Source organism: Diospyros lotus, chromosome 4 (genome assembly GCF_014633365.1).
Source record: "Diospyros lotus cultivar Yz01 chromosome 4, ASM1463336v1, whole genome shotgun sequence".
Taxonomy (NCBI): domain Eukaryota; kingdom Viridiplantae; phylum Streptophyta; class Magnoliopsida; order Ericales; family Ebenaceae; genus Diospyros; species Diospyros lotus.
Window position 1 is genome coordinate 12,728,989 of NC_068341.1, and position 61,826 is coordinate 12,790,814.

Below are 61,826 nucleotides of genomic sequence, written 5' to 3' on the forward strand. Positions count from 1 at the left end.
AAAGCCAGCAAGGGCGAGCGAGAGCAAGAATGCAAGAGAGAGACAGAGAGCGAGGGCGAGCGCGAGTGCGAGCAAGAGAGGTTGAGCCCTAGCAAGAGCAAGAGAGAGCCAACGAGGGTGAGCGAGAGTAAGACTGCAAAAGAGAAGTAGAAAGCGAGAGCGAGCATGAGCAGACGAGCAAGAGAGAAGAGGCAAAGAGTGAGAGGTAACGAGGGTGAGAGAGAGCGAGAGCGAGGTCAAGAGAGGAAGAAGAAGAGAAGGGTTTGCAAATGGGCTGGGCTGGGGTGGGTTGGGCTGGGCTTTGTTTGCAGGCAAGTGGGCTAGGTTTCCCGGACGCCACCCTTATATATAGTATATATATATTATATATATAATATTTTGGTTCGGTTTGGTTTGGTTCAGTTACCTACACAACGGTTCGATTTCGGTTCAAGTTTTGGTTTGGATTCAGTGAAAATTATAATCAAACCATACCTATTGAAATAGTGTACGATTTTTTCCCAAACCGAATCATTACCTAGTCAAATGATTTTGAACCGCGTTGATCAGTTCGATTTCAGTTCGGTTTTCTACGGTTTCGATTGCAATTGCCATCTCTAATGGTGAGTTGCGTTGGAGTGGCTTTGTTCATCTCCCTCACTAAAACTTTGGCTTAACGAGGGGAATTTAATTGTGTTGGAGATAGCCTAACATGCTAAACTATTTGTATTTTTTTTTTTAGTTAATAGATGTACTTGGTTGCAAGTGCAATGCTTTCAAATGATCCATATATTGCATTATGAAGGAAAAAGTAGAAGAATTTTGTATGAAGTAGGTTTTTTTGTACCAAAAGGAAGGTAATCTTAGAGGTTTTGGAAAATTTCTGTAAAAATAATAAACGAGTTTCAAATGTCATTTCAGAATTAACTAAGAGGTTTCATAATGATTTTTGCTAGATTTTAGAGTAAATTTGTAGTGCCATCTTTGAAATTTCACAAAAAGGCATCAACTAGTCAGAATTTTTAAAATAACACTGATTTCTCTTTTTAACTTTGTTGATCTTATTTTGATTTTTTTTTTTTTTTGACAATTTTCAAATTATCACAATCTATCTCCCTTTCTCTCTCGCGCGCGCACACAAATGAAAGAAAAAAAATTTAATCATTAGGCTGATTGCCACCAGACTCATTGTTTTCAAGATAAAGTGAGAAAGGAGAAAGGAAAGACAAAGGAAAGACATATCAGCAATATTTTGCCATCATCGTGCCAATGGGTTTCTTTGGAACCTAGAAAGAAGAATAATAATAATAAAAAAAGGCAGAACCATTATCTCGATTTAGTTGCTTGCATTGTCGCAATCTCCTTCTTCCCACTCTCTCACCTTGATAATGGAGAACCCAATGATGGAGGTGAGTGTGCGCGCGCGCCCAGTAGGTGTTTGTCCCACATCGGTGGGACACAAGGCTTTCCATAGCCTTTTATATGTGATTTAGCTTGTACTTAGCTGTCGTGTCACCTTCACTGGTTAGAAGGGTACGTTAATGCGGGGCACTTTGGGTCCCACCCGATTTGCATAATTAATTTTATTTACTTATTTTTTTATCTGCCATTCCAGATCTTTCCTTGCCAAGTCGGTGGGGCACCTATATATATAGGTTGTGCGCTGGCTTCTCTCACAGATCTGTGTGGGTTTCCTTCCTTCCGAAGTTGCTCTATTTTTTCTTCCCCACCGAGTTTTGTCGCTTTTCTTCCCCCATGAAGTTTCGTCTTCCTTCAGTTTTCCATCACCGAGAGTAAGTCATCTTCCGAGTTCTGCTGGTTCTAGTTATTCATGATTGTTGTTCATCGAAAATATTGTTTCTAGTTATTCATGATTGTTGTTCATCGAAAATATTGTTTCATCTTACTGAGATAGTCGTCGAAGTTTGCTAGCTGCGAATGCAAGACGCAAGATCGACTCAAGGGCTTAGAGGCCTTAAGCTATCATTAATTTAGGGGCTCCAACCCCTTAATGAAAAATTAAAAATTAATAAATTAAAATAATTATTTATTAAGTTAAAGGGATTGGGCCTAGGCAATTGCCTCACCAGCCTACCCCTTTAGCCGGCGCTGGCAAGACACTAACTGTCTTCAGGACAGCGCTTATTGTGACTCGACTTGCTTTTGCTTCTCCATCTCCTTGACATTCCAACTGCGGTGGTTGTCGTTTACTTTCAGTTCACCCGTCATCCTGGCTTTGCAGTCCTGGTAATATCTGTTATTGTCCATTGTTGCTGTTGGGTAGAAGTTCTTCTAGATTGTTTATAAGTTCAAGAAGTTGTTGTTGGAAGTTTACTTGCTATTATATCAGTGTTTAAATATAGAAATTTACGTTTCATTTTCTGTATTGGTTGAAACTGTATTCTTGTATTGGGTGAATCATTTTTGGTGTAGTTTATATATATATATATTTTTTTTGTATTTCTAACACCCAACTCCATATGCGACATGGGGATCATGTTGGGGTTGCAATGCCTTTCATTCAACTTCCTTTGTTAGTCTCATTGCCTCCATCTCTTATTGACAATGCCACTGGCCATCGCTATTTCCTCTTTCCCAAACTCTTTGCCCTTTGTCCATTGCCATGAAAATTTAGTCCTCTCATATTCTCTTATTTGTTCTTTTATATATTTCCTTCTGTTACAAAAACAAAGATAGCAAATCTCCTTATACAGTTAAAATCAAGCACTGCTGAAAACAACTCTAATGGCGAGAGTATAATCACAACACAACAGATATTAAAAAACATAAACGAAATAAGAGACACACGATTTATAGTGGTTCACCCCAAATAGGGGCTACGTCCACTTGAGTTCTTGTGAGAAGAGCTCACTCCACTATATAAATCAATCCGATTACAACCATGCACAAAATCAAAATAGACTAACCCTGGTTCTCTAAACAAAACGCTCAAAACCACTTTGAAAAAGGTTAGGAGCTTATCTTGAACAAACCAGAAAACACATATGAACAGAAAAGAAGACAAACACTGTACAAAGAATTTATACACAGAGAGAGAGTAAAAACCCTAAATGAAAGACTCTCGACCAACCCCTATCTTTTTTCTTTCGTCTTCCCCTGATGCATTCATCAATCTCGAGGCGTGTGATAAATAAGGCAACTGGACGGCTGCGATGGCAAGGGATAAAAGCAATAACGGTTCAGATGAAATCGTGCAAGAGGTGATATGATGTAGGCTACGCAACAAAAGGCAAAGGGCTTGGGCTTGGGCCAACGGTGGCTGCCAAAATGGCCCTCCAGTGGGCGCCCAAAAGGAAGCCGACGGTTGCCAAGTGGCCCCCAATCTTTGGGCCTCATTTGATACTTCATAAAAAATAACAAACTGTACCTTGAAGCATCAAATGACTAAGAAATTAGATATGACATATAAGTGCAGCATGCTATAATTCTCACCTTCATTGCTCTAGATGACTGAAGAATTAGCCATCATCGATATGCAACAAATTCAAGCAATGCTTGAACTTGGTTGCAGTCAATACCTTGGTGCCCATGTCAGCAGGATTGTTGGCTGTAGAAACTTTCTCGATGCCCACAGTTCCATTGGCTATCATTTCCCTTACATAATGATATTTCACATCCACATGTTTGGTTCAATCATGATACACTGAAATTTTGGACAAGTGGATGGCACTTTGGCTATCTGAGAAAACCACCACTTTGCTTTGAAGCAAGTGAATTTTCTTGAGAATACCTTGAAGCCATATGGCTTCCTTGAAGGCATCAGTTACAGCCACGTACTCTACCTCAGTAAATGATAGTGCAATAAGTGGCTACAGCTGAGACTTCCAGCTGATACAATTTTCACCTAAAGTAAAATAAAAGGTAATGGTAGATTTTTTGGAATCTCTATCCCCTGCAAAATTAGAGTCAACATACCCAACAAGATCAAGTGTATCAAACCTTTTCTTAAAATTTAAACCAATGAATACATAACCATTTATGTACCTAAGCAAATGTTTTAAAGCATCCCAATGAAGTTTCCTAGGGTTTGACATATATCGATTGAGTAATGAAATTGAATATGCAAGGTCGGCCCTGGTACTTATCATTGAATACATAATTGTTTCGATTACATTTGCATAAGGGACATTTTCCATTTATACAATTTCAGAATTGGATGTGGGACACTGAGATTTAGATAAAATAAAATGTCCAGCCAAGTGAACTATAATAGTTTTACAATTTTGCATTCCAAATTTATGAACAACTTTTACCAGGTAGTCATGCTGATGTATTTTGAGGCTATTATTGCTTCTATTTCTCTCAATTTTCATTCATAATATTTTTTTAACAGGGCCTAAGTCTTTCATATCAAAGGTTGCATTTAACATTGATTTTAGCTCCTTAATCTTTGACTTAGACTTGCTAATAAGTAGGATATCATCTACATACAACAGTAGATAAACAAGAATATCAGAGAGCATAAAGTAAAAGCAATTGTCATATTAACTTCTAACAAAACCAGCCCCTAGAACAAAATTATCAAATTTTTTGTACCATTGTCTTGGGGCCTGTTTTAAGCCATACAAAGATTTTTTCAACAAACAGACATGATCAGATTTATCTAAAATAACATAACCAGTAGGCTGAACCATGTACATGTGTTCATCAAGGTCTCCATGCAGAAATGCAGTTTTAACGTCTAACTGTTCAAGTTCTAAATCAAATTGAACTACAACTGCAAGTATCATGCAGATTGTCTTAAATTTAACTACAGGAGAGAAAATTTATGTATAGTCTATTCATTCCCTTTGTGTAAACCCCTTACTACTAGTCTTGATTTATATCTAATAGGGTCATTAGAAGACATACATTCTTTTAGTTTGAACAGCCACTTACACTGGATCAACTTATGATTTGTTGGACGAGGAACAAAAATCCAGGTTCTGTTGGCCATCAAAGAGGCCATTTCTTCGTCTATGACTTGCTGCCATTTTTGACTTTTCTTTGAGCTGACAGCCTCCTTATAAGAGGAAGGCTCACTGCTCCTCATTTCAACACCTGCCACCAAGGCACAATATACTAAATCTGAAAAAGCATACCGAGCAGGTGGTCTTACAGTCCTCCTACTTCTATCTCAGGCAAGTTGGTAATCACCAAGGTCGTGTTGAAGGGAGTCATGATGCTCTACCTCAATCTCAGTTTCGCCATTTTGTTACTCATGATCAGTCTCATGATCAGAGTTCTGGTCTAAATTTGATATGGGTGAGGGATCACTTTCTGGATGAGGTTCTGGTATAACTGGAGCACTAAGTGGGTTATCATTTATAGCTGGGTGCTCCACCTCAATTTGGGTTCCTCTTAAGCTGATAAAATTATCTGTGTTACTATGTTGGTTTGTTTCTTCTATGTTAGATAATTTGCAAGGGAATGCAACTTCATTAAATATAACACCACGGCTAATAATAATTTGAACACCCTTAGACTGTCTTTCCCAGAGCCTATATCCCTTAGTTCTTTCTTGATACCCAACAAAAACACACTTTGTGGATCTAGGTTCCAGCTTACCCTCAGATTGGTGAGCATAGGCTTCACAGCCAAAAGGTCTTAGGTATTTTAAGTTTAATTTTCTTCCAGTCCTCTTTTCTTCAGGGTATTTAAAATTAAGGGTAGTAAAAGAACTTCGATTTACTAGGTGTGAAGCTATAACTAATGCCTCTTCCCAGAAGGATTTAGGCAAACCAGAAATGAACAAAAGACACCTCACTTTTTCAAGGAGGGTTCGGTTCATTCTTTCAGCTACCCCATTTTGTTGGGGTGTGTTCCTAACAGTTTTATGCTTAATTATACCTTGTGAGTTGCAATATTCATCAAACTCTTTGTTACAAAATTCTAACCCATTATCTGTTCTAAGAGTTTTGATTTTCCTATCAACTTGGTTTTCTATTAAGATCTTCCATGTTTTGAATTTCTCTAATGTTTGATCTTTTGTTTTTAATAGAAATACCCACATCTTCCTAGTAAAGTCATCTATAATGGAGAGAAAATACCTATTACCGCCATGGGTGGGAACTTGGGAAGCTCCCCACAGATCTGCATGTAAGTACTCAAGGCATGCCTTCGCCAGGTGAGTTCCCTTATTGAAACTCATCCTGTGTTGCTTGCCTAGCACACATGGTTCACAAAAATTGAGGGACTCAGCAGACACTGAACCAAGATATCTTTAATTTGACAGTGCCTGCAAACCTTTCAGGCTCATGTGACCAAATGTCAAGTGCCATAGTTTTGTCTTATCAGTGTTAACATAGCATGCAAAGTTTGATTTAACAGAGGAGTGAAAATAACCATTTAAAACATATAAACCATTTTTCTTTGAACCAGTTAGGATTAAATCTTCTCCTTTAAAAACATTCATAGAACCATTTCCAACTTTGTAAGAAAATCCTAACTCATCAAAAGTATCGAGAGAAATCAAAATTCTTTTAAGACCAGGTACATATCTTACATCAGTGAGTGTTCTTACTTTGTTGTCATGCAACTTAAGAGTAATATCACATTTACCTTAAACATTACATGAATGGTTATTACCCATATAAACTATTCCACTTTTCCTGTTATTAAAGTTATGAAACTAGTCAATGTTAGGGCATATATGAAAAGAACAGCCAGACTCCATAATCCATTTATTTTTAACAGAAAAACTAGATACATTAAGCACCTCAGCTAAACAATTAGAACTACTAGTTGCCACAGTTACATTGCCCCATTGTTTCTGTTTTTTCAAATAATCATAACAATATTTCTTTATATGTCCCTCTTTTCCACATTGGTAACACTTCCACTTCGTTTGTTTTTGTTTTCCCTTCTTATCTTTTTTTTTCCTTTCTGCCCTAATCCATTAATTTGTTCAGTATTCCCTGTATAATTTCCTTTATCAACATTTCCTTTTACAAACAAATTATTACCCGTTTTCTTAGATGTGATAAGTTCCAATTCCCTAACCTTAATACCAGAAATAACAAGTTTCATACTAGAGACTATACCAGTATAACGTAAAGCATGCTTTACTACATCATAATCATCAGGTAATGAGTTTAACAAAATCATGGCTTCACTAGTATCACCTAAAGCCTGATCAGTACCTCTTAATAACAAAGTAAGTCTAGTAAATTCATCAATGTTTTTATCCATAGACTTAGAGGTATTCATCTTAAAATTAAACAACATACCTTTTAAATAAGCTACTCCTCGACCTAGCAAGATTCTCAGCTCGGCTCAAGGAGTGGGGGGCAAGTGATGTGGCACCACCTAAAATTACCAAAATACCCCTATGCCCCAACGGTCTTACCCGCCATGTGGATCGCTTGAGAGACAGACACGTGGCAAGTCAACAATCCGGAGCGGAGCTCGAGAAATCCGGGCTGGGCTGCAAGACCCGTTCCACCTTGATCGAGATTCTCGGGAGTCGTGCCTCCGCTCAACATGGGTTTATCTCGGGTACCCCATAACGGGTCTACATATAAAGGACAAGAATCCTCACCAGGTACGCCGAGTTCTACAGCTCTTACATTTATTACGATTTGCATTTACTCTACTGATTTGAGCATCGGAGTCCACCTTGGGGGACCCTTGTAACACCCGAGAATAATTTTGAGGATAAAAATGATGTTTGATAAAGGGCATAATTGGAATTTTGGGAAAAATAAGACTATAAGGCACACTAACACAGCTTTGGACGACCGAATTAATCAGAGGGAGTACCTCAGACCCTAGATAGCCAAGGAAAATGGTATAGTATCAACGAACAATTAAAATTATGATTTTTAGTGATGAAAGAAATGAGATCGGAAATAGTTTTCGGTACAGCAAAAATACAACTACCAATTAGGTCGTATTACCGAATTGTTGTAAACGACGTCCAAAAAGTCAACGGAGAGCGTCAAGGACTAGCATTCGATGTATAGAACAACCCTTAAGAGGTTTCAGGTTGAATCGAGTGGATTTGAGGTTAAATAAATCAGTCGGGCCTAAGTGTAATTTTCTAAAAATGCCCGAGGGAGGTCAAAACGGTAAATTTTCAGAAATTTCAAGGGAGAAATGAGAAGTCCTAATCTTGAGGGTCTTAGTGAGGGTGCTAAAGAGATCAGGGGCTTGAGGGTAAGGGCCAAAATGCAAAAGAGAAATTTCAAAGGACCAAAGTGCAATTTTCAGAAAATTGTACAAGCATGGCCGATTTGGCCATAGATTTGGCCGGAAAATCCGGCCATTTGGCAGCCTAGGATCATCAAGGCATGGCCAAGGACTGTCCTGGTGGCGTGTAGGAGGAGTTTTGGCCGAAAATCGGCCACGTGGGGGTCGAATTTGGCTATAAATAGCCAAGGGTTTCGGCTGAAAATGAAGCATCAAATTGCTCGGTTTTGAGAGCAAATCGAGGGAAACCAATAAGGGGCTTTTGTTCCTTGAGGTAAGAGGATCATTTATGGAGATTTTGGAAATTTTTGGGGTAGTATAGAGGGTGTTTTCGCATATATATACATTCGGCCGTATATATATATATATACATTTTGCAATCGGGTTGTAGAGTGATCGATCGAGCGATCTAATAAGGGGCTTTTGTTCGCAAGGTGATGGGTAACTGATCTGGAAAGCTTCGTGCCAATTTGAGTTCGAATCGAGGGTCAATTTGATTCGCCGGAGTTCGGTGGCGGGATAGCTTCGACGACCGACTGTTTTTGGCCAAATCGAAAGGCTTCCGGTGGTCTTTTTCGAGCAAGATTGGTACCATTGGGATCGACTAAGGGAGAGGAACAGCCTGGTGTCGTCGCTTCAATTTTCCGGTGTGCCGTCGCCGGAGAAGATGATCGGAGGTATTTTTTTGTATTTTTTAAATACTGAAAATAAAGAAAATTATAGGCAAAATAGAATTAAAGGAATTAAAATTCTAGAAAAATATCCATAAATTCTAGAAAGATTAATAGTTTATTTTGATGAATTTTTATCTTGGAAATTTCTTGAGAAAATAATTATTTTTGATTTTTGAAAGGAAATGTAAATAGACAATAAATAGGAGGAATTTTTAGAAAATTCTGAAAAATTTCCAGAAGTATAAGGAATTTATTTGATGAGTTTTGGTGATTTTTCTTGAAGTATATTCGAATTAAATCGATGAGAAATAAATTTTCTCAAGGAAAAGTAATTATGGAAATTTGAGAAAATAGGAGAAAAATCTGGAAAATTTCCAGAAAATCCCATAGGCTTATAAATATTGTTTTATGAATTATAATGTAAAAATATTTGAGAAAATAGTTGTGTAGATATTTATTTTGGATTATTAGAGAAGAAAATGGGAGAAAAATAGGAAAATTGTGAGAAAATTAAGAAAAATTATAATTGTTGGATAAATGTGATGATTAGGGTGCCTTGAGGATTGAGACGAAGTGACTAGTGCGAAGTTCGAAGAAGGCACGCAAATCGAGGCAGGCACGTAAATCGAGGCGTACCGAAATATCGCCAAAGGTGAATGTTCTCCCCCAACTTTGTTTTGACTCATGAGTGGTTCTACCCAAAAAGACCTTGAGTGACATGTGAATGGTTTACTGTGAATGCTCATCCCTATGGCTTGGTTTATTATGGTTGTCCAAACAATTATTTACACATGCATTGAATTTCGTACGGTAAAGTGCATACATTGAGATGTTGATTTTATGCATGTTATGATTTTTTCGGCGTTGGCTTGTTTTGTGTCGTCCATGTGGGACGTGGGTTGGTAACTTGTGACGTAGCCCAGAGTGACAGCACTCGGGATGCGTACCTGGGATTAATGCTAGGTGACCCACTTGGGACGGGGCTGAGACGGACTTCACCCTACGGGACCCAAGTGGCAGGGCTGAGAGTGGACACCACCCCAGTTGTTGGCTCAAGTGGCGGGGCTGCGAGTGGACACCACCCCAGGTTCCTTTGAGCAATAGCATTAATGCCGAGGTGACGTCGATTCCGAGGATAGTGCTGGTGTGACACTCTTGGGGCTAGGGTTGCGTTGGGTTTTGGAATGCTTTTGAGTTGGAGCGTAAAGCCTAACAATGACAATGGGGTGATTCCCGGGTTCATATGTCGAGGTTGTCCCTCTTAAGCAGGATTGTTTTGCCAATGGGCCGAAGTGGTTGTGTCGCCTTTAGAGAGATTGCATTTTCCCCGGTTAGGGTTAAGTGCTATGTGGGATTCTCTTAGGCTGGTGCATGTCGGGATTTATTGATTTTGTATATGATTTTTCATATCTGCATGAAAACGTTTTTGAACTCTCACTTAGATGATTCAGCATCTAATTTGGACTATGTCCCTGGAATATTCAAACGTTCCAGGTGAAAGCGGTGGCGCCAAGGGAAAGAATATCATCGAGATGTAGCGGCTATGTTTAGTTTTCGTAGGTTTTGTCCATGATTACGATGTTCAGAGGTTATGTAATATTTTCATGTGAAACATCGATTTGGTTATTGTAAAGGAATTGTCGGTTATATATCATTGAGGTTTCGATCTTGCTTCCGCTGATGTAATTGTTGATACCTGTCTTAGTTTATTTATTATTAAATTTTGATATGCTAAGAAGGTACGATCGGGATTGACGGGAAATGATTATGACGAAGGTATATGTATTGAGAGACTTATGTTGTGTGTTCGATGTTGAAAAAAAAAAAAAAATATTCCCGAAATCTCGAGTTAACGCTCGTTGTGGGAAAATGGGGCGTTACAACCCTAGCCCCGTCACTCCTTTGTCTTGCAGGTCTTATCACCGAGGTCCGACACCGCTAAGTCCAAGGTCCGATTCCCGAGGTCCATTCGCAGAGGTGGCACGTGGTGGTCGGTCCCAAAAACCATCATCAAGAGCAGATATTACAGAATACAAAGATTCTAATCTATTCTAGAGATCAAGGGGTAAAGATATACTGTCAACCTTACGGATTACAGAATCACCGAGATGGAGGAATATCAAATTGAAAGCCTCTTCTCTGATTTCATCCATTCGAGCTAGCTGCTCAGGTAACCATTTGCGGTCATCTGGCTTGAGTACTATAAGCACTTTGTGATGAGAGAGAAAAACCCCCATCTTCTTTTTTCAACTTCCGAAATCCTCATTTCCATTGAATGTACCGATTTCAAATCGGGTTGATGTCATTTTCGTGTTGCCCAAAAAATGTCCAAAAAATAAACCTTAGATTACTGACTGAGTCTTGTACAACAAACACCCGCTGACAAAGTCTCCTCAGAAAAAACCTAGGACTAAAAACAACACCTTCACAGAGAAAGAAAGGAAACCCTAGATTTGGGGAAAAAAGAATCAAACACGATTTTAACTCAGAAAAAACCCTAGGATACGCAATTCGGAAGCTCTGATACCACTGTTACAAAAACAGAGATAGCAAATCTCCTTACACATTCAAAATCAAGCACTGCTGAAAACAACTCTAATGGTCGAGAGTATAATCACAACACAATAGATATTAAAAAACATAAACGAAATAGGAGGCACACGATTTATAATGGTTTAGCCCAAATAGGGGCTACATCCACTTGAGCTCCGGTGAGAAGAGCTCGCTCCACTATATAAATCAATCCAATTACAACCAGGCACAAAATCAAAACAAACCAACCCTGGTTCTCTAAACAAAATGCTCAAAACCACTTTGAAAAAGGTTAGGAGCTTACCTTGAACAAACTAGAGAACACATATGAACAGAAAAGAAGACAAACACTGTACAGAGAATTTATAGAGAGAGAGAGAGAGTAAAAATCCTAAATGAAAGACTCTCGGCCAACCCCCCTATCTTTTCTTTTGCCTTCCCCCGATGCATTCATCAATCTCGAGGTGTGCGATAAATAAGGCAACTGGACGGTTGCGATGACAAGGGATAAAGGCAACAGCAACGGCTCAGATGAAATCGTGCAAGGGGTGATCTACTGCAGGCTACGCGTCAAAAGGAAAAAAAGCAAAGAACTTGGGCTTGGGCCAACAATGGTTGCCAAAATGACCCTCTAGTGGGCACCCAAAAGGCAGTCCACGGTTGCCAAGTGGCCCCCCAACCTTTGGGCTCATTTGATACTTTATAAAAAATAACACCTTCTTTATCTATCACACTTTTGAGTGGCAATGCAATGAACCAACAACCCAAACATGATTAGAGTATTTTGCAATCCCATTGGTTTGTGATCATGGATGGTTTGACCATCATTGGTCTCAAGAAATAAAGACAAGACGGGAAAAAATAATTTTTAAAAGGGTAAATTATATTTAGATTTCTCATGATTTTGATCATTTAACTAGATATTCTCTATTGTTTAGAAATGGTTCTAGAGATTCCTATGATTTTGTCTTTGTCGAAATTCCCCGTTTATCACTAGTGTTGTTATTAAAACTTTTAATTCATTTAAATTATGTTAATTAAACACTAATTAGCTTAAATTAAAACTAAATATCAACACTAGCCCTAAGAGCCACCAGATCCATATAGCCTAACATCCTAAAAGTCCACTGGCCACGTGTTGGAGTTCGAATCACAATGCAAGGCCATGTCCATTCTACTTACCATAATAATTTTGCTCAGTTCTCTTCGAACCTGGCTAGACCTAATCAAATTTGACCAGATCTCATCAAATCTGGACAAATTATGTTGGATCTAACTAGACCAAGTTAGTTCATCCCATAAACCCTCATCTTCTAATGAATTTAGTCACCTCGTCAATCTTACTCTTAATAGTTGAAAAACCATCGTTTCTAGTGCCATTGATAAAAATGGCTCAATTGAGTTTTTTTTTTATGAATATTTTGATAATGATTGTTTTATGCCAAAATTTTAATATTTTGATATGTTAATATATTTTATCTATTTGTGATTAATTTTATTTTATGCCTTATCTCTTAATGGACTTGGTTTATTTATAAAGAAGTTGTTTAGGATTTCAAGAGATATTCTAAATATCCATAATGGATGAGTACCATGTAGAGCTCGTGAATTTTTTATTGTTCAAAATATGTGACAACATTTCTTGAGAAGCAATATGTTTCACATATATAAATTCTTAATACTTTAGTTTGATCCATAGATCTTAAATTGTATTTCTATGAAATATGTCGTGTTGTATGTTAAGTAAAATGATTTTCTTTTGATTAAGAAGTGAATATTTTCAGTTGAGTAGTACTTAATTTATTATTCTTTAAAAATCTAATAAAATTTCATAATATGAGAATATCTCATTATTTTGATTTATTAAACCTTTATATGTAACCAAATGAATGTGATTGAAAAGTTAGTTTTAACAAATATTCACAAACAATACTTGTATATTAAATACCATAAATGTTTGGACTTGATGTGTTAAAATATCTCGTTATGCTTTAAATCTTTATTTGAGTGATAAGCATAAGTTATCAAATGAGCTTTTATATATTTATATATATATATATATATCAAGTCTTTGTGCCTCCATAATTTGGTCGAGTGGATTATGCCGAACATAGAGTAATTCTCTATATGGTTTTTTAATGTTAATCGAATACAAATTTCATATTAATCGAGTAAAATAATGATCTAAGAAATTAAGTCTTTGTGCTTATCATATTAATCGAGTAAAAATCAATTACAGTCGAGTATACTTATGTATTCTATCTTGTACTCGAATAAAATATTTCTTTCATCGAGTAATAGTTTTCTAAGTATAAACTCACTAAGTAAGCAAGTAAGCTTAATCGAATTAATTTAAGTATGGTTATCTGTTAATCGAGTAACAATTTTGTTATACTCGAGTAAATTCAAATTGTAATCGAGTATTAATTCTTCAGTGAATTGTCAAGTTTTTAGATTTTTAGTGTAATCAATTATCCAAATTTGTAATCGAGTAGATGTTAAAGCATGATTGATTAAAATCTCAGTTGCAATTGAGTAATCATCTTAAGTCTCTATCTTATAAATGTAATCAATTACAAATGTTTTATAATTGAACAAAATCTAGTATTAATTTTTTTTGTAAAAAAATAAATAATACACCTTTTTACAAGAAAATTCCATCATTTTATTAAACTAAAAAAGAAAAAAAAATAAAGTTCAATTAACTACAAAATACGATAATTTAAGTTCAATCAACTACAAAATACGATAATCTCTTAATGATAGTGAATTTTCAACTAAAATATAATGTCTTAGAAATAAAAAAAAATCAAAAAACTTACTATAATAAATAAAGAAAAAATAAAATTAATTTTGCTTGAAACTCTAAGAAGGTCGGTACAAATCGAGTAAAAAATTATATATTTCTAATTCTTCTATAGAAGAAAACAAAACAAAATATTAAAAAGATAAAGTTCACCAATAATGAAAAAATTTTAATTTCACAAACATGTGTTGAACTATATTCACCTTTATGTAAAATTAATTTTTCTTACCTTTTGAGATGTAAAATTATTCACTACAAAAAATCAACATTTTAGAGATGAAAAATTCCGTCGCTAAAACATCAAAATTCGTCACTAATTTAGCGACAGATTTAGTGACGTGGACCTTTCCGTCGCTAAAAAAGGTGTCGCTAAAATTTAGTGACGGAATTAACGACAGGGGTTGTATCTATCGCTAATCAGCGACGGAATTAGCGACGGGGTTGACTTCGTCACTAAATTTTTTTTTTTTTATTTTTTAGCGACAAGGTTGAGCTGTCGCTAAATTTGAATTTTTTATTTAATTTTTTTTATTTTTTATGGACGGGGTTGATCAATTGCTAAATTTTAATTTTTTTATTTTTTAGCGATGGGTTACCCGTTGCTAAATTTAAATTTTTTATTTTATTTTATTTTATTTTATTTTATTTTTTATTTTTAGCTACGAGTTGTACCCCGCCGCTAAATTTTAATTTTTTATTTTTTAGAAACAGGTAGGGAAGAGCATTCGGTTATAATCGATCAAACCGTCAACTTTTTTACCAACCAAACCGAATCGATCGTAAGCCACTAACCGAGCCGAACCGAACCGATAGGATATGCTAACCGAAACCGAAATAACCGGTATAATTGAACTTCACTAAAACTTACCGAATAAGTGAGCATGATCAGAAGGAGAGTGATGTAGTTGGGGCGGTGTCAGCCTCTACATAGGAAGGAAACGAAATGCCGGAAACAGAGACGAATGGCCAGCCTTTATTCAATTCGACCTTTGGCTTGGCCAGAGGCCCAAATGGCCTTTCATCTTCGACTGTCATGTGGCCATGAGATAAAGAGATAGAGAGACTGTCGTGAGGCGGCGGGAAGGGATCGACAATCATGAGGTGGTGGGAAAGAGATGACATTTGTAAGGTGGTGGGAGGGTGGCAACGAAGATGAGGCAGTGAGATTGAGATTAAGAGAGAGGGGTCTTGAGAACGAGAATCGAGAGGCTGGCGGGCAGGAGGGAAGCGATGAACAACTGGTGAGCTAGAGGGAGAGGGCGATGGACCGACTGGCATACGCACGAGCGAGAGAGACTGGCACACGCGCGAGCGAGAAAGAGAGATGGGGACGTTCGACGTTGTGAGGCTGAGAGATTTGGGGTGAGGGAGATAGAAGTTTGGGGGGGTTAGGGGTGGGGGGAACCAGAGACTCTCTGGCAAAGAGTGTCAGGATCACATAGGTGGGAAACTGTGGGCAGGGAGAAAGAAGCTTGGGTAGGAAACCGTGGACAGGGTCACATGGGTGGGAAACCGTGTCAGGGAGAGAGAAGTTTGTGTGTGGGGGGCCTATGGGAGGAAATCATGGGCAGTAAGTGGAGGATGAATTCGGTTATTTCGGTTAATCGAAATATTCGAAATTTTTTATAAATATAATCGAACCGATTTTTAGCTACTTAATTAACCGAACATAATCAATCGGTTTGGTTGAATCAAAAAAATGCACACCCCTAGCGATGGGGTTTGTTGCTAAATTTAAATTATTTTATTTTTATTTTTTTATTTTTTAGCAACGGGGTTAACCCTGACCCTAAATTTTTATTTTTTATTTATTTATTTTTTAGTGACGGGATGATCTCGTCGCTAAATTTGAATTTTTTATTTTTTATTTTTTTGTGACAAGGTTGACCCGTTGCTAAATTTTAATTTTTATTCAATATTTTTTTAATTTTTAGCGATGGGGTTGATCCTGTCGCTAAATTTTAATTTTTTTTAATTTTTTGCGAAGGGGTTTCTGTCGCTAAATTTAGTGATGGGATTTTCGTCGCTAATTATGTCCCTAAATTAAAAAAATATTTAAAAAAATTAGCCACAAAAATTTCATCGCTAAAAACTATTTTTCTTGTAGTGATTTATTAAATCTTTATAATCAAGTTTATCTAATAAATCATGTTCAATGTATGGCTAATCCAATCAATCATTCCTGTAATACAGTTGACCTCAAATATGATTTTATTAACTTCAATTTTGAAAAATTTATTTTTGCAGAATCTACTGAAATTAGAATTGTAAATAATATTCTATAAGCAATATATGCATTCGCTAAATAATTGACTCTTTTGACGTAATGAAAATTTTTTATTGGACTATTTTTTTCTTCTTGAAAAATTTCTTTTAACACTCTTAATTTTAAAAATAAATCCAAACCATCTATATCAAAAAGTTTATTAAATTTAAAAATATTTTCACGATTCAAACAATACTCTTTTAACATATCTTCATCCATTGATTTTAATTTCTTGAAATCACATAGAAATCCAATTTTTTTTCATATATTTCAAATTGCTCAAATCTATTTCAAAGTGAAGAAATAACTTGATCAATCATGTATATAAAATAATCAATTCTAAAAGATTCTTCAGATGATGTTTTCATCAAATTATTTTTTTCTATTAATCACACATTTTTCATGAAATATGGGTTCTACTTCCATTTCATTTGTAAGTTTTTTGGCAAAACCATAAAAGATTGAAATTCATTTTCTTTATAATTTCAAGAAAAGAAATAAGATATTTTAATTGATCTATAGCAACATTAATATGCATATCTTCACTTTGAAAACTTTTACTAACTGAATTAACTGTGTACAAAATATTACACCAAATAGTCATGCCCAACAAAAATTCAAAATTATCTAATTCATACATTGCAAGACATTTAATTTCACTCTTTATTTTAGGATCATCACTACTTTATGCTAATTCAAACAAAGTATGTCGTACGCTTGGAGCTTGAAATCTAATTGTCTCGACACTTTCAATACGATTTTTCCATCGAGTTTGTGATAATGATTTGATAATTAAATTAGATATGTCATCCTTTAATATTTTCCATCTTTTGGGTGAAGAAGAGAATAATGAATATATGCGTTGTAGAACTCCTAAAAATGATATAGCTCTAACAGAAGAGGCGACGACATTAGAAATTACTAAATTAAAACTATGACAACCACATGGTGTATATAATGCTTTATAATTTATCTCCAATAGTCTTTTCTGCACATTTTGTTGCTTTCCCATCATATTAGACCCGTTATCATATCCTTGCTCTTTTTATATCATTGATATTGAGATTCAAATTTTTAATTTCTCTTATAAGTTCACTAAAGAGACATTTTTCAAAGTATCGTCTATTTTTAAAATCCTACAAAATATTCTTCAATTATTATTGGATTAGTTGAAATATCTACACACCTTAATATGAGAGACATTTGTTCTTGGTGACTTAAATCTGGAATACAATCAAGGATAATAGAAAAATATTTTACCTCTTTAATTTTCTTCAAAATCATACTATTGACTTCATGTGCTAACATCTATATCAATTCATTTTAAATATTGCGTTCCAAGTAATGATTATGCATTTCACCATTTTTAATACGTTGGACATGTTCTTGTAATACTGGATCAAATTCAGCTATTATCTCAATAAGATTTAAAAAATTTCCATTACTCACACAATAGATTTTTTCATTAATTCCATGAAATGTCAAATTATTTTTAGGGATGAATTCATAACTAGCCCGAAACAAATGTACATAATCGTTTTTAGCCATTTTTTTGAAAAAAATTGTTTTCAGCCATTCAAACAAACTAATTACACTCTATAGCCACTCAAACAAACTAATTACACTCTATAATCACTTCTTTTTTTTTTTCAAAACTGTACTTAACTAGAAATGTGACAGGGTCAAAACTAGATGGGTTAAAACTTATAAAAAAATGACAGACTTACAAAAATAATTGACAGAGTCAAAACTGGAAGTGACTGTTTTTAGCAATTAGTTTGTTTGAGTGGCTGAAAACGATTTTTTTCAGAAAAGTGGCTAAAAATAATTTTTTTTTTTAGACATGGTTAGATTTTGCAATTTTTACTTTTTTCTAGAGCTTTTACCACAGCAATCATTCTTTTTAAAACATTTATCTAATGTTCTTGTTCTTTTATTAATTGTTACTTGCACATCTCTCTATTTCTTTACTCTTAGAAAATCTCAATTCTAAATCAAACAAAACATTCATGTTAAGTGTTCATTACATATTTCATAACTTTTCAATTTAATACTAAGATTTTTCCAATTTTTAGTTCTTTCATTGCCGAATTGGCTCCTATTAAGTTTCGTACCAAACAGTTTACAATAAAAACAATAAAATTTGTCGAAATCATTTGAATATACCAACCATCTTCTATCACGAGTTTCCCCATTTGATAGCCTCCACGTATAATAAAAAGTGTAGAAATGCCTAGAAGTTTCATCTTTCAAAAAATTTATATCACTTTCTCTAATTGGACATTTTTCAACTAACAAGTCTCTTAATTTAATATCAATATTTTCTCATCTTTCCGAATCATACATATTAATAGAAACATTATTCAGATTATTGTTAATATCCTTAGTTTCTACGTTGCTTTTATCTTTTTCTGTATTTTCTTGACATTCTCCACCAACTATATTATTATCACACTTTTCATTTTTATAATTCTCTATGGTTTGATCTACTATCATTTCATTATCTTCTATTTCATTTAAAATTGTGTGTTTAGTTGTTTTATTATTTTGGTTATTTAGATCTCTCTTGTTATTCGTGAAAAATTTTTCAAAGCACCTGTTTGAAATTGAATCAAACTATCTATTCTCTTATTTTTTTTAAATTTCTCATACCCTAATGCATATTTTCTATTGGACATATTAACTTTGTGATAAAAATTAAGCAATTGAGTAAAAAGAAAGGTATAATTTAAAAAGTCTTATAAGCTCCAAGTATATAACAATTTTTTATTTTTTCAAAATCCAAATTATACTTTTCAAGTGATTTTCTTCAATGATGATCAAATCAATTGAATCCTAACATGAACCAAAATAAATTTTTGAGTGTTAATTGAATGAAAATCAATTCAATCATAGTATTTAATTTTATAGAAGAATATAAATACAATTTGGAATTAAAAAAAATTGATAATAGACAAAGAGGGTTGATGACACCATTACACTCTTCCAAAGTTCCTAAATTTAAATCAAAATAGTATAATAGTCATTTTTTAACAAATATCAAATCCTAGATTTAAATCATAATAGACAGAGTCTTATTTGAATGGAATTTATTTAAAAATTAAGTCTAATTTCTGCATGCCCATTATTTAAATTTTATAAACATACTCTTCAATAAAAAAAATGTACACACATTATGAATCCAACCACTTATTTAATCCCAAAAAATTGACAATAAACACCGATTTAATACAAACACAAAAGACCCATAAAAGTGGAATTGACAATAAGTATCAATTTAACAATTTTTAGCTTCACCCATGACAAGAATGTAAAAGTATAAAGCAAAAATACTTAAAATTGGATGAAAGTTCTTATTCTTAGCATCTAATCTAAATAGTAAATACCCAAAACTCATCCATCCAAAACTTCTCATTTCTTTCTCAAAGTAATTCTTGCAAATAGAGCATAGACATACACTAACAACTCAGAATAAGTGAATCACATAACCAAAATAAAAGACAACTAATCACAAGTTCAAAACAAATCAAAGACAAAAAAACACCCACACAAGAACACCTATAAAGCTTAAAAAACAACAAACCCAGAAACAAAAGTTAAAGTAAAAAGAAATAAAAGTGCGTACTGAATAAGCAACACAAATATTAATTGTTATTACTAAAGTGATGAAGCCTAAAGGCTGAAGCGAGTGAGAAAAATGAAAATGACTGTCAACTGAACCAGAACCAACCCAACAATCATAGTAAGCAAGTGAGAGACATAGGGGCCAAAAGTGAAAAGAAAAGCACACATTTGTTGCTTAATGCTGAAGCGCACAAGAGAAAAAGGAGGGAAGTGAGAGTGAGAGAGAGAAATGGGAGAAAGTAAAAAGTGGGTTTAATAGAGTTATGGGAATTGGAAGCTGTGAACAACAACAATAAAAATTTGGGCACAGAATGGGAAAGGGAAGATAAAAGGTTTATTATTAAAAAAATACTTTTATATATTATAAATTTTTTAAATTTGGGGTCTTCCAAAATTAGCTGCCTACCTTGCTTTATAGTTGAGTCAGCTTTGGCAGAAACTTAAAAAATAGAGCCATTAAATTACTCTTTACAAGTACATTTAATGCATAGTTTTAACTATTAAGAGTCTAAAATTGCTCTAAATTTTCTCACACAATAAGCATAATTTCTTAATATTCTAATATTTATTTTAAGGAAAGAACAAGTTGTTTTTGCAAACATTATTCTCTTGATAACAAGTATAAAAGGATAGGAGGATGAAAAAACTATAGCTGTTTGAATTCTTCTTACTCTTGCCTCAAGCAAAAAAGATACTCCAATCTTTCATCTTCTATCTGCTAATGAAAAGTCAAAGACAGTGAACTTAAAGTTTATATTCTTAAAATCATTTGTACATTGAGAGAAACATTTTTTTGTTGTGAGATTTATTTGTAAATTTCTCTTGTATTATTTTCAGTTTTGCTTCTTATAAGTGAAAGGAATCACATGTATGATGGCATGGACAAAAATAAATTTTTTACCGTATATCAGATATACGCAGCAAAATATAACATACATGCCATACACTAGATTGGGTATTTATACAACCGGTTGATTCATCAAAAGCATATAAATAAATTCACACTTATTCTTTGATGTAAGGTTGGGATACAGAAACAATTTCTATACTAAGGCCGTTTTCACCTCATGCTATGGTGGTCCTACTTTGTGCACACCTAGTATGTAGTCTGACATCATTATGGTCACCTTTTCTCGTGCTAGACACAGAAATTTCGCGTATCACTAGTACCCGTGTCTTAAAATTATGGACGTGACCTTCACACATAATTTATGGCAGTAATAGAAATTATCGGAGAAAACAGATGAGGAAGAAACAAAAGATTGTATGTTGGAGAAGCACTGAAATTTGCTTCCCTTTATAAATTTCTCTCCTTCCTTAATTCCAATTTTCCTACACATTCACCGACTACCCCAGTATCTCAAATAATTCTCTCTCTCTCTCTCTCTTATTCTAGTTCTCTCTCTTTAATTATTCTCTCTCGCTCTCTCTTTCTTTAATCATTCTTTCTCTCCCCTCCAATTTTAATTGCAATTGAAATCCGTTGCCATCCCTAGCAACTGCTCTAATAATTAAACTTCAATTGTTGGCAGCTGGGGAGCCAATGGTCAACTTTTGATTAACCATTTCTAGAGACATTTTGGGCACACGATGTTGATATTAAAATGCAACACTATATGGTATATGATTTTTTAGGTCGATTACCCGTTAGCAATTAGATAATACTGAAACTCTTTTCTGTATTTGTCAGCCCTTTAACCCATCACAAAAACTTCTCCAAATTTCGATGACGTTTCGAGAGTTTTTGAATAGCACCTAGCAACGATTTAGGACAATATAGATGGTAGTGAAGTCTCACTTCAAGTGAACCTATTACGATTGGTGATTATAGTGTGTTATAATCTTTCCATCACCTATCGTCTCGACTGAGTGAGAGTCATGGAGCAATAAACTCATAAACTCAGTAATTATGTGTCAAACCCCATTAATGTGACTAGATGACACTTCAAGAAACACTTTTCTTTACTTTCAATCTGCCCTTGTCAGGGACTGTCACGTCACATTAATAGTAGATCATATAAGACGTTTACCCCATCAAATATCAACGAGATGACGAATTATAATCCTAACATTTGTCTCCATATACCAGTAATATAAAACCACATAAATGAACGTTCCCACTTCCCAATTGGATAGTTTGATTCATTAGAAAATTTTGCACACCAATACACAAAATAACCATACCGGTTCAAGTCTAAAGATTAACACTCTATCACAACCTAATGACTCCACTATGCCACATGGTCAGTCATTGGCGTCATATTCAGTTGATTGTTCCCCAACGACTACCCACAAGTCTACTAGCGACATTTTATGTCATATGGCGCATGACACACCACCCTACCATCAATATCCCCATACCGAACGAGGTAGTAACCCTTATGGTAGACCATACTCGATTAATCAGAGTGCTTATCCAAAGAATCTAAGGACTAGTAATAGTATAAGAGGTTCTGTTACTAGAGAATCCTATTACACAGTCTCAACACCTTAAGAATAAGATTCTCAAACAGAATATTTAGGGACTCATTTGTATAATTGATTAGAGAAAATATAAATGAAGAAGCCTTACCTTTTATAGATTTATACAAAAATACAATGAATGCATAAAAGAAGCCTGCTATATGTTATTCAAATATAGTATTAAGGCACATAACACTAACAATAAGCTTTATAGGTTATGACTGATCCATGAAAAAGGAGTGGTTATGCCTAATTTTTTAAAAGACAGTGGTTTTGGTTGACCCTTTAAAAATCGTTGTAAAGTAGTTATAGCTGGTCTTAGTTAAAAAACTATCTAGTGAGTTGATTGAAATCCTTGATGAGGAGGTAAGATAATAGAGTAGGCCATGTGAGTCAAAACCATTTTCATTTCTACTTTATGTGATACATTATTCATTTCTACTTTTCGTTTCAATAGGTCAAGTTTTTACTATAGCATTTAAAGTTTGCAGTATTAGTTTTAAAATTGATCTTGTAAAATTCATTTTCACTCAAATCATACTTGTATCATTATTTCCTTAATTAACTAAAGTTAAATCTTTTAATAAATACTTTTATCACTATCTTTCAAAAGCTATAAAAATGATAAATAGTTTTCTGTGCATAAAATTATTTCAAATTGAAAAAGTTTTGAAACACCCAATTCTGCCCCCTCTTGGGTGTATATTATTTTTTATAAACCCATTAATAAGGTTGATTTTTTCAATGAAAGAAAGACCAAGTAAGGAAATAGAGAAAATATAAAGGACATTTGCAATAGTGGCTCAAGGTAGAGTAATATAGTTGATTAGAAGGAGCATAGGGTTTCTAGAGTTAGGAAAATGGGTTGAGAAAAAAAATGAAGGAGAAGTGAGGCAGTGTCAACGATGATGACCAATCAACAAAGAAAACAGATAAAAATGGTGGCAAACTATGGGGGAGTTGGTGGCATTGGGCGCGATGAAGATTGACAATGTTATGCATAATGGAGGTTGACGTTATGATTGTTTTGATTTCTCTTCTCATCATTCTTCTTTGTTTTTTTTCTTCTCTCCATTTTTCTCTCTTGCCTTTTGGATTCAAGGGATGCCGATGGTTCTTGTTGAGCCAACTTGCTCATATTAATTAAGTTTTGATGATTAACAAAAATATTTTTTTGATATAAATGTATTTCTTTCTCATATAAAAAAATAAATTTATTTTGAATTAAAAGTGGATACAAAGAGTAAATTTATTTTGAATTAAATGTGGATTGTTTTTAAACATGTTTTCTTCTTTTGATTATTTATGTCTCAAAAGTTTATGTTTGAATTTTTATTTATTGATAAATGCTTTTATTATTTATGCAAAAATATATTTATTTTGAATTAAAGGAGAATTACTTTTAACCATATTTTCTCTTTCTCATACAAAAAGTAAATTTATTTTGAATTAAAGAGAATTGATTTTAAACATGTTTTCTCTTACTCATGCAAAAAGTAAATTTATTTTGAATTAAAGGAGATTGCTTTTATACATGTTTTCTTGTTTTAATCATTTATGTCTCAAAAGCTTATATTTGAATTTTCAAATCTTGATTTTTCATGCAAAAAATAAATTTATTTTTAATTAAAGGTGAGACATATTTTCTTATTGTTGGAGAAAGTCTAAACATTATTTGAATTTCAAATTTCATATTAATCATTTCTTTAGTGGCTAAAATGTTTATAAATACCATCAAACTCATTTTTTGAGTATTCATTACACATATTGCACATCCAAAACTCTCAAAAGCTCTCAAGCTAATTTTCAAGCATTCAAAGACTCTCAAAGATTCATTATTCATCCACCGAAGAGCCACAAGACAAGAGGAGAAAAGTTTTTTAAGTCTTCTATAATAAATCCGATCTTCTCTATTTGAGGTTACAAATTTATTTATTTAAATATTATTACCTTGGATAATTTGTTCTTAATTGTTTATTTGTGTCTAAGTGTGGATAAATTATTTGTAAACATTTAAATTATTATGGAGAATTGTATAGGTTTCTTAGATTCGTTAAAATCTAGATGAATCTAGTTTCCAAGGTAAGATAGGGAGAAAATCTTGGTGTAGTGGTTGTCTAGAACTCATTGTAATTTAGGTGTGTATCTAGTTTTCAAGGTGAGCTAGTGTGGAAATCTTGGTGATTTTGATTTAGTAGAATCCCAAGGGTGGTTAGACTTTGGAAGAGTGGACTAAGTGTATGTGAAGACAACGAACCACTATAAATTGTCTTGTACCTCATTATATTTATTTTTATTATATCTTGTGGCTTATATTTATTATATTTATCAAATATATATTTTTTAATAAAATTATTAATCAAAAATATTTATTAAAATTAAGAAAAAATTTAATCACTCAATTCACTCCCCTCTTGAGTGGCTATACCCTAAAGGGACCAACAGTTTCTTATGATTTTTTTTTTTGTATGTTGACATTTATTTTTCTAATTTTAGATGTTATATATTTTTATTTTAGTTAATTTAATTTAATCTTATTGGAGTTTCATTAACTAAATTTAGTTTAATTAATCAGTGATAGAAGGGGTGTCTCAACCAAAAGATCAAACCAAAGGAACCTATATAACCATTTTCAAACTAGAGAAATCTCCACGCAATAGACCCAAACTATGAGGGATTTGGGTGCAATTTACTATTTATAAAAGTAGAAGCAAAATTGTCAAAGGGACCAGAGCGTTAATTTAAAAAACAAAAGTAATTAGTGTTTTTTTTTTTTGTTGCTAAATTTCAAGAGTACCAAATTTCACTTCAAGGGTGCCCCGTAGCAAAGACTCAAACTAGTTAATTACCCTAATTTTGACCAATTGAAAGGGTAATTCAACTTCATCCTTTTCAAATGAATTGTTTCTCTCCCCACTCGTTGATATCTTTCGCGTATGCATGGATTCATTGCTTCTCTTTGTAGCAAAGCTATTTTTGGGATGAATACGAGACTACTTATTGGCTATATATATAACAATGATCTAAATTCTTTGTTACATTCTTGCTTGGAGTATGATTGTGTTCAATTTAGGTTATTTTTGGGATATTTAGATTTGATAAACAATTTTGTAACTTACACTATTTTTGTTTTTGATTAAATGGATGCACGACACACACTCTTATGGTTCTAGTATAACTATATATATGGTATAATCATAAGTTATTAATTGTTGTCGTTTTCTCATATTGTTTGAATTCATTTAGTGTTTGAAGTATTATTTATGTTCTCACAAACTTGAATTAAGCCCAAGCAATTTCAGAAACCGAAAAGAGTTTTGCTAATAAAGTTTAAGACGATTTATCTTAAAAAAAGAAGAAGAAAACTTTCGCCTTCTTTATTATTGTACATAGTTTAGAGTGTACTGAGCTCAATAAAAAAAAAATAAAAAAGATTAACTCAAGCTTATTTGATGTAGATAATTATTGAATTCATATTTATTTAGGGTTTAGGGTAATGATTGAATTCATGAAGAAAATACGAGTCGATCTCAAATAATTTAATTTAATTTATTTTCGGATGTTATTGCTAATAATATTTCTAGTACTAACCACAAACTTGTTTGGTTGAATATAAATAGAATTGTTTTTCTGTCAATGGGATAAGGATAAAGAAATAAAAAAATGGCATGATCCTGAAATTGGGCTCGGCCCAAGGAGCCCATTAGGGTTCCCATCCCAGCTGAGCTGAGAGCTGAGAGCTGATTGAAATCAGCTCAGCAACCCGTTTCTTGCCATTTCAAACGAGACAGGTTAGAGAGGAGGAGAGACGAAATACAAGGAATTAAGGGAGGGAGAAGCCAATCGAAAGAAGCCAAAGTCGCTGGTTAGGGCTGACGAACTTCAGGTAAATGTTTCCTGTTTCCTGTTCATTTCGAATCGTTTATTTCCTGGTTCTGAGATTGGGTACATAGGCTTCGACTAGAAGAGGTGGTCACTGATGGTATCTCCACTAGCAATGAGTGTTGGACATAACCTTCTCTTCTTTTCCCTTTGCCTTGGCTTTCTGTCCTTTTTCTTTCCCAGATTTGCTCTTCCCTTCCAGCTTCTCGAGCGCGGACAACATTCGTTCCCTTTTACGGAATCAATTGCCACCGAAAAATGGATGAATTCTGGATACCAGAAACGGAGACCCAATTTGATATATAACCTGAAAGATTCAAATCCAACTCGAGACCCAAATTAAAGACCTGGTCCCTATTGCAGTAAGTTGTTCAGAAAGAATTAACTTGAAGATCAAAGACCCGATTCCTAGGATTAGTAGCCCCATACAAGAAAGGATTACTTGAAAAAAAAGAGAAAAACCCTCACACAAGAAATGTTTATTCTAGTTTGAAAATGATAGTGCATGTATAATTAAAGTTGTTTAGAATGATTTGATTTATTATTAAGAGATTTCCTATTTTTTCGCTTATTATGTTACTGCAATGCATGTCATTTTTTGGCTGTGAGCTAATTCTATAACTTACCAGTTTGTACAAGCCTTTCCCCCCATCCGGTGTGTCTGGTTGTTAGTTGTTATGGTGTGGATCCCTTGAAAATGAATGCAGGAGCACCATTGGATGGTTGTTGCTTCCACTCTCCTCTCCTAGCACACTGGAGAGGCTACCAGTCAGGAAATGAAGTTCACAAAGGAGGGAATGAAAGAGTGAAACTGTGAAAGACAAATAAGGGTTGAATTATCCATGTAACTCAAAGTTAGATGTGAGAAAGGGTACAAATTGCTGTTTGTTGGACCTTTACAGTCCAATACTACTCACCATATTGGTAAGATTTTAGTTACTTTAGAATATAGAATCTTTATGGAATAAGTGTCAAAAAATGCTAAGGGTTTTGGATGAAGTAAACTTTCTTACAGCTATATGATAGGATCCTCACCAGAAATTGATAAAATCTCACAATTAACATTAAGAATCTCCAATTACAAGCTAAGAATAGAAAAAAAAAAAAAAAAAACAATATAACCTATTTGAGAGGGACTTCTCTCCCAAAATTTCTTCAGAATTCTCTAGCTACTTCTCTCTCATTTTTCACCTGTTTTTATATCTCATCGGCTCCTCCTGAGTCTATTGCAACCATGTGGGTTGTTATTCTCCACCAACCGAATTTAACCCTTTTACCCTCGTGTCCTATTCCTTGGTTGCCCTTGCCTCTCCCTTCTTTTTCTTTTTTTAACACCTCTGGTAAAACTTATGAATCAGGGGCTCTAACATTACTCCCGCCCACGAGATTCACCTTGTCCTCAAGGTGAAACTCATGAAATTGATGCAATAACGGATTGTATGGTTCCCAAGTGGCCACCGGGGGGAGAGGGGTGGAACCATTTCCATTGAATAAGAACGTCAAGGCTCCTCAAGTTATTTCCCATGCCTGACTTTACCCCCAGTAGGAATTCTGGTTTCAGCTCTGCAGTTAGCTGGTTAGGGATAATGGTGGCCTCTTGCACTGCTCTTTTAGCCTTTTGGAGCTGGAAGATGCGAATTACAGGGTGAATTGCACCGAATGGTGGTAGAGACCATTTGTACACTAGCCTCCCAATCTTGTCCTCCACCTCGTTGATGATCTTCACCTTGTCGCGAACAATAAGTTTCTTTTCTAGGATGAAAATCTGGTCAATCTCAACAACCACGACTATCAAATGGCATCTCTTTTTAACTTTGGAAAAGAGATGGTCTCGTTCATAAACTATAGGTAATGTATCTGGAGAGTTTATTGGCACCATAGTCATGATCCACACCTTCAAGTTTCTTAGAGTAGTAGCCAATCTTCCATAGATAACTTTCATGTTCCTAACATTCCTGACAGATTACCCTGTTTCTCCCCATTCCAATCAAATATTATTTAATCACCACTTGTTTCCGTGGTTGATAGTCTGTAATGAAATCTTCAGGGGTTGCTTTGCCATAGACTCCACACTAGGAACTCAACAACCAGTACGGTGGTTGTCCCACCCGTGATGGCCACTGTTCTGCCCATTTAGATCTTCATTCTGTTTTAGCAATAGGAATTCTGTGCATGCATGCTTGTAATGGCACATTGCAGGCTGTATTAGGGTCATTAGATTCTTGACAGACATGAGGCTCATTTTGTTCTCTTTCTACATAGTACTCATTCGTAGTAGGTTTTTGATTTACAGCAATTCTCATTCCAATCACTGCATCCCTGGTTATTGATACAACTTCCCAACACCTTGACTTTGTCAATTGTTTCATGGCTTGCCAAATCTCAACCTCATCATGAAGTTTGCCCAAATTCCCATCATTATTTAAGATCATTGGGATCCACAATAGAATACAAATTGAGCCCTTGACTTCTAGAAACATGCTGCCCTTCCACCATCATGACCTGCTTGGACGAGGCACCCACCCCCTCATGATGGTGAGAATACATGGGGGGCCTTCCATTATCAACCAACCCCACTTGAAATATTTGAGAAATTGGGTTAAGAATCAAACTAGCTTCCCAGACAACATGGACCGTTGATGGCGCCCCAATCATTGATAAGATGCTCTTCTTGGATGTCATCGGATTGGTTGTCCTTGGCATTTTAAATTGACCGATCGTCGGCTGCCCTTCTGCCTTGCCGGTGAACTTCCCAACCCCATTGTCGTTGGCAGCCCTTTTGCCTCGCGACCTCATGTTCTTCTCAATCGCCAATCCTCTTTCAATATGCCAAGGGACCCTACATCGTGCACAGTGGACAACATCGAAGACTCTGCTTGAAAACTAAAGTCTCTTAGTGCCCATTACTGCTGATATAGCGAGCATTCCCCTTTTAAGCGCAAATTGAACCTACGCTTCATGTTCATCTTTTGGGGCAAATTACATGGTCAGAACATTTCTTTCAAACAAAAAGCCTCCAAAGCTAGCAACTCCACATCCAACATCTACTACAACATGGGTTCATTTTCCCTATGCAATATTATGGATGACCTTATTTAAAGCCTTGTAGTCCACGTAAATTCGCCACCCACCATCCTTCCATTTTACCTTCATCGTCTGTGGTGGAATTAGGCCTACCACGAAATTCAGTGACAATTCTAGCATCTCACCCTCCTTAATCGTGTCCCCCGGCTCATCCGAGCTCTCCACTGTGCCTTTCTGCGTGAATCCTAAACGATTCTTCAGTAGCCCCTTTAGCTCTTCCCAGCTTCTCATTCTTTTTCTTTGTCTCTATTGCTCCCATTGGAACCATGAAAGTGGAACGCCCTTCAAACATAGTGTTGTTGTGTCCGTCTTTTCCTTGTCAATTAGCTCATTCACTGCAAAGTACCTATCGGCTAGGAATATCCAACCGTCAGGATCTTCGCCTTCAAAGAGGGGCATCCCCAACCATCGCCCTCGGATCTTCGGCTGCCAACCCCCATCGGAACCCCTTGCTTTAGCTTGCCACACTCCTATTTTCGATGTCGCCTCAGAATCTTGAATGAATTCGTGAGGCTGGTCTCCCAACTCCTCATTGTTCTTCCTCTCTCGTTCTTGGTCTCTCCCATCTCGTTCTCATTCAAGTGAACTATTCCAGCAAGCTCGTTACATTCTTCTCCACCGATTGAACCTCACCCCTCAAGCTGTCAACTCTCCGTTGCATGCCTTCCATTTTCCTTTTCAATTCACCTACTCGGTCTGTCAGGTTCACCATTAGAATCGGTGATCCTCTGATACCAAATTAATAGATCATCACAAGAAATTGATATAATTTCACAATTAACATTAAGAATCTCCGATTATAAGCTAAGAATAGAAAAAAAATAAAAAAAATATAGACTTATTCGAAAGGGTTTTTTCTCCCAAAATTTCTTTAAAACTAGAGTCAAATCTATCTGTGAGCTGCCTGGCCTGCCCAGGAGCCCACAACAAAAATTAAATTACTAGAATAAATTTTTTGATTATTTAGTATTTGCCTATAACAAAAATTAAATTACTAGAGTAAATTTTCTGGTTATTTAGTATTACCCCAGCCGAAACTCACTCCACCCCACCCTAATTTTTCCCAGCCCAGCCCCCTTGCCTGTAAACCCTTCTCCTTCCTCTCTCGAGCTCGCTGTCGCTCACGGCTCACCCTCGCTGCCTCTCTCTTGCTCTCGCTAGGGCTCGGCCTCGGCCCCTCTTGCTCTCGCTCGCCCTCGCACTCTGCCTCTCTTGCTCTCGCTCGCCCTCGCTGGCTCTCTCTTGCTCTCGCTCGCCCTCGACCTCGGCCCCTCTCGCTGCCTCTCGCCCTCGCTCTCTGCCTCTCTTGCTCTCGCTCGCCCTCGCCCTCGCCCCCACGCTCGCTCGGCCAGTCGGCTTCGCCCTCTTGCTCGCTGCCCTCTGATTCAGGTCTTCGTTTTACACCCCCCCCCCCCCCCCCCAACTTCCAGATTTGCTTCATTCGAGCCCAGGTATGTTTTCTCTCTTTCAGTTCTTTGATTCTCTCGATTGACGGCTAATTCTAGATAGTTTTTCTATTTTTCGCCCATATTTTTTTCCTTGTTTATGCTTGATTTGTTGTTGAAATCGCAGCATTTTTTCAGCAATTTTAAGTAAGTGATTTTCTGCTAATTTTGTGTCTGCTTGCCTATTTGACTACTGCATTTAGTTAGGAACTTAGGAATTGGCGTGGCTGGAAGCCTGAATTTGTTATTGTGAATCTGTTATTGAATATTTGAATCGACCATACTTTTTCCTTCTCTTGTTTAAACTCTAGAAATACAGTTGTTGTATTGGCCTTGCATTTGCCTCAAATTTTGAGTTGAATATTTTAATTGTTTGATTATTGAATTGTGCTATTTTTTATTTGTGTATCTTAGAATTTAAGATGAAACAACAACTTTTTGCGAAGAAAGGAAAAACATTGTTATCTTTTTTCAGAAAGAGAGATCATCACACTAGTGAAAGTACTTCAATTCATAGTGAGCAAAATCAATCTAGCACATGTTTAATGAATCTTTTGTTTCAAAATTTCGTCAAGCACAAGTTTAGTGAAAATATATTGTACTGATTTTTTGGTTACATAAAAATTTTATTACTTTAACTTTATAAATTTCAGCCCCCCCCCCCCCCCCCCCAAACCTAAATTCCTGGATTCGCCCCTGTTTAGATTTCACTAGCTACTTCTCTCTCCTTTTTCACCTGTTTTTATACCTCCTCAGCTCCTCCTCAGTCTGTTGCAACCATGTGGGTTGTTATTCTCCCCCAACCGAATTTGACCCTTCTGCCCTAGTGTCCTATTCCTTGGCTGCCCCTGCCTCTCCCTTCTTTTTCTTTTTTTAACGCCTTCGGTAAAACTTATGAATCAGGGGCTCTAACGCTATAACATTCTTAATTTGTCCTAGGAGGAAGAATAAACAAACCATGAAAAGTGGCAGTTGCCCTTATTCAATCACTACTAGGAATCTAGTGACTCAAAATAGATTGTGGATTTGCCCAAGTAAGCTAAAAAAGTCAATTGGCTCACTTGTGGAGCTTTTAAACATTAGTTGTTTGATAAGAGGATGAATCTTGTAACAATGAAATGGGCAACTGCATTTCTTTAGATTTACAGCTATTCTTACTAAAATAACATTTTTTTTTCCACATGGAAGAAATCAGTCTTCTACCATTATGTTCTTGATAACATATCCTTATTAAAAGCATGTCCTGTACTTGTTGAATCTCTGATTTTAATGAATCAGCTTCTTTGTAATTACCCATTAAAACATTTGGCTTGCAATATATGATTGTTGCAGAAATGTCAGTTCAGTTGACACCTTCAAAAAGACCGTTTGATCATAGCCATGGTGAACCCAATGGCAAAGGGAAATGGCAAAAGTCATCAAGTTTCACTTCTCAAAATTTACCATTGAAAGTGACGCCTGGCAGCTTTTCTTTTCGTGTACTCTGCCCTGTTTCCATAGCTGGTAGCGTTATTGGAAAAGGTGGCAGCATCATAGCACAGATACGTCAGGAAACTGGTGCAAAAGTCCGGGTTGAAGAAACTGTCCCAGGATGTGATGAGAGAATAGTTGTTATAATAGGCTCTGATAAAGAGGATGAAACCACTGGTAGTCAGAGCAGGGGGGATGATGATCAGGCTAACACTACCAAAGATGGTGATGATGCCAAGGAGCAAGGTGAGGATGATGAAAATAAGGAATCTATTCCCGTGGGAGATTTACAATCTGAAAAGGGAATGACACCTGTTCAGAAAGCTCTGTTACTTGTTTTTGAAAGACTTGTCGAAGGAGAAGCGGAGACAGATGGAGGGAATGAAGAGAGTAAAAAACCTTCCACAATTGTTGTAAGGTTGCTTGTGTTTTCCAGTCAAGTGGGTTGTCTCTTGGGAAAGGGTGGAAGTGTAATCAAGCAAATGTCATCTGATAGTGGGGCTCAGATCCGTATTCTTCCTAGGGATAAGTTACCTTCTTGTGCATCTCCTTCTGATGAGCTGGTTCAGGTAATTTTGGTGCAATATTCTGGGCTCACTCATATTATCCACTGTATCTAGAAGTAATTGGTTATGTTAATGAGACTGTAATATCATTATGTATTATTGTTTTGCTATGTCATGAGCAAGGTTGTTGAAATGTGTAGAAAGTGAAGCCTGGGTTGCTTGAGTAATTGACAAAAGAGTAAAATCTTTGTTGTCACATGTTTTAGAAGCAAGCTAGATGCACAGATTTGTGCATAAGATGGGAGTTGTTCTGATTTTGAACCTTAATATCCTTAGAACTTTTAATGGCAAACTAATAAAGAAATAAAAACTGTTGCAGAAAAGCATATATGACATGTAAAATAACTTGATGCTTTGCCATGCCAACAACTTTATATAAATTTCATCTTCTAGTTAGATAAAGAGGCATCTGGAAAACAAAGCAAGGATAATTATTAGGTTAGCTTTATGGAAGGCTGAAAATCATGTTAACTGGATTGATAGTTTTTAGCTTGGTTTGAGTGCTGGAAGTTCTCCACTCATTGCCTCGTTTGTAGGTCTTGGAACATCACCTAGGCTGGCATCTATGTCTAATTGAAGCACTGGGCAGCAAATATAATGACCTTAGTATGACTATGTAATATTTTCACTAATAAATGTTGTCATCAATACTTCGCCTGTATAATTTTTCTCTCATTACTGCATTACATGTTATTGCAGATTAGTGGGGCAGTGGATGCAGTTAAGAGGGCTCTTCAGCTGGTTTCTCAACAACTTCTGGAGAATCCACCTCGTGATCAGGACTCCTTTTTTACCAATTCTGGTGTTCCATCATCTCATTCATTTGGAAATCCTCTTCCAAGGCCTGACTCTTACATTCTGCCAAACTTTCCTTTCCCTGCCCAAGGGTCATCTTATGCTACTGGGCCACTGATTTCTAGACATAACGATGGTGGTATTCCTGGCCGCGTTAACCCTAGTCAAGATATCTTGACCTTCCGCTTACTGTGTCACGAGGATAAGGTAGGGTCTGTAATTGGAAAAGGAGGAACTATAGTTAAAGCACTTCAGCATGAGACTGGCTGTGAGATCAAAGTTGTGGATGGTGGATCTGATTCAGAGGAGCGCATTATTGTCATATCTGGTCCAGCGGTATGGTTTGACACATAAAAACTTGCTTAGATACCTTAATATTTCATACGAGATTTTCCCTTTAAACCTGTATTTGCTAGTTGGTACAAAAGAATCACAGTACTGATATTAGATCCCTAATTCATAATGCAGCACCCAGATGATAGAATATCCCCTGCCCAGGATGGAGTTCTTCGTGTACAGTCAAGGATACTTAGGGCTACATCAGAGAGCAAGGAGAATTCTGTGACTGCAAAACTTCTTGTATCCTCTAATCAAATAGGTTGCCTTCTTGGTAAGGGTGGCGCTATTATTTCCGAAATGAGGAAGTTATCGGGGGCGTATATTCGTATATTGGGGAAGGATCAAGTTCCAAAATTTGCATCTGAGAATGAAGAATTAGTTCAGGTGGTTGTCTGCACCTCTCTCTCACAGTGCCTGATTGTTATTCACAAAACATTAAAAATTTACATTCATATGTTGTTCTTTCAGTTGAACCCTGTAGACCATCCCCATGGGGGTGGTGAAGGGAGGGCTCGAATTGGTAGATTTTTTATTTTTTTATTTTTCTTAAATGGTTTTTTTTCTTGTATCTATCAAACCTGCCCTTTGTTTCCATGTTGGTGTTTCACTTTATACTTATGGGAACTCTTTTTCCTGACAGATAAATGGAGAATTTGAAACAGTGCAAGATGCGCTTTTACATGTCACCTCTAGGTTAAGGAACCATTTCTTCCGTGATGCATTTCCCTCTATTAATCATCCTCCAAATCCTGCCTTTCCAGATCAAGGACCTCCATTTCCTTACGTGGGGAGGAGGGAACATTCACCACCAGGAATGTATTTCAATCTAGGGCCATCATTCCACAAGTTTGATGCTGTTGGTGGCTTGCCTCCACGTGAAGGTTTCCACCCACATGATGATCGCATTCCCTTTATGCATAGACCAGGCATCCCCCCTCATATTTCAGAAAGAAAGCCAGCATGGGGTCCTCAGGTATCAATCCCCTCTCTTTTATAACGTCTCTTTGCGTCTACTTGATGACCAACTTGAGTGCCTCAAATTTATATGCAGTTGCTTTGTTGGGATTCTTGATGGGTTAAAATGTTTTCTCTATTATAATTGGGACAAAATATTGGATCTGCTGTAGGAACATCTTAGAGAAGAGAAAATTATGTGATAGCAAGACTAGTTGATTGATATTAGAGAAGCCATATGCATTAATTGTGCTATTGTTGGTAACTTTTTATGCTACCCAAATTGGTTGTAGGGTTCAATTGAAGGTGGTGGGCCTTTAGGTTTACCGGACTATGGAGGAGCTCCTCAAAGAAGGATGGGTGGATTTGGGGGGTGGGTATACAAGAGTACTTGTAGAGAAACTTTTGGTTAAATGCCCTTGTTATCAAATTACATATGAAGGCTTTACCTTCTAATTTTTATCTATTTTCTGCTGTCAAACATATCCAGAGGAAGTCATCAGGCAATTATCACAAATACCACCGTGGAAGTAGTTGTTCCTCGTTCTGTTGTTCCTGTAATTTATGGAGAGGATGGTGGGTGTCTGAAACAAATTAGGGAGGTATGTTCTTTGATTTGATAATCAACTTTCAGAGCTCTAACCTCTTCTCTTTGCGATGAAAAATAGTACTTGTAGATTAAGTATGGTCTATGATATCTAAGTTGAAGATTTCATGGAATTGCTTTTATCCATATGTAGATTAAGTATGGTTTATGATATCTAGGTTGAAAGAGCTTTCAAATGGAAGCTGTATATTTTCCTTTTAGGTTTGGTGCTCTGGGAATAATCTGCTTAGCAACATGCAGAGGTCAAGATTCAAATTATAACTTCTTGTTTTTTTCACTCTGACATGCAAAAAGATTATGGTTTATTGTTTGAATGTAATTTTCTCACTGCATTTTCTAACATCTTGAAAGAATGTGTAGCTACTGGGTTTCATACCCATGTTTCTTAATTGTTTAAGATATTTTTAGAAAATGCTGAGGTTGAAGGTCCAATAGTTATTGTTTTTTCCCTCTTCTTTGAAGTTAAAATGCACTTGTTTATTCCATGAAAATACTTCCATTACTCTGGATTTTGAAAGCCTAAAAAGAGTATTTAGCGATATGCCTATGGCATTTAATTTTGGCAACTTATATGCTTCTGATCCCAACATCATTATTGTCATTTTTATATGAAATTCTTTTGTTTACTAAAATGTGCACAGCTGTAAATTTCTTTACTCTTCATCTTGTGGTCGGTGGTTTCAATTTCATTCATGCAGGATATACTAGGGCATCAATTGTGTATCTTTTGTTGGAATCCTAATCCAATCAACATTCTTTTCATCTCTGCAATCAATATACTAATTGTTCATCCTAGAACATCTCAATGCCCAATGCTACAGTTTTTCCTTCAAGGACTTCCCGTTTAGCACTTGCCCTCATATTAAAATTTTCCTTGTAGTATGTTTTTTGGGTATTGAGTTGAAATTCATAGCTATAGTTTTTAGGCAATTGTGAAGACCGTGTCTCTTCCAAGTTTGGGCAGGTGTTTAGTGCCTAGGTCAACTTTGAATTCACAATGTCTCTTCCTAACTAATGTCTTGTCAAACCTATAACTAGGTTTGCTTTTAGGTTTGAATTGTAATAACAACCTTTTTGCAAACTAATGGTATGGTTGTGTTCCAAAACGGCCTTTCCCTGACCCTTGTAAAGTAGAGAGCCTCCTGTACCAGGGACACCCTTTCTTGAGATTGTCAACACCTGTTTGGATGTGATTTCATGGTTGAAGAAGAAATTAAAGCTAGTTATAGACAGTTGGCAAATCAGAAATGATGCAAGAGCATATTCTTTTTTAGTAGTGTTTTTATTTAGGGTAAATTGCCCCTAGATCCCCTGTGGTTTGGGTCATTTGCACAAAGATGCTTTCTGATTTAAAAATGTATCTAAAGGTCCCTGTGGTTTTCTTTTATGCTCACACACCCGCTCCGTTAGTTTAGTTTTGTCAGTAATGGCATTAATTAAAAATAAATCAAGTTAAATTTATATTTCACTAGGATTTTCGTTCCTAATTGAGTATCAGTTTTTCTTTGGTTTTGAGGGACACACTTTTAGAGGTCTCAAGTCCTGACACATACCCACAGCCCATTAATTTTTGCAATCCTGTTAGTAACACTATTATGAATTTTTATTTGGTAGACACCCTTATTGATTGGAGTTGGAAATTTTTACAAATTTTCAGATTTCAGACGCAAAAGTTACCATCACTGATCCTAAACCTGGAGCAACAGAAACTGTGATAATAATATCTGGCACACCTGAACAAACTCACGCAGCACAGAGTCTTATTCAAGCATTTGTGATAAGCGAGACAAAAGCTTCTTGATCTTTGTTATTAAGGCAAGTCTTCATGGCTTATTGTTTTATGTGGCCATAGGTAAATAACATACTAGTGATATTTACACATTCTTTTTAATCACTTTTATTACAATAGATAATTTACGCATGATACTGAATTTGTGCTGGTTAAAACTTGCTTTCCAGCTGAATATACCCTGGTGGTTGAATTCTGCAGTTTTGTCAGTCGCGGAAATGTGGTTGTACTTAACTAGGCCAAAGCCCAGACTTTGCAGATCAATCTTGACCTTGTAAAGCATCTCCCTAGACACGGTCTAGAGAGTTGCATGAAAAATCAAGTTATCAGTTGTACTTTTGGTTGGCATATAAATGTTCAGAAGCTATTGACTTGGAGTTTTTTGAAAAGTTATGCTGTTGACTTACATGTTGCTATTGGATCAGAATTTTAGAAGAAATGGATAGGACGATACTTGCCTGCCATATTGGTTCACTTGTGCATTGTTGTGTTTATTTATGAGTTGTTTTTTTCCTTCGAGGATCTAACAATGAAAATCTTGCGGTTACTCTTTAATTTAAAAGTTCGATGCACTTTCGATATCTTGCTTTCTTGGTTATTTTTGCTTAGTCTATATCTTGCTTTCTAAGTTGATGTTTATTGCCTTTGTGGCACATAGAACATACATAACTAGGTGCGACTTGTTCCATTCTGAAGTTTCAGATCCTATTGTTAAATTTAACTTTGGATTGCACTGTTGCCGTTTGGTTTTGGTTGTTGATGGCGTGTATTTATTAGACATTAGACAGAAGGACCATAATGTGGTTTGTAGAGCTGTCTTTAATCGCTTGAAACAAAATCTAGAACTTGAACTAATTGCATTTCTCTGTTTACAGATTCTCCCAAATTGTTAATACTTTTTGTCTTTGATTTGCAAATGTGTACTCATCTATTACGCCTCAAACTAAGCCTTCCAAACTTGCATAGCATCATATACACAGATAATGCAACTTCTTGATCGGGGGCCCAGAAACCTAGCACACATCCAGGCCCATAAAATCATTCTTATTACGAATTACATGTATAAATTGTATCCCCTAAAATGTGGTGAGTCAGTTCAGAGTTTTGAAGGGCTTGTAAGTCTTGAGGTCTTGAGCCAGCCCCTGGATTGATCCAACTGCAGCAACCAGTGACACAACCAGGCAAACCCAGCTCAGGACCTTTAGCCATGTCCAAGTTAAAGAATACTTTGGCATTCTTGACTGTGCAATGTGGATCTCTATGGGGAAGTAAACCGTCAGCGGATAGAAAGATGCCGCTCCTATCAAGCCCAGGAAGTCGTTGAAGAAGGGGAAGATCATGGCTACAACCGCAGTCACGATTACGTAGACTGTTCTCCACACCAGCCTGAAGATGTTAAGGTAATATGATCCGTAAAACGGTATGCGTATGGCATACTCTCTTGTTATGAATTCGCTTTCGGGCCAGTGCTTCTGAGCCCTACTCTCCACGAACCCGAATATGGGCTGACAAAATACCTGCGCATGCAGGGCGTTGTCTCGTCAACAGACCATGAAAATTAAGGATGCTCGGAGCGGGACGACTAGCTTAGTGCACCCGGGACAGTTGTGCGTGTGTGACATAGATTATTAGGTGGTTAATTACCTGGTAGGCGCCGATTAAGTGGACGGCAATGCAGACGTTGGCTAAGTCGATGAGCCAGTAGGGTTCATAGAAGCCGAAGCCGGTGAGGAAATTACCGGGGGCTTTGTTTCCGAAGGCAGCATAGCCGAAGCAGCCGCAGGAGACGTAGAAGAGGGTGGTGGCTGAAACTCCGACCAGGGAAGCCTTCTTCATGGCTTTGTTCTCCGGAGGGTGGGATCTCAACGTGTCCTGCAAATGCATTTCATTATAGCCTTCAATTCCATCCGCACGTACGTAGTACACCAAAAGTTATGCGTTCGTGCATGCATGCATGCATTTTGCTCCTAATTAATTCGTAAAAGGAAATACTATATATTATATGAATAAAATTTTTAACGTTGGTGAAATGATGTGCCTTGCAATTTATCTTCACCGTTGTCACATCTTTAAGATCTTATTAGTTTATGATATGGTAACATAAGACTAAAATTGTGATACTATTTAGGGGGAATAAGAGTCTCTTTACAATTTTGGATATTAGTTCAACGGTGCTTGTGGAAATGTGAGGTTGAGTGAAAATGGGCTTTCTTTCTTTCTTTCAACAATTTGGGTTTATGAGAAGGAAATACGCAAGGATATGATGCATGCTTGGGCCTAAAATCCCTAAAGAAATACTTAAAATGATATGATGCATGCTAGGCCTAAGAATCCCCCCGTCGGGCATGGCATATAGAATTGTGGTCCGTGGTCCATGGAGATGGAGTGGATTGGTGAGTGACTGACTGACTGACTGGTCCACGACATGACGAATCAATTTGTATCTATCCCTTTGCACTATCCAACATAAATATTCCTCCTAAGTTGGCATTTTTGGTCTTCAATTGCTCTTTCTTAAAGAGCATATATAATATGGTTCAACTTTTTGTTTTTTGATAAGAAGGTATAAATTATAATGGTGATGGTGTACTTCACGATTAGGTTCCCCTTCCAAATGTTTTTAGAATAATTTTTTTTTATGCATCTATTTGATGTACTTAATTAATTTATGCTATTTTGCCAGCATGATAAGTTAATTTAGTACTCATCATGCACCTAGAGAGAGTGATTATGAATTTTTAATTAATAAATCATATCTCGGGACTCGGATGCATAATATATATCATTAATTCTAATATTTCAAACAAATAAATGTATTTAATAAGCAGGTTTAGTTATTAATATTCGACAAAGTAATTTTAATTAAATTATTCTATAATTCTGTACATTGACATGACGGTTGCAGTGGATGGAATATTTTTTACTTTTTTGAAAAAAAATTGGCTTGACATAAAGAGAGCTTTTTCTCTGGTCCCAATCATCACGTGGAGCCATTACCACCGTCCCGGGGACCAAATATGTATATTTATATTAGTATAAATATGTACATATTTTATAAATAAAATAACATTCTTATAAAAAGTATCATTACTTTAATGCTATTTATACTTTACAATGAAGAAAATAGTATAAAATTATATATATATATATCATTTGTGTACAAATACTCATATCATATCTAATATTAAGGAATTTTAAATATAATACAATGACTTAAAAAAAAAAGACATAATGAAATAATGAATAAGCATCTTTAAATATAATATAATCTCTTGTGTACAATAAAAATATATATATGTCAGAACTTAAACTTAGGGAATTTTTTTTCTTAATGACTATTTTCATGCATAAAAGAGTATTATAATGATATATATAATGATGATGAAATAATGAATAAGCATCTTTAATATTATAAGACAAACAATTATTACTTAAATTAAAATATCATTATCGGTCTGGAATGCAAGTATTAAATCAGGCACGCGTTTCAAGGCTGCAGCAGCCGATAGTATAATGGCATGTTTAGAGATTTTTCTGGTCAGAAAATGCATGCATGCATGCGTTCATATATAGTGTCATATAATGCGCACACACACATATATGTATATACGTGCAATGAATGCTTTCAAGATAACAGATGGCTGAAAATGAATTGAAGGGCAACAGAGCATATATATATATATATACGTGCGTGTGTTTGTGTGTAGGGTTGACAAGCTATACACTTGCCTGTATCTCAATGAGTACAGTGGAGTAGGCATAAGCAAAGGCTATATCTCCAATGGCTTGGAAGCTTTTCCAAACCTTCTCTGCCCCTGTCACCTCCACCCCTACTCTCACCCCTGTTAGGTTCGTTGTTGCATGTGCTCCTCCTTATAATTCACAAAAACCAAATATATATTAATTAGTATCATCAATATTTATATATATATATTTAATCACAACATATATATATGTATGTGTGTATATTTGTCATAGGAAAATGATACACAAAATTTCACATAAAAAATGTTCATATATAGAATAATAAATTAATGGAGCAATAGACCAAGTTTGTGGCCCTTAATTAATACGTGTATATATACACACCTGCAACTTTGGCTATGGCGAGTCCAAGACCTATGGAAGAATAGGCAAAGGACATGACGGCGGCAAGAATAGAGAGCCATGAGAGCTTGTGGAAGTTTGGGATTTGGCTGAGAATGATCTGAATGATGGCGAAGATGGCCATGAAGGGGTAGTTTGATATGGAGCACTCCGCATCATGCCCTTGTTTGTGGAAGCAATTTGACCTCTTCACAGCCCTAAATTTTTCAAGAGACTCATCCTCACTAGTATCAGAATACTATCCAACAGTGGTCAAACATTTACTGAAGAAATATTTGCAAGTTTCAGAGACTCCATTAATGAATTTTAATTTAATTTACTTACACCATGCTGATGGAGGCTGTTATTGTGTACCCAATAGTAACCCCAATCAGATTGCCATATTGAGCTATTCCACACAGCTGGACCTTGAACCCTCCTGCACCGATAAAAAATCATTACTATTTGAGGATTCCAAGAGTCACCCATTTCAGATCCGCTTCAAAAGATGCACGTAGGGATGTGGTTTTTTCATAATACCAAATAATGTTAAAAAATAATTATTTTTTAAATATGAACAGAGTAAAAAGGGTTTTTTTAATCTATGTCTCGGGGGAATATGTTAGGTTGCATTTAATGCCTATTGTTTTCAGTATTTGAATATTTTTATTGATTAGTAATAAATGTATGGTATTTTAAAATATTTTACTAATTAATAAAAATATTTAAATATTAAAAATAAGATACAATAAATACACTATCCTAACTATATATGTAGGCAAAAGATAGAAAAATCCCAAATAAAATTATTAAAGAAAAAGAATAAGCACAAAAAGTAACGTGCCACCTCCTTAATTGTATCATAGGAGGCCAAGTCATTAATACAGCCTCTTAACAGCGGACCAACTTTAAGACATTAATCTAAAAGACTTGTTATCTAATAATAATTTACCTAAGTGAGCCCGAACAACATCCATGTAGGTATAGTTTCTGGAGCCGGTAACAGGATCAGGAGACCTGTAAGAGTCTGCTAGAAGAGTGGAAGTGAAGTAAGTGATGAAGGAGAAGGCCAAGAGAACCGCCGGCCCAGCCACCCATCCCAGCTGAGCTATTGCCCACGCCAGTGAAAGCACTCCAGACCCAATCACAGCCGTTATTATATGTGCACTTGCAGTCAACACAGTCCCTATACATATACATATATAATTCACACCCGTACGTACATGGATCAAAACCATGAAAGATCGATGGATAGAGAATATATAACTTGGAATAGATTTTGGTCACATATGTACCGGTTCGTTTGGGGCGGCCATCATCGTCAATGTTCTTGCGAAAATCGGCGATTTCGAGGGGGCCTGGAGCTTGCTGCTGCATGAAAATGGAGTGATTGTGCTGCATCTCTGTAGCCATATCTTCCTCTGTGTTTGTGTCTTGGCACTCTGTGGATGGGAGGGCTTGGAGGGGACTGGGGTTGTAGGGAAGTACTTATAACGGAAAAAAGAAATAAAAAAAAATTAAAAAAAATGATAATTTTAGATATATATATATATATATAAATAAATAAAGGTGAAGCAAATGATGACTAAGTGAGGGGTGTGTATGAAGTCAAATGGACAAGTGTTGAGTTTAAATTGGAAGGAAGAGGGAAGTGGAGATTTAGAAGTCCAAATTAGCCGTTTGTGGACATGGGTAAAAGGGAAATTAAACTAAAAATTAAAGAAACAAGTATTACATAAAATGAGCTCTTTTTTTAAATAAGAATTTCGTATTACATTGAGTTACCATTTTATATAGAAATATGTATTTGTAATGGTAGTAACACTACAACATAATTATTTTTTAGCAGCATTTGTAATTCTCGCTAGAAAATTTATTAACATTTTTGGGTTTGGGATTTGTAGACTAGAGGCAATGTCCGCAAAGGATGTTAGTGGCAAAACAACAATTTTTAGATAGATTCAAACAAATGCCGCTGAAAGATAAGACTCTTTTACGATATTTATAATATATATATGATTAACGATATTTATAAATTCAAAAATTCTTAAAAAAATTCAAATGACTTATAGCAGAATAGTTAAATCCTAATTTGATGTAGGGTTAGAAATATTTCCGTCTTTACGTATAGATGAATCTCATGTAGAGATGGAATAGTTTTTATCTTTACCTCTATTTTAGAGATGGAATGATGTTAGAGATGGAAAAAGTTTTTATCTCTAATTCTGTCTTAGAGACAGAAAAATTGTCTCTAACCAGAAAAATATGACATTTGACAAACAAATGCCATTAATTAAAATCCTAAAATTTGACAAATAAATGCTGATATTGATGTATTTTACTGACAATTATAATAAATACCAGTAAAGATATATTGTCGCCAACATTAACGACAAATATCGGTAAATATCTATTCTATTTACACCTTTAACAGCAGTTATACAAATGCCGCTAAGTAATTGGCGGCAAATGTTAATTGTGTTGTAGTGTAATTTCTTTTTTTTTTTTTAACAAAAATAGCTACCCTACAGCTTAAAATAAAATAATAGGCTAAGTATATAGGTTTGGTTTGAAATGATTGTGAGGGTTATGAACCATTGATGGTGCCGTTTTCTGTTGTCTTATCTTTGAACTCCCCAAGTCCCCACTTTGGTTCTTTGCTGGTTTAATTTGTGCGACCACTCAACCAGCATAAACTATATATTTTCAGCTACCACCCATTTCAAATCTGAAAATTTTAGCTAAAAAAGGGGGCTAAATTAATTAATTAGTCGCTGACTTGAGGTTCCTCTCACACTTTTCAAGTCAGCAGTGGATTCGCCTGAGCTGCTTGGTTGTCTTCTTCTGACCTTTGGGGCCTTAGACATATATGGCAATGTAATTTTTGCGTTAAAAAACAGGTATGTATATATATATATATATTGTCTATTTGGTGAACAAAATCGAGAGCTGCATATGCGCTGTAACTCAGTAATTATTCATTGTGACAAGTACTCAAAAGGTAAATAAATTTCGAAATTTATATTTGTATGAGAAATAATGGGTTTGAAAAGCTACAAATAAGCATTTTAGCCGATATCATCATCCCATCGTTAAGTAAATGCTTGCAACAGCTATTTGCTTGAATGTGGATGCTCAAACCATCTGTAATTAATTATTTTCTTCTCGTAATGAGTTCTCTTATATTTCTATATAAATAATATAAATAAGGTCAAAGCTTATATATATATATTCCCAATTACGAGAAATCTGAGCTAGGGATAAGATTGCCATTGGCAGCGTATGATTGGGAGAGAAAAGAGAAACATTAATTGTAACTGATGATGAGAGGAAATGGGAGATCAGAAGCCATGTCTCTATATGCAAACGAAACAACCAACAACAAATATATATATATATATATATATCATAAAAAGTAGTACTGAAATCAAACAAAGACGATTGAGACTGACTGTGTGACAACATCCTATCATTAACAACTTGATAATATGGCTACGTAAAGAGACACAAACAAACATTTCTTGGGTCCGCAAACTGTCACATGGATGCATGCATATATATATATGTATATGTATATATATAAATGTTGAAACAACATAAAAAAATTATAGGTTGGAAGATATAAAGTCGTACCAACTTTATCGATTTCTCTATATTATTGTTGGAATTTGACATCTACTTTATGTTAATTGGTGGCATTTAATGTCATCCACATATATTATATTTTCGTGCAATTAAAGGTGCATGGTTGAGTCTTCTCGACGTTTACTTTGCATTAAAAAGGGCTTTTGGCAACAATAATTTTGTTGCATAAGTTAAGAAGTGTCTTCTCCATGTCTCTCTGCCAGTTGAGCTGAAGCTGAATTCATGTCAGAGCAAATGTCTAGATTCCCAGACGCCACGCATCCTTACTTTTGGATAACAAGCATGCACTCTTAATGTTAACCAGTATTTTACGTACAGTTAAGAGTTCACTACATATCTAAGTAGTTTAAATAGGATTTTTGCATGTTTTGATATCATATTAAATTATTAAACATATCATCTCCTCTAAAAGCTTAAATTGGTAAACAAAAGGTTAATTTTTATATCTTATATTATTATTTTTACTCTTAACACTTCTTAGGTTCATCAATTTATTTTTTCCATCGTTCAAAAGAAACTGAAACAATTGCTGCTGAATTTTTTTTTTTTAAATATGACATGATATATAAGATCTCATGAACAACATAATTATGTATATAAATGATTTTTCCCAAGCAGTTCAAATTTTTTGGGCTCAACGTTCGAGTTTTGGACCACCGAGGCCCAAACTCAACAAAGTAGTATCTAACAGTGTCAAGTTAGTCCAAGTTCCTAATAAACAACAAGCAGTTCTAATTTTATGTTTTTTTTTTCTTTCTCATAAGCCCTATAAAACCCAACTGGTTTAGGTATTGTTTAAGCCCTGGGTCCAAGATTGATTGGGTTTTGGTTGAAATCCACTGAAGATGGATTCGGTTCTCTATCTGGGGAAAAATAGAAATCAATTGAGGTCCATAGAAGAAGATGAGATTGTTTTATTCCACAAAGGTACTGTTAGTTTTGCTAGATTTCCTTGAAACGTGGGACATGAAGCCAGGCACTTTGTAATGATCTTTAAGTAATGGTATGGTATTTGAACTTAGATATATTTATTTAATATTGTTATATATTTCACCCATTTTCTTGTAATTGTGGTTGTATCTTCTTCTCCTTGATGTTTTTTTCTATGTTTGTTTGAAGTTTTAATGATTCAACTGTTTGAGAAGAATATGCACCAACCATTCTTTGTTCACACTAACTACAAGAATTTTAAGTTGTAAAATATTTAATCTCACAGCCATTTGCGCATGATTCTAGTGTAATGAGATCATGTATGCTTGTGTTAGCTGGATGATTACAAGCATCATTAAATTTATGAGACTAAAGCAGTCACGAGTCAGTTTTCAGTCGGATTACCTAATTTCGCTTGCACTGCTTAAGTACTTTTTCTGTTAATAGTTTGCTTGCAGCAGAGCACAGTATCGTTGCACTTTCTGCCTGATGCTTTTGGTTTTGGCTATTGTTGGTCAAGGTGAAATCGCTCACCCCGAGCGCCTCCTACACCTGGCCCAATAGAACGTGAGAGAAGGTTAATTATGGTGACCCAGTCGGACGCAGTGACTAGACCTGGGCTCACCGCGCACAAGGAGCCTCCCTCACTTTGGAGAGAGGTACCCCACACTGCCGCTTGCGAGACTCGATTCTTGGTCTTGGTCCAAGATTCACCACGGAAGGCACTTTGTGCCCCCCTTCTTGACCAACTAGACTGCCCATGTGGACTGGCTTTGGCTATTATTGTGTCCAAAAAAGTGGGGTTAAGTGTAAAATAGATTTAAGAGGAAGAAGTCGAAGAAAAAAAACATGGGATACATTCCTGATAGAATAGTGCCCAGGAGACTTTCCCTGAGGCCACTCCTCCCGAGACTTTCTTAGGTCCGAGAATATATCAACTCATCTTCGATATTTCTACTTAAAAATTCAAAACGTATGATTTTAAAATATGTAAATACTTTTGTACCTGTCCACTTTAGTATTTAGAAATAAGAAATAATTTCTCCAACTGAAGTATTATGAAAACACTAGTCAAACTATATTTTTCTTGACCTTATATACTCTTCTACGAACAAGGGCGGAGCCACACGAGGCCTAGTGGGGTAGATGCCCCATTGGGCCAATTTTGTTTTGGGATTTTAAGCATTTAAAAAAATATTTTATATTAATAAACCAAACACTCATATAACTTTTCATAAACTCTTTTAAAAAAGAGTTTGAAAAATTACAAAACTCAATGAACTTGCATAGAAGTTGGTTGAAATAAAAAAAAAATATATAGTGTACTTATTAGTTTACAAATTTGTGACTTTGATATTAACTCTTTCAATTGCTACTGCTACAGTTGAAAAAATATTTTTTGTAATGAATATTGTGAAAAATCAATTGCGTAATAAAATTAAGAACTAATTGATGAATGATAGGTTAATTGTGTATGTTAAAAATAATATATTTAATAAAATTGATAATAAAATTATTATACGACATTATCAAAATATAAAAAATCGTAAGAAATAATTATAATTTTTTTTTACATTTTAATAATACTATTATTTTATTTTTAAAATTATACTTTTTGTATTTAATTTCATCCCCCACTAAATCAAAATTCTGGGTTAGCCCCTATATCTATGAAGACTGATTTATGCATGGTTCGCATGGAAGACACTATATGCTCTTCATTATTTTCTATTTTATATATTTTCTAGAGATTAAAAATCGAAGATTCACAATTATAAATTTATTATTATTATTATTATATTTTGAAAACAATAACTAAAAAAATCTCACTTGCTTCTTCTACTTTTTGAGTTCTTATCACCCAATTGACTTCACGCTTACAAAATTGAAAATAAGGGGAAGGAAGCGAAATAAACTGACTTGTTCTCCAGACACTGAGCAGCAGAGCAAGCTACTTTAGCTTCAGAAAATTGAGAAAAATAACAAAGACTAGAGCACAGCAAAAAAGGTGCTCTTATAAAACAATCTTAGAAATTGCTTTATTAGTACTAGAAGACTAGAAAAAGGCTTGCCGGTTGTATGTCAGCATTCATCAACTAGAAGGCCACAAAAAAAATAAAAAAGTTTGTGAGCTAATTTACTGCTTCTTTTTTCTTTCTTTCTTTTTTTCTTTTTATGAATACGGCCCTCTAATAAAAAAAAAAAGGCAATTCAAGAAACGCTAAGCTAAAAATCTTATTCCATCCTAAAGCAAGGTGATAATATGATAATCTATATCAATTCGATTGTTTGGACAAAAATAGCTCATAAAATCTCTTCCAACAACAAAATGTATAATCTACTGTCAAGGCTAACATAAGATAAAATGGAAATTAAACTAATCTGGGGTATGATTATTATTTGTTTAATAATTTTTCCGTTTCATCCATTTCTAAAGTTCTTTCAAACAATGAGTCATTTTTAGTTCTTTCTACTATTCCCTCTTCTCTCAAACAATATTTTTCCCATTCTAGTCCACTCATTTCCATTCTATTACTAAATCCCAAACAAAGTGTTTTAAGTAGTCAGCATACTTGGTGCATGAATACCCAGAACAATAAGAACATTAAGCCGGTGGTAATTACTCAAAACACCATGAAATAGCATCCGAAGTAAGTCCACATATCACTGTGAACAATAAGATTTAAGGGAAGAAATTTTGTAGCACATGCTTGAGACAAACCACTCTTGAACGCATACTAAACCCACACATCAAGACATATGAGGCACATTAATAGAACATAGAATGACAAACTGTGAAGGAAACCACGATAAGCAAACAACGTTCTCAAATCAATACTCTTCGTCTTCACCTTCGTCACCTTCACCTGACTCAGCACCAACCTCCTCATAATCCTTTTCAAGGGCAGCAAGGTCTTCACGAGCCTCACTGAATTCTCCTTCCTCCATGCCCTCACCAACGTACCAATGAACAAAGGCACGCTTGGCATACATGAGATCAAACTTGTGGTCAATGCGGGAGAATACTTCAGCAACACTGGTAGAATTAGATATCATGCACACAGCCCTCTGCACCTTTGCAAGGTCACCTCCAGGAACAACAGTTGGTGGCTGGTAGTTAATGCCACACTTGAATCCAGTTGGGCACCAGTCAACAAATTGAATTGTTCGTTTTGTCTTTATGGTGGCCACAGCTGCATTCACATCCTTGGGCACCACATCACCTCGGTACATCAGGCAGCATGCCATGTACTTTCCATGGCGAGGATCACATTTTGCCATCATTGATGAAGGCTCAAAGGCACTGTTGGTGATCTCTGCCACTGAGAGCTGCTCATGGTAGGCCTTCTCAGCTGAAATGACAGGAGCATATGAGGAAAGCATAAAATGGATCCTGGGGTAGGGAACAAGGTTGGTCTGGAACTCGGTTACATCAACATTGAGAGCTCCATCAAACCTCAAAGAGGCAGTAAGCGAAGAAATCACCTGCATGAAATGTATCACATATATCATCTTCTTTAGTATGGTCTAAACCATTTAAAACATATCCCAATATTTCACGGAGTATTGTTAGTTTACCTGAGAAACAAGGCGATTCAGATTGGTATAAGTAGGACGCTCAATGTCAAGGGAGCGCCGGCAGATTCCATAAATTGCTTCATTATCAAGAAGCACAGCAACATCAGTGTGCTCAAGGAGAGAGTGAGTTGAGAGGACACTGTTATAGGGTTCCACAACAGAGGTAGAAACCTGAGGTGAGGGATATACAGTGAAACCTAGCTTTGATTTCTTCCCATAGTCAACAGATAGACGCTCCAAAAGAAGTGATCCAAGACCAGAACCGGTACCACCACCAACAGCATTGAATACAAGGAAACCCTGAAGGCCAGTGCAGTTATCAGCGAGCTTCCTGATGCGATCCAAGCAGAGATCAACAATCTCTTTGCCGACTAGAAAGAAGAAATATTACATTATTAATATTTGGTGGAAAGGAAATATAAAATACAACAGTGTGTTACGAGGTAGATATTTACTGGTGTAGTGGCCACGAGCGAAGTTGTTGGCTGCATCCTCCTTGCCGCTGATAAGCTGCTCAGGGTGAAAGAGCTGGCGATAAGTGCCAGTCCTCACTTCATCAATGACAGTGGGCTCAAGATCCACAAAAACTGCACGAGGAACGTGCTTCCCTGCTGCTGTTTCACTGAAAAATGTATTGAATGCATCATCCCCTCCACCAATTGTTTTGTCACTCGGCATCTGACCATCAGGCTGAGAAAAAAAGAGCAAGCTTTCAGTTATACCAAAAAAGAAAAAAGAAGGCGGCTTCATACTAAGAATTGGCGAAGACATACAGATAAAAAGTCACTCAGACAAAAAGCAGAGCATATTATTTTGGAAAAAAATTAATCTATGTGTAGGAACTCAGATCCAAATATAGAGCCTACCAGGGTTCTAGGGCCGACTAAAGACTAGGTGGGGTGCAATAATTATTTTAGTGGTCTTTTATTATTATAAATAAATAAATAATAAAAATTATTGAAAATTTATTTTTCTTTTTTCTTTAAATATAAAATCATTAATTATTTTTTGTATTTAAGTTTAGAATTAAATATTTTTTAATTAACAATATAACCAAATTACTTAATCTTTTTTGTGATGTAGTTGAATGTAAATAAAATTTTATTAATTTTAATTTTAAAAAACTTCTTTTTTTTGAAACGACAATAATATGAATGGTTAATAATATTCTATAAGTTATTCATATATTTAAAAAAGAATTTATCTCCTTTATAAAATTTAGAATCACAAATGGTGCTTTTATTTCAATGGTTATAATTTCTTTTAAAACATATAATTCTAAAAATAAATCTAAACCATTAATATCAGTGAAAATGTTATATTTTAGAAAAATTTCAAGATTTAAACAATTTTTCTTCAAATTATGAAAACACTTTTAACTAGATTAGGTATTACTTGGATAGCGGGTTTATGTCTATGAATAGATTAGATTTATTTGTACTAGAAGTCAAAATAGACCTATCATTTGACAAATGAAGAATATAAATTGAAATTTGTTAAAAACTGAATATCTTATTTCATCGAGTCTTCAAGGAGAGAAAATAAATTATAATAAATGTAACATAATAGTAGCTTGTTTAATTAAACTTCATATTTATTTTTAATTTAAATTATTCACACTACCAATGATCATGGCTATCCACTTATTTTCAATTTTTATATTGTTCTAGATTAAATAGGACGTCTTTTGCATTAAATTAAATTAATATAAAAAATATATTATTTAATGCAACTTCTACGATATGAGAAATTAAACCAATTTTTCCTCCCTTATGCTCTTCTCATTTTTTTGGAGCCCCACCATTTTTGGGGACTCTAGGCATAAGCGTGGCCTATGCCTTAAGCCAACACTGCAGGGTCCTTGAGGTCCTCTTCTCTTCTTCCTTTTTTTAATTAAGTTTTATAGAGTCTAAATATAAATCAGAAGCATAAAAAGTATCCATAATTTAAATACTCAAATCAAATTCGATCATCCAAAATGTAAAACAACTGTGAATTAAAAAAGGCATCCAATCATAATATACTTCAGAGAGCAATCAATTTATGCAAATATCTGATTAAACAAACCAGAGATCCAGTCTGCAACTAAATAAAACAGTGTCTGCATTGGTAAAAACTTCAGAACAGTCATAAGAAATCAAAAACATAAATACCTCTAGGAACGAATGGCATCTTAACAATGAATCATGATTAGCAAAAAATCAAAAATAAAACAAGATCACAGAAATCCTCTACTATGAAAATTAAATTAAAATTCAAAACTGTAGGTTTATTTCAAAATCTGCACAAATTGGAGATCACAAAATTCTTGTAATTAGCAAAAATCAACCAAGCACTGAAACGGACAATTTGACCATAAATATTTCTAGCTGGAATGCCAAAAAAATATCAAAAGATACAGATCAAATGAATTTGACGATTGACTAGTAATACAAGAATCACAACCAACAAATAATTAAGAATTGTGATTTGTATCATGATCAAAGATCGGACATATTTTCATTAAAACGCATATATAATACAATAGGCTGACTATAAAAGCATAGATCCCGCAACAAATTCATACATACGTTTATATAGGTGCGAAATAAAAACCTGCATATAACGCGCATAACTTTACAGTTTAAGTGAAGCTGGAATCGAACCTCAACAGAAATCCTAAACAAACAGATCATAGAATTCAACCAAAAAGGACTCGCAACGCCTGAATTTGGTCAGCGGATGAAACAAACAGCTTCTACGACGATTTTTCAACGCCAGACGCATTTCAAGCAGATATCGAAAACACATTTTTCAGGAAAATGCATGGATGATACAATTATCCGATTTAAGCATAAATCTCCCAACAAATTGATACAAATTCTTATGAACATGCCAAATAATCATATCGAGATGAGAAGTACGGTACCTGAATGCCATGTTCGAGGCAGTAAAGCTCCCAACAGGCGTTACCCACTTGAATGCCGGCCTGGCCGATGTGGATCGAAATGCACTCTCTCATTTTCGAAGAAAATTGGATTGGAAGCAAATTGAAAGCTATAGAAATTTTTGAAGAAAGCAAATGAATATCTACAGGAAGGCGTTTATGAAGACGCCTTCTGAGTCGATGGTTTCACAGCCAATTCCTTCCGGCGAGTATTTATAATGGGGGCAAAATTAACCATGGTTAGTTTAATCGTGGGTTAGTTGTCTTGCCAGCTGGTATCTGGAAGTTGAAAGGAAGAGGCAAAAGGAATTGCCGGCCGGCCAAATCGCGGTATTTAACCCTGGTTAATAATAGCCCGCCCGATTTTGATTTTCCTATTAGGGCTTGGTTTTTGCAGAAACTACACGAGTGCCATCATGCTTCGGCCGTTCCGTTTGTGTGGGATGAAGGGTAGAAAAGTCATTCGAGAGATTTGAAATATATTTTGACTCGGTGTACTCTTATTCATCTTGGTCTAGTTTAGTTGGAATTTTTTTTTTTAAAATGTGCATAATAAATATTGATACTTATATATTTTTATTACCTAATAAAAATGTCACTTAAATTAAAAATATATCTCCACTCTATATGAATAGTATTATTTTCAATCAACAGATTCAACACACTAAATGGTGAAAGAGGCACGTATGGTGTTTGTTGGGCAGGTGACCTGTCAACGTGGAGTTAGATTCCGTTGATGCATCAACGGGCCAAGCCTACCTAACTTGATTGGGCCAGTTTGGCCCACATTCGGGTAGCAGGGGCTGGGCTGAGCTGAGCATAGCATAGTTTGAAGCAAAATTAATTCCATGCCACGTCAATTGCCTGTTTGGCATTAGTGCCGCGAGTTTAGGGCTAGAATTATTTATCTATATAATATAAACAAAAGTATGGTTGACGCCATGCATATATAAATAAAAAAATTGAATAAATATTCATATTTAGTAGTGTTTGATAATTATATTTTAGTTTTTGACTTTTCGTATAGTGGTAAAAGTGTTTCTAAATTCATTATAATTGTAGAGATTATGAGTTCAAATTTTATTGGTAATTTAATATAGTTATTTTTTAAAATCTTTTTAAACAAAAAATAAGATATATTTTTAAAATTAAAAAAAATCAGTAAGAAGTAGCACCAAATGAGGGTTTACATAATTAATACATCAATTCAAACATAATTTTAAAAATTGTCCATAAATTACTCTAAACCTAGCAATATCCCTTTTTTTCAATATAGTTTTCATTAAATAACATATCTTTTTTTTAATTAATTTCGAATTCACAATAAGGGATGTTTGGCCTTGAGTTTCCATTTCCATTCAAGTTGAGTTGACTTGTGTTTTTATCATAATATAATAATTAAAATTTATTTATTTTAAGAAAACTTAGTAGAAGGTCGATAAAGTTAGGTGAAAGAACAAGGTCTGCCTAGAATTGGTCATCCGAAAGGGATCTCATGAAAGGGTGGCTTTGGAAGGGAAAAGGATCCTTGGATGCGAAAGGTTGCGAAAAGGTACTTTGAATGAGCTATGGTAAGGTCTTTTGAAGGGGTCTTTGGGTCTTCTGGTCTACAAGACAGAAGACAGTCAAAGGACACATGGAGATCTTTCCCGCACAGACCCTCTAATACTTAAGTCAAATGTGGTTATGTTGCGAAATGATGCAAATGCAATACAGATGTGTCGGATGGTATCTTTCAAATAGTAGAAGGCCTTTGAAAGGGTATGTGCAGAAGAGTTGGAAGAAGGCCTTTGGTCGAAGGATCTGGAAGATGAAGAGTTAGGGGGTATTTATACCCCTCAAAAGATTGAGACATGTAGCACACATGCACAGGGGCACATGGCACAACCCTTCAAGCGAGGGTGTCCGATTGTCATTGGGTTACGTTTCAGGAAGACCAAACATTCGGGGAAGCTCAGGGGTGGATCTAAATGTGAGCTGCCTTGAGCTTTAGCCCAGGGCAACCCACAAAAAAATTTAAAATTTTAAGGTAAAATTTAGCCCAAATTCAGTTTAGCCCACCCCAACCCAACCCACTCCCAGTCCAACCTATCCTACTCTACAATGTTGGATTTGCCCCTGGGAAAGCTAGTCTTTAAAGGGTTTTGAAAAATTACTTGGGCCTTCGAGAGAGGTAGCCTCTGAAGAGTTTTCGGAGGACTACCTAATCCTTTGGGAAAGTTGGTCCCCGAATGGTCTTTGAAAGGTTGCTCGGGTCTTTCAGGAGCAAGGCCCTCGAAAACTCTTCTAAGATAAGGTACTCTTTTAGGCCCAAACTAACTTGTCGAAGAAGGAACTCAACTGAAAAACATCTCTCAGAAGGCATGTTGCAATAACTTAAAGAGTCAAGTACTAAAATCTTGTGTATGATAAATTCTCTCTTTCAATTCAAATCAAAGTGGGATGAGTTTAAGGCCAAAACTAAATCTCACAATTTTGGTGCAGTTGAGTTTGAGATTAACAATACATTTTATTTGTTGTATATTTTAATTTTGTTTTTCTATAATAAAAAAAAATTAAATTTTAATTCCTCATATATCCCAATAAAAACCGTATGTACCCTTACTTATTTTTTCCCTTGCTTTATATTTATATACAGAGAGAATATATTTTAACAAATATATTTACTTTTAAATATTTTTATAAACTAGATATATTAATTATATATTCTTTAATCCCAAATATTGAGTCATGTACAATTGACAATGAGAAGTAAAAAAATTAATTAAACTTTATGTACAATTGATTGAATGAAATAAAAATACATAATTTTAATTTTATATTTAAAATTATATTCATTATAACTTTTATATATATATATAATATTTATGATAAACTTGATATCATTTTCTTATCTTAAAACATCTCAATCAAATATTTATCAAACACTAACTTTTGAAATTCAGGTTAACATAACTAATTTATCAAATAATTTTTTATAATCAAAGATACTTTATCTCAACGCCTTAAACTTACCTTACTTCACCTCACCTCCGCACCAAAGCGCCATAAGTTTGTGTAGTGTTTATGGTCCCTTATTATTTAAGTTGTATGAAAATAAAAATAAAAAATATTTTTGATATGAAATAAAAATAAAAAGTAATATTTTTAAAAAAATAAAAAATAAAAATACATAATAAAAGTGTAAATAAAAAAATATAGAGATTTTTTATAAATATAATTTTTAATATATAAAATTATTAAAAATAGTTATTAAACATAAATTTATAGAAATCACTTAATTGACAAATCAATCGAGCACAAAAACAGAACACAGAGCAATCGACAACAAAAGGGAGCAACTGAGCATCGAACAATCGAATTAATGGCAGCACGAGCATTAAGCATTGAGCAATCGATGGTAAGAGGAAACGATGATAAAGTACGTGAGAACATAATCAATAATCAATAATCAATGATGACACAAGCATCAAGCAATTGGTGAAAAAAGGGAATAATGACAAAGGGTATTGTTGTTTGTGATACCAAACATCCCAAGGCTATGATGATCATGTGGGTCACTTTTGTGTGGATTCAACCCAATGTACAGGTCACCAAATAGAGAAGCAAGCCCAAAGGGCCTTTGAGGAGGTAGGGCCAATTTTGGCCCAGCAGCTCAGGCCCAAATTGAAGCCCAGCTCGGCTAGCCCTCTCCCAGGTATATAATATTTGTTTCTCGTTTTGTGACCTACTTCTTCTCTGGCCGTTTGCGACTCCGTCCAAAACCCTAGCCTATCCTCTCCTCCTATCTCGCCATTTCTATCTTCTCCGAAAGCCTGGTTCCTTTATCCTCCTTTGACGGATTTTTTACTAGTTTCGATTTATCTCTTGATGGCTATAAAACCTATGTGGGTTCGATGGGACGAGTGTGTGAAAAAGAAGGGAAACCTAGTTGAACTCGTTGGGTCTCTGTGTGAACCATTTCTGTGTGATCTTCTTGCTGTGTGTTGGTACCGAGCTGGGCCGATTGGACTTCGATTTGGGAGAGCTTCTCGTTGGTTCGCTGTAGGTGATGATATACAGATCTGAGCCTTGAATAAGCTGTAACCTTCATTGGTATTTTAAAAGGGAAGTTTAACTTTCTGTTCTTGTGTTTGTTGCTATCACTTGTGATTTGATTTGTTCGCTACTAATAGAAAGTGTTTTGGCTTTATGCGAGATTATTTTCCCAACAGGTATGAAGAAAGGCAAGAATTTATGGATCTCAAGTAACAGAAATAATGACAATAGGTCATATGAAGTTGAATTTAAGAGGTTAATCAAGTGCATGTCCACATATAAGACTGATGAAATCGAAAAGGCTCGAAAGTTCATTGATAAATTAAGGTTAGAGATACAACAAACACTTAGCTCTTAAATGCACAAGTTTTTGCTGACATAGTACTCCAAGCGATGACAACAAAAACCAACCTAATTCATATCGGAGTAATCAATATGAGGTTTGAAGAATCAACAAAAGAAACATTAGAGAAAGGTGAGACCTAAAGGTTAAAATCAAAAGAATTCAAGCCTAAGCATAGCATAATCAATGTCCTCAGTGCAAGAAGTATCATAATAGGAAAGCATGTCAAGCACTCAGGATGTTACGAATGTGGTGAAGATGGACACCTGGCTCAAGATTGTCCAAATAAGAAAAGAGTTAAAAGGGATTGAAAGGCAATATTCCAAATATATCACTTGTTTTACCCGTGATCAACTAGGATATATCTCTAGAAATTGTCTTAAAAAAAGAAAGATAAACAACCAAGACACACAACTTGGACGAGTATTCACTCTAAGAAGGTCAGAGACACAAAAAAACAACATAGCCTGATTTAGAACTTGATGTATTTCCCTAAATTTTTGAAGTGGTTCTCATCTTAAAAAATCCTATAACACCTTTTGTTAGAATGAATAAAAATCATTTCGTAATTTGCAACTTAAAATGAAATAAATTCCTATTTATTGTGGATAGTATAAATTAAAGGTTGTTCTCGAAGAATATTAAAAGTCTTAGAAAAAATGAACCTCTTAGTACTTAAGAAAGGATTGGCGATTGATGTATGAGGATGACAAAAACTAGCACGATGACAATTGGATCCAAAAAAATATATGTATATTTGAAATAGCTAGGAGTTACAAAAAGGAAAAAAAAAGAAGGTTTAAGCATGGGGTAGTTGTTGGAATGCCCTTAAGGTAGCCACGGTGAGGACCGAGTTTCAATCAAATTGATAAGGTTAAGTTCAAACCCAATTGATATTATCTAATATGGTTAATTTGGCCAAGGGACCGAGTTTAAAATCAAACATATATCACCCAATGTGGTAACATATAAGGTCGAATTCAAACTGGGTTGATATATTCCAAGACGATCTAAGTTTGTGAAAGAGTACTGATTGTCAACCAAATATATATCACCTAAGGAGGCAAACAGATGAGGTCAAGTTTAAGCTGGATTGATATTATCTAAGGCGATCAATGTGATTGAGGGACCAAATTTAAAACTAAGCAACTATATATCACCCAAGGCAACAAAAGTAACGATTGACTTAAAAAAACCAAATTGATATCTTCCAAAGTGACCTAAGATTGTAAAAGAAGGAGTTTTTAACCAGAGATATATATCACTCGAGGCACCATTGGATGGGGTTGATATTATCCAAGGCAGTTTTGTGGGACTAAGACCGCGAGTGTAAACAAAGTAAAACACTACCTAAGGAATGACGAAGTTGAAACCAATTAAATCTAACCTAAGACAATCAATGGAAATGTACATGCATGGATTGAGATTAGACTGGGTAATATTGACAACAATAAGGGTTGACGCTAATTACAATAATGATGTGCCTGGCCAATGATTGTCAGCTAGAACTTATAAAGAACTTATAAGAAGTACAAAAAAATGATCTGAGGAAGAACTTACAAGAAACGCTAGGTGAAAGAAGAAAAAAAATGAGTTTTAGTTATGGAAAAAGAAAAATTTCAAGGACAAATTTTCTTTAAGAAAGATTGGATGTAATATCTGAATTTTTAAAATAATTTTAAAATATCATGACATATTATTTCAGATAAACAAAATTGAGTTTAATGACAATTTAACAAGATTTAAGGACATTTAGATAGTATTGCAAAGGCTTGAAACCTCTTCTTATTGAATCGATGGTTTCTTGGCAAAAATAATTACATTTTCAAAAGGGATTAAGCGTGAGATTCTCTAATGATAATTATGTTAACTTACTTGAGTAAAAAAAATGTGTTTTAAGTGATTCATTAGAGAAGCTAAGGGGGCCAAGTTAATTTAACAATGAAAATTAAATTAATTATTTTATTTTAAAAAATCTCAAAATTTGATTTAATAACATGTTTAAAAATGCGAGGTGTTACACTTTGCGTGAGGATAAAAGCTTGATACGTTGCTATTATTGACTCAATGTGTATTTATGATGTAGCATTGTGATTTTTTTTTGGGCAAAAGGATTAACCGTGATTTTGAATATGCAATTAATTCTGAAATTCTAAAGGCTAAATTTGGTATCTTCATATTTCAATATTCTTCAACTAATACCTTCTTCTGTGGGTCATCCGTCACATTTACACCCACACACGCACATATATATATATATATATATTATGGGAGAAAATACATGTAAGGGTGAGCTATGTTTCAAAGACATTTTTGCAAGGTATATAATATGAATAACCAATTTTAACATTGAATAGTAAGAAAACATCACAAATGACACATTTTCATGAACTTTTCAAATATAGAAACTTACATGTGTAAGATCATTTTGACACTTTATCTTATATTATTCAACATAATAATATGTAATCACGTATTTTTATAATAAGTAAATATGATTTATCGACGTTCAAGATTGGTCGACCGTAATTTCTAGACTCACAATAAGAGAATGAGTACAAAATGCAAAGAGAAAAAACACTACAAGAAAAATATAGAAATAATTAATTAATTAAAATTTAGCAACGGAGCCAATTTTGTCGTTAAAAAATAAAAAAATAAATAAATAAATTCAAATTTAGTGATGAACAAAGCCCTGTCGTTAAAAAATTAAAAAAATAAATTAATTAATTAAAATTTAGCGACAGGGTCAATCCCGTCGCTAAAAAATAAAAAATAAATAAATAAAATTTAGTGACGAGCAAAACCACGTTGCTAAATAATAAAAAAAATTAATTAATTAATTAAAATATAGCCACAGTCTCAACCCCGTCGCTAAAAAATAAAAAAATTTAAATTAAAAAAATTAAAATTTAGTGACAAGGCCAACCCGTCGCTAAAAGTAAATAAAAAAAATTAAAATTTAGCAACGAGTCAACCCCGTCGCTAAAAAATAAAAAATAAATAAATAAAATTAAATCAAAAAATTTAAATTTAGCGACGGGAGTGCTGCAGTAGCTAAAAAATATAAATAAATAAATAAATAATATAGTGACGGACCCATCGCAAAAAAAAATAAAAAAAATTAAGTAAAAATTAAAATTTTTACATTTAAACATATCATAATAATTTTTACTAATATTAATATTAGTAAAAATTAAATTAATAATTTTTAAATATATTACAAATTAAAATTAAAATAAAAACATAATTTTTCACTGTTAATATAATAATTAATAAATTTTTATTTGAATTAATAATAAAATAAAATTAAAATTAATATTCATTTTCCTTTACTAACATTAATATTAAAATTAATATTATTAAATAAGTTTAAGAAATTTTGGTGTATAAATATAATTCTGAAATATTTGAAAGAAAATACTATAAATATATTTTATGTATAACAATAAACAAGAAGGTTTCCAGAATGGCTGGGTCGCGCGTGAAATTTGGTTATAAGAGGTTGAGGGTTCGAATTCGATAAAAAGCTTGAGAATAATAGTTGAGGGAGTAATATCCCAGTGTTGCCACGTGGCGAGCAGAGGCGCAACCACGTGGCGCACATAGGGGGAGGTCGTGGGGCCTGATGCGCGTTGAATTTTGAAATTTGGGGTTGAATTTAGCGACGGAATTAGCGAAAGTAAAAAAAATTAAATTTTTCCATCACTAAAAAATAAAATAAAAAAATTTAGTAACGGGCTTACACCCGTCGCTAAAAAATAAAAATAAAATTAAATAAAAAAATTTTAAATTTAGTGACGGGCTAAACCCCGTTGCTAAAAAATAAAAAAAATTAAATAAAAAAAATAAAATTTAGCGATAGGATCAACCCAGTCGCTAAAAAATAAAAAAAATTAAATAAAATAATTCAAATTTAGCGATAGGTCAACCCCGTCGCTAATTCCGTTGCTAATCAGCGACAAGTACAACTCCCATTGCTGATTCCGTCACTAAAAAATACCCGTTGCTAATTCCGTCACTAAATTTCAACGATGCATTTTTAGCGATGGAAAGGTACCTATCACTAAATCCGTCACTAAAAAATTTAGCGACAAAATTTGATATTTTAGTGACGAAAAGGTACCCGTCACTAAATCCGTTGCTAAAAAATTTAGTGACAGAATTTGATGTTTTAGCGATAAAAAGGTACCTGTCACTAAATCCATCGCTAAAACGCTAATTTTTTGTAGTGAAACAAATAATAAATTGCACATAGGGAAGTTTTTACGTGACTCGGCCAAAACGATACCTAGTTTACGATTATTCTCTAATTATTCCGAAAGAGTAACAGTATATCATTATTGTTCATATTCTATACAATGGTTTTTGACCATATTTATAGTGCAGAGTGTTTACAATTTTCATAATATTCAAAATAAGAGGATAATATTATAGAGACAAAACGTCCTTATCAATTCCATAAAATCGGAAATGAATTCCTATTATTAGGGGTCTAGTTTGCCTTAGACAAGACAGGCGAGTGTCGCCTCCGATTATTGCGCAATCATTTTGTGATATGAGCTGAACGGTTTGACTACCGAGCTAAAAGCATCGTTGGGAGCTCGTTTGGTCTCGTGGTTTGAGTCCGAGTTTCGACGATATGCGACTTTGCTCTAACGATCTCGGCCTTGGGCCCGTTGGGTTTCAGGAGGTTGGATCAGTCTGCTGGATCAAGTCCAACCCATAAGAAATGGTCCAGAAAATACCCATAATACTAGCCCCCAGCTCGCAGTGTGATCTTCGGATTGAGAGTTAGTGTGTGTCGATCAAAT

The 61,826-nt window shown here is 34.9% G+C and overlaps 3 protein-coding genes and 1 pseudogene across 9 annotated transcripts; 1 reads left to right on the top strand and 3 right to left on the bottom strand.

Annotated features, from left to right (window-relative positions):
• The first annotated feature begins 26,253 nt into the window (after positions 1-26,253).
• Positions 26,254-38,046, top strand: LOC127799337 (KH domain-containing protein HEN4-like). 7 transcript variants are annotated; one of them, XM_052333279.1, is made up of 10 exons: positions 26,261-26,420; positions 26,600-26,778; positions 32,278-32,984; positions 33,681-34,112; positions 34,245-34,499; positions 34,756-35,088; positions 35,363-35,442; positions 35,560-35,671; positions 37,334-37,491; positions 37,636-38,046. In XM_052333279.1, exons 3-9 carry the CDS (start codon positions 32,280-32,282, stop codon positions 37,475-37,477), a joined length of 2,061 nt encoding a protein of 686 aa, XP_052189239.1. In that variant the 5' UTR covers positions 26,261-26,420; positions 26,600-26,778; positions 32,278-32,279; the 3' UTR covers positions 37,478-37,491; positions 37,636-38,046. The 7 variants fall into 7 exon arrangements, 5 of the variants coding, with proteins under 5 accessions (XP_052189237.1, XP_052189241.1, XP_052189239.1 ...); XM_052333278.1 differs by lacking the exon at positions 26,600-26,778 and adding an exon at positions 27,124-27,340 and having other exon boundaries at positions 26,264-26,420; XR_008022600.1 differs by lacking the exon at positions 26,600-26,778 and having other exon boundaries at positions 26,254-26,420; positions 37,334-37,528.
• On the bottom strand, positions 27,828-28,896 carry LOC127799670 (probable methyltransferase PMT26; annotated as a pseudogene).
• A 249-nt stretch (positions 38,047-38,295) lies between the features above and the next one.
• Positions 38,296-43,007, bottom strand: LOC127799339 (amino acid permease 6-like). Its single transcript, XM_052333282.1, has 7 exons — positions 42,847-43,007; positions 42,504-42,737; positions 41,897-41,990; positions 41,555-41,769; positions 41,195-41,337; positions 39,110-39,337; positions 38,296-38,982 (listed from the first exon to the last, which is right to left on the bottom strand). Exons 1-7 carry the CDS (start codon positions 42,962-42,964, stop codon positions 38,557-38,559), a joined length of 1,458 nt encoding a protein of 485 aa, XP_052189242.1. The 5' UTR covers positions 42,965-43,007; the 3' UTR covers positions 38,296-38,556.
• A 5,759-nt stretch (positions 43,008-48,766) lies between these two features.
• Positions 48,767-52,828, bottom strand: LOC127800544 (tubulin alpha-4 chain). The gene is made up of 4 exons (XM_052335215.1): positions 52,614-52,828; positions 50,161-50,395; positions 49,706-50,076; positions 48,767-49,612 (listed from the first exon to the last, which is right to left on the bottom strand). The coding sequence occupies exons 1-4, from the start codon at positions 52,704-52,706 to the stop codon at positions 48,959-48,961; spliced, it is 1,353 nt and encodes a 450-aa protein (XP_052191175.1). The 5' UTR covers positions 52,707-52,828; the 3' UTR covers positions 48,767-48,958.
• Between the last annotated feature and the right edge of the window lie 8,998 nt (positions 52,829-61,826).

Coding starts and splice junctions, on each gene's coding strand:
- LOC127799337 (XM_052333277.1), top strand. CDS start 32,280: ATGTCAGTTCAGTTGACACCTTCAAAAAGACCGTTTGATCATAGCCAT. Junction 32,985..33,680: donor CTTCTGATGAGCTGGTTCAG/GTAATTTTGGTG, acceptor ATGTTATTGCAG/ATTAGTGGGGCAGTGGATGC. Junction 35,672..37,333: donor GTCTGAAACAAATTAGGGAG/GTATGTTCTTTG, acceptor ACAAATTTTCAG/ATTTCAGACGCAAAAGTTAC.
- LOC127800544 (XM_052335215.1), bottom strand. CDS start 52,706: ATGAGAGAGTGCATTTCGATCCACATCGGCCAGGCCGGCATTCAAGTG. Junction 50,077..50,160: donor CGCTCGTGGCCACTACACCA/GTAAATATCTAC, acceptor TCTTCTTTCTAG/TCGGCAAAGAGATTGTTGAT. Junction 49,613..49,705: donor TGAATCGCCTTGTTTCTCAG/GTAAACTAACAA, acceptor CATTTCATGCAG/GTGATTTCTTCGCTTACTGC.
- LOC127799339 (XM_052333282.1), bottom strand. CDS start 42,964: ATGGCTACAGAGATGCAGCACAATCACTCCATTTTCATGCAGCAGCAA. Junction 41,770..41,896: donor ACAGCCTCCATCAGCATGGT/GTAAGTAAATTA, acceptor TGAAAAATTTAG/GGCTGTGAAGAGGTCAAATT. Junction 38,983..39,109: donor ACTTAATCGGCGCCTACCAG/GTAATTAACCAC, acceptor CTGCATGCGCAG/GTATTTTGTCAGCCCATATT.